Genomic DNA, 61,999 nt, shown 5'->3' on the forward strand with positions numbered 1-61,999 from the left:
TAAACAGGGTCCTCCAGAGGGACCTCCTCAACATCACCTATAGGAAAAGGCTCTAAAAAGGGCTTCAATCGCTGACCGTTAACCTTTGAAGAACTACTACCATCTGGTGTCTCAATCTCAACAGCGCCATGAGAAAAAACAGTACGGACCACAAAAGGACCGGCCCATCAAGAGCGCAACTTCCCGGGGAATAGATGCAACCGAGTGTCATATAGAAGAACTTTTTGACCTGGAGAAAATGACTTTCGTAAAATATTCCTATCATGCACAAGTTTCATTTTGTTCTTATACTCCGTAGCACTGTCGTATGCATCTCTACGAATCTCGTCCAACTCATTAATCTCGTTTTCATTTTCTTTCCCTAAAAAGATTGGGAGCATCTGTAAGGTCCCAGGTTTCAGTTCATAGGGTGCCTCCGTTTCATCTAACTTAATACACGAAGGACGAGTAGTCCTAGTCGGATTCAACAAAGCTTTTAAAGTTGCCATTTCTGGCACTATCGGAATATTAGGGATTGTCTCCTCAAGCGGACGTTCAAAAACAGACTCTTCAAAAGTCGGACTCTCAAGATTAAGGTAATCGAGACGCTTCGAACTACTAGGTTTGTCTTTAACAAATCTACCTAGTGCGTCTCTTTTACGTTCAGGGATACAATAGAATTTTCTAAATTGGAAGGGTAAGCAAACACAGATCAAGGCCGACTCAACCAAATCAAACCTATTGATTTCTAGCAAACAAAAAGCATGATGGCTCCACTTACATTGTTTCTAGACCTGCTTGGAATCCTTCGAAAAGGAATTCGTTACAATTTAAGAAAACCCCTCTGGAATCAATCCAAGTTAAACTAAGTTGAATAGAGGCGAGGGAAGCTCGGTGGAGCTTTGATACCCAAGGCCTCACCGGTATTACAAGGCGGCGCAGTCACGCATTCAACTTACATAAACCGTCAAGAACTTCGAAGTATGCTTAAAAGAGTAACCAATATTTTTCGAATGACTTTCCTGTTAAGCTCGTTACCCTGTCGGTCTCGTTCTAGTCAAAATTTTAGGCTTAGGTTCGCGTAGGCTACGTGTTCCTAAAGCGGGCAAGAAGAGAAAGATGATGGAATCTGAACCCTTATCTTGTATGGCCAGGCCTTTCTCTTTACTAGAAAAATAAATGTTTGTATTCAGTCCTCAACATATATGCATACGAAGGAGACAATATCGTAATTGTCCTCCTTCTCTGCAAACAGTTTATATTTAAAGTACCCTTCCGTAGGGTAATAAAAAAAATGTCCCAAAGTCCAAAAAGAAAAGAAAAATTACAAAAATAATAAACCCTAATACAGTTTTTTTTTTAAAAAGAAAATAGACAAACCCTAAACTAAAATTGTCTAAAATAAAATTGTCTTCTTTTCTGTTCTTTCTTCTTTAATCTTTAGCTCCAAGTCTTTATGAAATCACCAAACTCTTTGGCTCAATTTTGTTTATGATCCAGAATATGTAGACACAAGATAAATACCCAAAAACATAAAAAAGAACAAAAATAAAAAAATCTAAAACCCAAAAAACAAGTCCGCGTCGGCGGCGCCAAAAATTGATGTGTTTTGTAGATAGTGGTAAAAGTGGTTCGATTCTCAGACTTGGGAAGGATAAAATATAAACTTAAATTCTAAAACTAAAATAGAAAACACACTAAAAGTTGTAGCAAACTCAATCAAAGACGATATCAATATTAAAAGAACACTGAGGCTAAGATTCCACTATTTTCCAAGTTTAAGGTGATTTAATCCAATCTTTGTATACATGCAATTTTCTCGTTCAATTTGATTCTTACCATTGCAACAAGTAGATTTTCAAAAGCAATAATTGTAAATACCAAGTATGAAGCATCAAAAGTCTTAAACTAAGCATACTCCATCAAAATAGATCACAATTACTCAAATAAAAATCATATTCGATATTAGTTCAAGGCAAATAATCATAATAAAATTTCAATAAATAGATAAAGGAGAATATACCACTTCTTGTTGGAAAAAATAGCTTCCTCTAGCGCCTCAGCAATGGGGTTTAGCTCCTCATATCAAAAACATGCACAAAATAATAATCCATTGCTCAAAAAGGTGTTTTACTGCAGAAATTGTGTAACATAGAGATTTGCAACGCTGTAAGGGTGTTACAGACATCACGGTTACAATCTTCTAAGACTGTAGAAGAACGATAGTTTTCTAGTGTAGCAAAACTGCGACTGTCTCTGTAGGTCCAATGTTCTTCGTTTTATCCTTCTTCAGCAGCAGAGAACACCTCTGCAAGTCTTCTTTCTTCGATTATATGGCTTCTGACCGGACCGCTAACTCTCATCCCCATTCGTAGACCTCACAAATGCCTATATATACACAACAGGTCGATAAATCTCCAAAGAAATCTTCGATTATTTTCTTCTTCTTCACGGCCAAGTTACGGATATTTTCTTTCCTTCTAAACTCTCTTTGCGGCTTATGTTACCTTGTTTATCTTAACCTTCCTGTTAGAATGGAATTGTCCAAGTTATACTGTCCACAACCCCTACGTAACTTCCAAGAATAGGCTTAAACAAAGAGACGAGAAAGGATCACCTCTGTTTTCCTTGTACATGATCACACAGCCCAATTTGATTGATCCAAACACACGTAAAGTTACTATTATCACCTAACAGGTCCAGCCCAAGCCGAAACAACGATTGAATCTCCATAGAAACATCTCAAAAATCCAAACAAACCTGACAAAAGCTATTTTCCCCTGTTTCGTTTAAACTCCGCGTAAATCCCTAATTCTTCGAATATAAAACACTTATCATTCCTATTTTATCTCCACCAGCTAGTACCAAGTAAATCCCATGAAAATCTCCAATTAAAATTCGATGAAAATCCTGCCAGAGAATTACGCGGGAAAGGAAGAAAATTTCCCGCCAAAACCGTGTGTTCAAACTATGAAAATGGTGTCCCCCTAACCAGAGTATGGGTGCGATTAGCAGCTGCCTGGAAATGGGATGCCCCTTAGTAATTAGGTTACACCTTATCCAAAGTGAGGGTCTGAATAGCAAATGTCCTCCCATGAACGCAAAAAACACTTTTCGATCCAATTTCCCCGCAAAATCTTATTTTTCCAAAAAAAACCTACAAAGACATAAAAAGCCAAAATAAATACAAAATCGAGCACTAACAATATACATAATTGAGCACAAAATAGACATATAAATGTGTCTATCAAATGGTCCTTGACACCCCCATTTCAGACGATGTCTTCGAAGAAATTCGAAAGGCTCAAAGGTTCCGCAATTGTTGAAAAGGGATGGAAATAGATTATGAGATCATCTCTAACCAAAGTTACTCCATTCCATGTTTTTTAGTATGTTTTAATTTAAAATTTCAAATCCAATGTAATAGATTACTTAGGAATGAAATAAAAGAGCATTCGGAACGGATTTATAATCAATACCCGCATTGTAGTTTTATCCAAATCAATACAGGTTTTCTAGGAAAACTATCAGCGTATAAGAAAATCGGAATTCCGGCATAGAGTCTCAAGATTACAGTGCCGGTTTTCTGAAAAAACTATCAAAGTTTAAGAAAAACATAATTTCAGCATAGATTTTATAAAATACTACAATGCCGGTACCTGCCAATATCTATACAAGAACTTGGATCCTTTCAAGTTCTTATTCCGGTATTGTTTTATAAAACAATTCCAATGCCGGTACAGGAAACCGGCATGTAATTATAATTACTCTTCCACGCCGGAATATGTACCGGCGCTGTATAACCTAAACATTTCGATGTTGGTACCTGTTGTAAAGAAAACTTGCAAAGAAAACATTTCACTAGAAATCTAAACATGTTCAACATAAACCAAACAGCTGGATTGTGCTTAAATATTCTTAATTTGGGTATCATAAAACAAAATCAAACCAAACAACTAAAGAGTTAACCATAAGGTACAAACAAAAAAAAATTCGGAATGTTCAAGATGTAACAACCACCATCCAAATAAATAAACACAACTAAATATTTAATCACTTGGTCTTTTGCTTCTTTTGGGTCGGTTTCTTCCTCGTTTCCCCGAACAAATTTTTTGCACTAGAGTCGGTTCTTCAATTCTATCAAGCTTTTCCTCGACTTCCTTCATTTCTTCAAGGGATAGCACCTCTCCTTCCTGGTACTTGCAACCTAACATCTTCTTCAACTTGCCAAGCCGATGCCGCTAGTTTCATACATCAAACACATAATTAGTATATATATGCTAATATAAGATTATGTGTATATTAAAAGACTAAGAAATTAACAATACTTACTAGCAATCCAACGGTCTTATTAAGTTGGGCCATCGTAGGTGGTGCCTCTGCAGGAGTTGGAACAGGAGGTTTTTCTTGGGGTGGAACTTGGACGTCATCCGGGCGCACGACATAAGGATGTGACCATTCCAGGTAATCTTCCATGTAGTCTGCATCAACTTCATCACCGTTTTCCACAATCTCCCGCTTACTAATATCTACCAAACGACGTGTTTCCCTTTCCGTCCAATGTGTTGGTTCAGGATTTGGATCATACTCCACCTGCAACCTATTGAGAGTTGAAAAGCACCGAGAATAGTCAAGAACATAACCTTGAGGAGAGGTCGTCTCAAAAGGTGGTAATTGCTTATATCCAAGTTGCTGCATCACACGTCGAGGATCATCCATAATGTATCTCTTTGGTTGGAACAACGGACCATGGTAAAATGCAACGTTACCAAACCTCAAAAGTTGGTAGTTTCCTCTAGCCTCCCTGTAAGGGTTGAACATAACATCTTTGGTACTCATCGCGTCCAGATCCAATCTCATTTCGATCAGTCGACGATTGTTACCGGGCTTCGGAATATTGTTGAACTCGTATCTCTTGGCTCTAGGCTCCTCGGGATCGTCAATGTATGTAATCTTCAAGAAGGGGCATTCCTTGAACAATGTTGGGAAGTGTTCATAAGCCCACACCTATACCAATGTGGAATGATACATATAAGAATCAGTAAATTTTGTTTCTAAGTTCATGATAAGGGTACATGTGAACAATATACATAAGAACATCAGACCAAAAACAAAATTACCTGCAGTAGAGTGAAATTCCCGAAAAATTGGTTTGTTTTAGCCTTAGAGGCCCTTCTCATCTCCGTCATCAAATGTGCCATTACCACGGTGACCCAAGAATAGTTATAGACATCTTCGAACGGATCCAAGTACTAAAGGTAGTTTGCACTAATCCTGTTTCCACTAGTGTCAGGGAATACCTTGGTCCCAAGATGTATAACAGGTGCGCAGCGGCTATATAACGAATTTGCGCAGGGTCCCATCCATCCTCCAAACTTCTTTCCTTTGTTTTTTCAAACTTTTTCTTAAGCAGCGTCAGCTTGAATGTCTTTGTCCTACTAGCCTTAGATACATAGAAGGTCTCGACAGAAGTTTTGTAATCCCAACCAAACAGATTGTTAGTCAGAGCGTGCAACTTCGACAATTCTAGGTCCGGAGACTTATCTCCTTCTGTAATTGATTTGCCGATAACATTCAAGCCTAGAATGCTCTGAGCATCTTCAGGGATGAAGGTCATCTCCCCAAAAGGGAAGTGCATGGTATCAGTTTCACCATGATACCTTTCGAAGAAGAAATTGACAGTCACAGAATTAGGATTCATATAATTTACAACCAAAGCATATAGACCAGAATCCCTTACTATTGTTTGGACCTCTTCACATTCCTCAGCAAATACCAACCGTCCGCGGCTTGGTTTCGGCAAACACGCGCAGCCTTCTTATGATCATACAATTAGGAGACAATACAATTAAGAGATTTTACATAAAAACACAACAATACATATGCAAAAAATAAAAAATGCTTACATAAGTTTGATAGATAGTACGAGCCCACGAGTCCTTGTATCCAAATAGCATTTTCGGTTCCGGAGCTTCACCCCAAATTCTACCACGAGCAAGGTCAGGTATCATGTCATCCTTATGAGGAAGGTGCGAACCTTTAACTTTTACTTTGACTATGCCTTTGGCCTTGCCTTACGTCGGTTGTTGACTTGGCCCACCAACTTCGTTTTGGCTTGCTAATTGACTTGGATGAACCTCATCATCTTCCTCCTCACTTTCCTCTTCATCATGCTCATCGTCCTCAACTGTTCCAATAGGTTCACGGATTGCAAGTCAACTGGGGTCACCACCATTCTACCAAATTATCCCTCTTGTATCATCCCCCAAACGCTTTTTGCGACCTTTGTCTTTCCCTCGAGGAGGCAGAGACTGAGGAGTATCAATACCGTCCTTCCTTCTACTCTTAATGACAGCATCTTTAGTTTTTCCTTTGTTAGCTTCCTTGGATTTTTTCCTATATCAAAAGACACACGAAATGAATACAAGACAACAAAATTTCATTCTTAATACCGGCATAGAATCACTAAAACAAAACAGTGCTAGGACCAGAAACGACATGGTCATCAAGCAAATACCGCATACCGGAACACATTTTCGGCAATTACAATAAATATCGACAATGCCGGTAGTATTTTAGATTGTTCCTGGATACAAAATGAATACTATCGGCACACACTTAATAGTTCACTCCATGCCATAACCATGTACCGATAAAGAATGCTAACTCAAACCAATGCCGGTAATTCCTAGAATGTTCCTGGATACCAAAACTGCACTACCGGCATACGCGAACAATTTTAAAGTAATGTCGTAACCCAATACGGCATAGTATTCAACTTAATTTAAATGTCGATATAGAACATTAAGCTTCAGCAGACTCTGAGTTTGAAAACGACATTGTATTCATACTATAATCAATGTCGTAACCTATATCGGCACTGCTTTCATTCTAGATTGAATGCCGTAATTGAGTACCGGCGTGGTATTCATACAAATTTCAATGCCGGTACTCACTGAAACTCAATTGTTTGAGTTAGGGTTTGAGATTCTAACCTAAACCCATTTCTATAAATCGATTTAAACACTCATAAATTAGTTCAAAATCACTTACCTTCTTACAGAAGCCATGTTTACGAGAGGTTGATGCATCCTCTTCTTCTTGCTCTTGAGCAATCAAAGCAAGCCTTTCCTGTAATTTCTGTTGAGCAATCAAGTTTGATTTCGATTGGGCATTTGGTTTCTTTCGTGGAGGCATTATTATGATTCGGGTAGGTTAATCAACGAAGAAAGTTTTGAATCGACGATTAATCGTTGATGAAGAATGGATGAAGAAGAAGATGGAAGAAAAAAAAAATTCAAAAACCTAAACCTAGAAGAGTGCCGATACTGTTTTTAGAGAATGGGGGATATATGAATTTGGTTTTTGATTTTAAGTTTTAGTATAAAGGGTATTATGGTCTTTTCATAATATTTTTTGATTAACCAAAAAGTATTTCAGTATTTTCATACCCAAAAATCACCCCACAGACACTACTGGTTGGAGGAAGTAATCTATATCCCCCAATTATTTTTTATATCCCCAATCGCGCGTTCTAGATAAATGGTATTAGGCGAAAAATAAATAACACAAGACACCATAAATTTTGTAAACGAGGAAGCTACAATCTTGTTGAAAAATGTCGGACCTCGTCCAGCTTGAACACTGCACTGTATTAAATTGCGATGATCAAAGTAATATTTTGGATAACAAAGATCTATCAGGTAAAAAATAGTCTGATCCGGTTTCACGAATTCCAAGTGAAGACTTAAAGGTCATAGTTTATTATGGTTCTCAAATAAATATAGGATTATGAAGGCCAACTCTTGTAGAAACAAAAACGCACAACGTCCAATGATTGAGAATTCTTGTTGCAAAGAGTCTCTTATTTATAATGATGAATGAAGCTAGGTTGCTTAAGGTTCAAACAATAGATAAATTCATGAACTTGTATCCATATTTATGATTTTTTTTATCCCAAATAATCTCAGTACTGCTTCAAATTACTTTCTACTTTGATCTATTTCCACGGTTATAGCATTCTAGAAATAGAGTTTTTTCCTTTGATAATGGTCGTAAGAATGGTTAACCAGGTTCTATCAAAAAATATACTTCTATAGTTTAGCTTTTACTTACTTAAGAAAATATTTTTCTTAGTCACGATAACACGCTCGAAGAATGGAAACCAATAAGCATGCGAGAAGTTTTCTTTGTACTACAAACAAGAATAGTGCATACACGTTTTTCTTAATAAAGACCGTGCACCATAAGTTTAAAAGCTAATCAATATAGTATGTGAATCAACTAAGCGAGGTAAGGTTCAAAAACGACAAATTTTCATGTAGTTCACGAATTGAAAAAAGCGGTTCGCGGACTGAAGGAGTTTTGGTGTTAACAAAGCTAGCAAATAATTGCATAGTTCGCAAACCCTCTAAAACAGATCACGAACTCAGGTACAACTTGGAGTTCAATAGAAACTCCTAGAGAAGTGGAAAAAGTAGTTTACGAACTCCAGTGCTTATTAGTGTTCAAAAATGTCTAAGATTCCACAGTTTGTGAACTGACACTTAGGGTTTTAGGTACTTATTCCAGAACCACATATATTAAATAATTAGAGTTGTTCCCAATCTCAAATGCCACAAGTCCTTCAAACATCCGTTACTTGAGTTATACTCTCTCAAATGCGATAAGTTCTTTGATGAGTCCTCGTTGTTATCTTTGTGTGATCTCTAGTCCTCAATCTTCAAAGGTATTTGGTGAATTATAAGACTAAACTACCTAAATCTCATCCTAGTTCGAAATTTATATTAATACCTAAAAATCAATAAATAATTGACAACAATATTGACATAGAAACACTTGTGGGTTCAACCGAGCATTGTTCTAATAGGCACCACCCCCATATTAGGCCAAGTTAGGCCTAACTAATTCAGTTTGGAGTAATAACTATTCCTCGTAGGATTTTCTCTTAGAAAGGTTATAGGTGTCTATATTTTTAAGTTAGTCTAACACCTCTAACTTAATGACCGAGAAATTGTTGTTTGATCCGTGCAGTTTGGCCCATATAATATACTAGGGTATTGGTGTGTTTTTAAAAGAACCTACAACTTAGACCTACAAGTATACAGGGTCAGTTGTAGTGAGTGAGGTAAGAAGGGGTTTGTCCTCAGGGACTTGGTGTGTGTTAAGTTGAAACTATAGTCTTACTAACTGATTCTATGCAAGAGTAACGCAATTGTTGTTTGGTTGGGTGTCGAAATGACGAAGATGATTGATAGTAACAGAAACAGTAAAGTAATATGCAAAGAAAGTAAATAGAGCAAATGATGAGAATGGTACTAGGGCCTTTGAGTCCACCACTAACTTACACTAGTTATTCTGCTCATAACACTAACCTTGTCCTTATATTTGATAACAAAAGGGGTGTCAATCCTCTGTATATCTAAGGTCACCTTGATATGAATGATTCAATCACAACTAAGGTATTTCTTCTAAGCATTAACTGTCTTTCCAGGGAACAGCAAATCAAAAGATCAATATATGGGATTAAGTATGAGTTGTAGTTCTTCAGCACAATATTATTCTAACTACAATGGATACATGGCATACACTGTGAAAGTAAAGTACTGAAGTCCTAAGATTGAATTTTATTCTAAAACAATTAAGCACAACAAGGTTACTGCCATTAACAGGAATAACTAGTAGCAAACTAGGGCTTCATCTAAACCCTAGCAGGTGAATTTAGAACAAGATGAAGATAATGAAATCAAACATGAACTACTGCTTGGTGCACCGGCTAATCCGGGCATACCCCAATTACAACACCCACACATCAATTTATAGTTTACATGAGTTTTCCCCAAATACCTAATTTCACAGAATTTAGGGTTTCAAAAAAAGTTGAAATTAAACTTTACCTAAACACTGATAGCAATCAAATTCGTCGACCCATGCTTCTGATTCGTCTTCTCCTGCTCTTCCCATGCCCTAATTGCAACTCTATTCCGACCTAATTTATCAATTTCACCTATAGGGTTCCTGACATGGGTGAGGCGTGAAATTGAGAAATTAGAAGGACATAGAGTTGGTGAAAGTGGTAATAATGATGGGGGTAGTGATAGGTTAGTGATTTGAGAGATCGTGAAGGGTTGGTGGTGGTGGCAGCGACGGGGCAGTGGAGTTGGTGGCGCTGGACATGGAGTTGCAGAAGAGAAGAAGGGGGAAGAAGAAAGAGAAGGTCGATGGGTTGGAGTTAGGGCTTGTTTGTTTTGGGGATATAAACCTAGGTGCTAGGGTGTTAGACGGGACATCAAATTTTGATGTTTTGATTGTGAAAAACGAAGGATGAAAAGGTGATAGAATGATCCAACGGCGCGATGGAGATGGATGTGGAGCGACCGTTGGATGATGGAATACATCAAAACTGACGGTCCAAGATGGAGTTAGGTACTATGATGTTTGACAGAAGCTTCAAGATTTGATGCTTGATGATGAGGCAAACGTTGGATGATGTGATGGATCCAATCTGACGGCTCTCATGAAAATAGGTATGGATATTGGAAATGGATTTGGGTAAGGGTTTTGGGCCTTGGGTATGCCAAGACCATATCTTCTTTAAGGACAATCTTTCTCTTCAAGCCCACTTTTAATTGATCCGGCTCTTGCAAACATCAATCTTCGCTGCCTTTCTGCGGGAGTCTTTGCCGTTTTTTTGCTCTTTTCACTCTGTGAGTTAACCAGGATTTATTTAGTACCTAAAAATGCAAAATTAATTAAGAAAAGTATTTATTCTTGAAAACAACGAAAACACAGAATATGGGATAAAATGGAGCGTTAGTGCACAAATGATGAGTTAAATGCCAATAAAAAGGTGCAAATATATACAATATTTGGCACTCATCAGGTATGACCCGTGACGTAACGGCACAGGATTTGGTTCAGAATGTTTGCTTCACTTGTTCGATTAGTTATATAATTGTAGATCATACTCCTTTGTAGTTCAAAATGGAATAAGACATTGTTATTGTGACGATTTCGCAATACTATGACTTTGTATCATGTATATTATTTTATATATATCATTAGTTGTTAGTATGATGGACCTGATGATCGATCTATCATAAATGGAATTGGCAATGAAACCTTTTTCCGCCATTGTTTTTATGTTTCTGAAGTTGTAGAATGTGATAGTCCTATTGTTATACCGCCAAATTATCACTTACGGTTTTTCTACCCATTGCAATCATTTGATGATGTACGTGAATGCAGTTCAATTATTTTGATTTACTGTAATTTTTTTAGTATTCTTACTTATAATTAAAGTGAATCTCCAACAATATTATTAATTCGGTTAGAGAGCCAATTCGTATACGTTAGCCCAGAAAACTCAACTAATTCGTGTCTCCCAGTAAAAAAATCTCGTGGTTGCTCATCTTTTCCCGTCATTCGATTTTAGGCTCCCTTTGTCATTCCTTGAAAAATTCTATCAGTTTTCAACCAAAGATTATGAAGTAACACATGAGAGGGTGCTCTGTAATCATTCTATTTTAAAATCCTACATGAAGTATGTGCCAATCAAATCATCATACGGGTCTCAATAGGCATAAGCTGGTCAATCAATGGTTCTTCATGCTTTAATGCAGTTTGTTTCATCGAATATAATTCAAAACCAATCACATCCTCTTGGAGTCTTAGGATCTAGGGTGGGAAAGTATGGATCTTAAAAACGGATTCCCTTCGGATTTCGTGTCATTAAAACTTTCTCTTATTGTCAAATTCCTAGACAATAATGCTCTATAAATCTAATGCGGAGGCCTCTAACGATCCACGCCATAAACACTATACCAAAAACCAAAATGGTTGTTTCTCGGAAATGTATTTTTGTCTGACATTTCCCCAAAAAAGGAAACAAAAACATAAAATCTTTAAGATATGCCTGCACCGTATGAAAAGATGTAATTTCAAGGTTCACATAATATTAAAAAAAATTAATCAGGAGTCCCAATCCATTTGATACCAACATGTGCATGACGTAGTCCAAATAAGAGGCTGAAACTCTCCAGCGGAAGTAGCAATACAGTTAAAAAAATATTTAATAATTCTAAGGGCAATAACAATGGACCCAGAGCTCTCTTCGTTAATTATTTTCACTCCATGAAAATCTTCTTGATTTTGGTGGCCAAAGAAGTCAAAGTTAAATTGGACAACATAAAAAAATAAAAGATTAAATGATATGGGTATTAAGAAACCTAATATAAGAGTAAAAATGAATAGAGAACAATCATATTTGAATATCTTTTAACTGCAAACGAAGAAACAAAATCCAAATCACAAAATACAACATTAATGAATAGAAACAAAAAGATATCAAATTGCATATATGACCAAAAAAATTTAGGCATGAGGCACCACCATTCTTTATATGCTAAAAATGTACAGTTTGATTATGAAAGAGATTAAGTTAAAAGGGAATTTAATGTAGAATAAGAGAAATGGAATAAGGAAATTTAATTTAGAATAAAATAAGGGAATTGAATTTAATTTAGAACCTTGAAGAGATGTAATTTCAAGGTTCACACAATATAGAAAAAAAATATATTAATCAGGAATCCCAATCCATTTGATACCAACATGTGCATGACATAATCCAAATAAGAGGCTGAAACTCTCCAGCAGAAGTAGCAATACAGTTAAAAAAATATTTAATAATTCTAAGGGAAATAACAATGTAAACAGAGCTTTCTTCGTTATTCATTTTCACTCCATGAAAATCTTCTTGATTTTGGTGGCCAAAGAAGTCAAAGTTAAATTGGACAACATAAAAAAAATAAAAGATTAAATGATATGGATATTAAGAAACCTAATATAAGAGTAAAAATGAATAGAGAACAATCATATTTGAATATCTTTTAACTGCAAACGAAAAAACAAAATCCAGATCACAGAATACAACATTAATGTATAGAAACAAAAAGATATCAAATTACATATATGACCAAAAACTTTAGGCATGAGGCACCACCATTCTTTATATGCTAAAATTGATTATCAAAGGGATTAAGTTAAAAGGGAACTTAATTTAGAATAAGAGAAATGGAATAAGGGAATTTAATTTAGAACAGAATAAGGGAATTGAATTTAATTTAGAACCTTGAAGAGATGTAATTTCAAGGTTCACATAATATTAAAAAAAAATTTAATCAGGAATCCCAATCCATTTGATACCCACATGTGCATGACATAGTCCAAATAAGAGGCTGAAACTCTCCAGCAGAAGTAGCAATACAGTTAAAAAAATATTTAATAATTCTAAGGAAAATAACAATGGAAACAGAGCTTTCTTCGTTAATTATTTCCACTCCATGAAAATCTTCTTGATTTTGATGGCCAAAGAAGTCAAAGTTAAATTGGATAACATAAAAAAAATAAAAGATTAAATGATATGGGTATTAAGAAACCTAATATAATAGTAAATATGAATAGAGAACAATCATATTTGAATCTATATTATAAGGGACAATGGTGTTTTTCCATATGGACGGTTATCTACATTTGGGACACATAAAAGACGGTCAAGAATTAAGTTTTTCAATCTACATTTTTATCATATAAAGAAGGGTTGAGATTGAGCCCCAGATTTAAGATTTTCAATCTATATTTTTAACATACAAATAGTGATCTAGATTGTGCCACATATTTAATAAGTTTTTGAATTTCCACTCCACCCTCTTAATGTCATTTATTTGGGAGTTACTTTTTCCATTTAATGCAAAACTATTTCTTTGATTATAAATTAAATTCCCTTTTAACTTAATCAATTTCATAATCAAAATATACTACATTTTTATCATATAAAGAATGGTGGTGCCTCATGCTTAAATTTTTTTCCTCTCCACCCTCTTAATATCATTTATTTGGGAGTTACTTTTCCCATTTAATGCAAAACTATTTCTTTGATTATAAATTAAATTCCCTTTTAACTTAATCCCTTTCATAATCAAAATCTACATTTTTAGTATATAAAGAATGGTGGTGCCTCATACCTAAATTTTTTAGTCATATATGCAATTTGATTTCTTTTTTTCTATTCATTAATATTGTATTTTGTGATCTGGATTTTGTTTCTTCGTTTGCAGTGAAAAGATATTCAAATATGATTGTTCTCTATTCATTTTTACTCTTATATTAGGTTTCCTATTACCCATATCGTTTAATATTTTATTTTTTTACGTTGTCCAATTTAACTTTGACTTCTTCGGCTAAAATCAAGACGATTTTCAAGGAGTGAAAATAATTAACGAAGAAAACTCCGGCTCCATTTTTATTTCCCTTAGAATTTTTAAATGTTTTTTTAACTGTATTGCCACTTCAGATGGAGAGTTTCAGCCTCTTATTTGGACTATGTCATGTATATGTTGGTATCAAATCGATTGAGGATTCCTGATTAATATTATTTTTCTTTATATTATATGAACCTTGAAATTACATCTCTTCACACGGTGCATGCATATCTTAAGGATTTTATGTTTTTTTTTTCTGGGAAATGTCAGACAAAAATACATTTCCGAGAAACAACCATTTTGGTTTTTTGTATACTGTTTATGGCGTGGATCGTTAAAAGTCTTCGCATTAGATTTGTAGATAATTATTGTCTAGGAATCTGACAATAAGCAAAAGTTTTACTAACACGAAATCTGAAAGGAAGCCGTTTTTAAGATCCATACTTTCCCACCCTAGCTCGTAAGACTCCAAGAGGATGTGATTGGTTTCGAATTATATTGGATGAAATAAACTGCATTAGAACATGAAGAACCATTGATTGACCAGATTATGCCTACTGATACCCGTATGAGGATTTGATTGGCACATCCTTCATGTAGGATTTTAAAATAGAATGATTACAGAGCACCCTCTCATGTGTTACTTCATAATCTTTGGTTGAAATCTGATGGTGTCAATCATATTTTCACGTATCGCTTGTAAAATTTATGATTAATAAAAGTTTATTGAAAATTTCCATACACCAAGAACATAAAAGAGGACCAATAAATAACTTGGAAATACATTACCTTCCTCCTAGGTTGATCGCCGACGAGATAGGAATTTAAAAAGGCTACTATAATTGGAACATGTTTTAGGTTTAACAGCCGTTCAGTACCAATATAATATAACATACTGCACTAATTTTTTTCGTAGGTTACACTGATAAACCCAAATGGAAAAACTAATATAACTATTCAAGCAGTGACAAAGGGAGCCTAAAATCGAATGACGGGAAAAGATGAGTAACCACGGGTTTTTTTTGCTGGGAGACACAGATGTAGTTGGCTTTTCTGGGTTAACGTATACGAATTGGCACTCTAACCGAATTAATAATAAAATTTTTGGAGATTCACTTTAATTATAAGGAGGAATACTAAAAAAATTACTAGAAGTAATTGAACTCAATTCACAGACATCATCGAATGATTGCAATGGGTCAAAAAACGATAAATGATAATTTGGCGGTATATCAATATGACCATCACATTCTACAACTTCAGAAATATAACAACAATGGCGGAAAAAGATTTCATTGTTGATAGATCGACCATCAGCTCCGTCACACTAACAATTAATGATATAAAGTAATTTACATGATACGAATTCATAGTATTGCGAAACCATCACAATAACGATATCCTATTCCACATTGAACTCCTAAGGAGTATGATCTACAATAATATAAGTAATCTAACAAGTAAAGAAAGCATTCCGAACCAAATCCTGTGCCGTTACGGCACGGGTCATATCCTAGTATCTTTTAACTGCAAACGAAGAAACAAAATCCATATCACAGAATACAACATTAATGAATAGAAACAAAAAGAGGTTCACATAATATAAAAAAAATATTAATCAGTAATTCCAATTCATTTGATACCAACATGTGCATGACATAGTCCAAATAAGACGCTGAAACTCTCCAGCAGAAGTAGCTATACAATTAAAAAAATATTTAATAATTCTAAGGGAAATAACAATGGAAACAAAGCTTTCTTCGTTAATTATTTCCACTCCATGAAAATCTTCTTGATTTTGGTGGCCAAAGAAGTCAAAGTTAAATTGGACAACATAAAAAAAATAAAAGATTAAATGATACGGGTATTAAGAAACCTAATATAAGAGTAAAAATGAATGGAGAACAATCATATTTGAATATCTTTTAACTGCAAAAGAAGAAACAAAATCCAGATCACAGAATAGAACATTAATGAATAAAAACAAAAAGATATCAAATTGCATATATGACCAAAAATTTTAGGCATGAGGCACCGTCATTCTTTATATGCTAAAAATGTACATTTTGATTATCAAAGGGATTAAGTTAAAAGCGAATTTAATTTAGAATAAAAGAAATGGAATAAGGGAATTTAATTTAGAATAGAATAAGAGAATTGAATTTGATTTAGAACCTTTAAGAGATGTAATTTCAAGGTTCACATAATATAAAAAAAAATTAATCAGGAATCCCAATCTGTTTGATACCAATATGTGCATGACATAGTCCAAATAAGAGGCCGAAACTCTCTAGCAGAGTAGTAATACAGTTAAAAAATATTTAATAATTCTAAGGGAAATAACAATGGAAACAGAGCTTTCTTCGTTAATTATTTTCACTCAATGAAAATCTTCTTGATTTTGGTGGCCAAAGAAGTCAAAGTTAAATTGGACAATATAAAAAAAAATAAAAAATTAGATGATATGGGTATTAAGAAACCTAATATAAGAGTAAAAATGAATAGAGAACAATCATATTTGAATATCTTTTAACTGCAAACGAAGAAACAAAATCCAGATCACAAAATACAACATTAATGAATAGAAACAAAAAGATATCAAATTGCATATATGACCAAAAACTTTAAGCATGAGGCACCACCATTTTTTATATGCTAAAAATGTGTACATTTTGATTATCAAAGGGATTAAGTTAAAAGGGAATTTAGTTTAGAATAAGAGAAATGGTTTCACATTAAATGGGAAAAGTAACTCCCAAATAAATGATATTGAGAGGGTGGAGAGGAAACTAAAAAACTTATTAAATATGTGGCACAATCTAGATCATTCTTTGTATGCTAAAAATGTAGATTGAAAATCTTAAATCTGGGGATCAATCTCAACCCTTCTTTATATGCCAAAAATGTAGATTGAAAAACTTAAATCTAGACCGTCCTCCATGTGTCCCAAATATAGATAACCGTCCATATGGAAAAATACCATTATCCCTTATAATATAGATTGCAACGACAAATTATAATTCAAATATATATGCTACATGTAATTATTTTCCCATAGCTCGAATCCAATGCCAATGTGACAGAGTACCAAGTAGTAGTGCATGCTCTCTACTAAATACTGAAGATGGGAATTTTCGAAATGCAGCTCACAAGTGGTTCCTGAATGGTCGTCACTCGTCAGGCATACAAAGGAATTATACTAAACATTGGATCTCAGCCACAGGATTTTCTAAAAGTTGTTTGGATACCACGTAAAAAGAACTTGAACCAACTTTTTCAACTTAATTAAATCAAAAAGTCAAAAATTAATTTGGGAACTAAACTACAAGAAGAGAAGGCTTCTTGTAATTCAGCTCTTACTCTTTCCTGTCTACATTCTCCATATGCACATTCCTCAGGGCAACCAAGAAGAGAAGGCTTCTACCAAAAAAAGATGCAAGTCAGGTCCATTAATTTGTCCTTGAATCAGTGGGAAGAAGTTAATGGCTGTATGAGGCTGATTCATAATATTCTGAATGAGCACCAGAATATTTAGAAGCTACGGGATAAGAGGAAGAGGACCCAACCAAACAATCAAGAGGCCACTAACGTACGGATGTGTAGAGGAAAACTGAGAAATGGTTTTTATGCTGCATCTATTCGCACTCTCACGTCTAGTGGAGTCACTCCTAACAATGAAGGCACCTTGAAAGATCTTCTGAATAAGCATCTGTTTGCGGATCCACTACAGATTTCGATTACCCCGCGTAAGAGGCTGTGACGGTGTCGGCTGACCTCATTTTGGGTCGACTTAGAAGCTTCCCTAAGGGAACTTCATGTGGTAGAGACGGTGATAAGTGCCTAAAATATATCGTTTGAGTATCAATTTCTTATGCTTTTCTTAGCTATTTTCTCTTATATTTTTGTATATTACATTTCCATTTTGTAGGTATTTTGGAGTCATGCAACAAGAAATAAGGCGAAAAGAGGCTCAATTTGCTATTTGGGACCTTACATGTTGGCACAGTCGAAGCATAGAAAGAACACAAATCTCTATTGTGTCTAAAGTAGATAGTTACTGAAGACAGTGCCTGAATTCGTTATGGGGAAGCCATCTGATTAAAAAGTTACTAAAGACAGGCATCTCTCGCTAAGGGCCATCACCTTCTCAACCATGTATAAGAAGATGTTTTATCCTTCCATTTTGGAGTAGTTTTGGTTCTTCATGTCACAGCCAAGTTCTGGCAACAGGCGAGTTCATAATTCGCATACTAAGATCGAGAAATCTTCGACCCGTAATTGTCTAGATGTTCCGAGTACAAGTAGTAATATGTGGATATTGACGATGGGATTTTGTTAAGTATCCATATGTATTGAATAGCGGTAGTAGATGGGTCAAGCTTTTGTATTTGTCACTAGGATCAACCTTATCTCTCAAAACTTAATGCACTTGTTTAAGTCACACCTAGAGAGCGTACTTCTAGGAAACTTGATGAGTAGAGTCCGGTAGTCGAGCGCTTCCGTATCCGGTGAACTTAGGAGATAATAACGGAATAGTTGAGCGTACTAATTATTCTAGGGTTGTTAGTAACAAGGTACTTTGCAGAAACTAGCTATATCAATAATATTCATGTTGCGTGACTGAGAAAGAGTCCTTGATCATTCTCATACTCATATTATATTAATATTCAGAAATTGAATTGACAACTTTAGACTCAACTCTCCCTTAGGAAAGAACCTCTTGTCATTGTACTACTAGTTATTGTAAGAGAAGTAAGGAATTTATTTTTGCGAGTTCGACGCCTCGTCAGAAGGGTTTAGGGCGTGCACAACATCATTCAGATGCCATGAGTGGCTCCGCAGCTGCCATTTCGGAGGAGGTACTCGCAGCCATCACGGAGGTAGTTAATATATGGCTTGCAGGCTTGTGTCCAACTGTTTTGGGGGAGTTCGTAGCGAGTGCACCTCTTACTCCCTTGATTAAGCTGGGTGGTGGCTTGCGTCCCATTGCTGTGGGGACAATATGGAGAAGGCTTGTCTCTAAATACGATGCAGCACATGTTGGAAAAGAAGTCAATACTTATTTATGAGATTATCAGTTTGGAGTGCGTGCCAGATGTGGTGGAGAGGCGATCATACATGATGTTAACCATATGATTGAGGAGAAAGGGGACTCGAACAATCTTTCCATGTTACTGGTAGATTTATCGAATTCTTTTAACCTCATTCACAGATCATCCATGCTTTCTGAGGTACACAATTTGTGCCCATCGATCTCTCGGTGGGTTGAATTCTGTTACACTTCTCCTGCTTGTTTATATTACATGGATCATGTTCTCGCCTCTTCAAAGGGTGTTCAACAAGGTGATCCTCTGGGACCTTTGTTGTTTTATCCTACTCTTCATCCCTTGGTTAAAAAAATTACCACGCAATGTGAGCTTGAACTGCAAGCCTGGTACTTGGATGATGTTACCTTGATTGGAGATATTCTTATGGTTGCAAAGGCTTTGAAGATCATTCAAGAGTACGGGGTTGAAATGGAATTGCATTTTAATATAGCCAAAACGTAACTGCTTTGGCCCTCTTCATACCCTAGAGCTTTGGTTTCAGGCATTTTCCCTCCAGATATTACTATGCAAACTAAGGGTGTGAATCTTTTGGGTGAGCCGGTCAGCCTTGATGCTCAATTCAATAAAGATTTAGTTGTTAGTAAAGTGCGCAAGAACATGACTGTCATTGATGTTGTAGAGAAGTTAAAAGACCCGCAAGGTAAATTGCTTTTGTTTCGGAATTGCACCGGTGTTTCGAGACTTTATTTCTCCTTGAGAACAACTAGACCTGATTTTTTACAAGAAGCTAAAGACTTATTTGACGCTCACCTATTTCAATTCCTTAGACAGATCATTATTGGAGACGGCCCTGGCTACGGACTCCTTCAGCAAAGGATTTCTACTTTTTCTTTCAAACATGGCGGTATGGGTGTGTACATTATACATGATACCAAATATTCTTGTTTTCTTGCATCTTGTTTACATACCTTTGAGTTGTAGTCCACGATTTTGAGAGGTGCAGTGAGCTTTGGACTCCTTCAACTCACTGTGTGTCGATGTTTCTTCTATCTGATCTAGTAATTTTGCCACCCATTTCATGAACTCCTTGGCAAATATTTACTTTGATGCTGTGAAGAAAAACATACACACCAGTTATGCTATGTCGGAGCGTGATTCTGTTTTATGGCATTGCAACCAGACTATACATGCTTGGGATTTTCTGATGGCGATTCCAATTGTGGGGCTTAATCAACATATTGAAGCTAGGCAGTTTAGTACAATTCTCTGGTACACATTAGGGATCCCTTTTTTCGAGGTGGATAGTGCTTGTCCCTTTTGCAAGAGAAATATGGATATTTTTAGTGATCATGCCTTGCATTGTGCGAATGAAGTTGTGATTAAATTTAGACGTGATTTGGTGCGTGACACTTTTGCGGACACGTGTTACCGTGCGGGTGTACCGGTTAGGAAGGAGGTTGACTTGGGACTTCTTGCAAATAACGACACTGCTCTGAGATCGGCTGACATACTTGTGCATAATTGGGATAATGGGAGGGATGTGTGTTTGGATGTGATTGTTGTTTCGCCTTTTACCGGAGGTGGAGTTCGGACCTTTACCTCAGGTCTTTCCACTAAGAATGCTGTTACTGGCAAGAATGCTAAATATTTAGAGAAGTGCATGTATCATGGTTTTGGTTTTGAGATACTGGCTTTTACCACCTTAGGGGAGTTGGGTGATGGTACCATAGACTTTTTGAAGCGTTTGCACAATTCTATGGCTATCCATGATGCTAATGTTCGGGTCGGAGAATTTTTTTTCATAGGTTAGGGGTAGTTATTCAAATAGGTGTTGGAGCTCAGCTTGTTGCTAGGCTTCCGTCCAATTTCTTTCCAGTGGATAGTCTTTCTGAGTTGTAATTTCAGTTTAAAATAAATAAAATTACAAATAACTTTTAAAATAACAAAAACTACGCTTTCAACTGGGAGAACAATATCTATTTTTGGTTAATAAACATGCTCTCAAAGTTTTTCTGGACCAAATTCCACCCCACAGTAGTAAGTTTGGGAATTATACTCGTATAATTCGCGAATCCGTCCGTATCGATCAAATGTGTACGTATGTTCCGTATAATTGGAACCCCGACTTGGATTCACGAATTTTCAGCCTAAAACGAATTATACACGTATTTACGAATTAACGAATCACACGTCTCGTTTAATACTTTGCCACATCATCACTAAATTATATCGTTCATATCAATTATTAAATTATATTATTTAAGGAAAGATTATATTAAAAATATTCCTTTAACAGTTTAATTATATGCCGAATTCATATATCTAAAATGATTATACACCTACGTATGCCATTTCGTATCACTACCGAATCACGAATCGTTGACCGGATTTTTGACGGAATTTAACTTTTAAGAATCCATATAATACTCGTACGTATCCTAGCCAAAGTATTTTCCATACCCAAATTACTAACTAGGCCCCACACGCAGAGTAGAATCATCACCTCACGTGTGGGAACCGACCCTTGTTTCCCAAGGAGGCGGTTTAGAGAATAAAAAGGGAAGGAGATCTCATTAAAAAGACATAAAAATCAGGGTAAGATACGCGAAATCTCCACACTTCCAAGGGTTTCTAATCAAATCATAAAAGGACATTTTAGGTATTTCAGATCACTCAACCCCTTTAAGCATTAGATACGACGAGACCGCTACTCCTTTTTCGTTATTCTATCATCTCTTTGCGTTTCTCTGAAACGCAATTTGTGAAACCCTAACCCTAAAACGCGCACACACAGCTCCCTCTTTTCGATCTCTCTACTCACTCACTCACTCTTCAAGGTATTATTCTCCTTCCAGATTACTACTCTCTCTACTCATTGATTGTCTGTGTTCTTGATTTTTTCCGATTTTTTCTGATTTTTTTTTTGGGTTTTTTTTTATTGATTTTTTGATCTATTTTTGATGAGCATCTGAATCTTGTTTATATGCTGGGTTTAGTTGATTGAGTTGTAGATTTAATCTGGGGGTGTTTGTTTATAGATCGATTCATTTAATAATTTGGTTGTTTTTTGTGTGTTTTGATTGGGTATATGTATAGATGTAATTTAGTGTTTTTATTTGGTTTATGTTAATCTGGGTGTGTGTATTTTTGTTTTTAAAGATTAGGGTTTGTGACAATATGGCAGCTTTTTAATGTTTTTGAAGATTAACCCATTAGATCTTGTAGCTTGTCCTCAATCCTTGAAGTTTAGAGTGTTTTTTCACTTGTTGGGTTATTATGTATTGTTTTGTAGATTGAAATTAGAAAAAAAAACCTCTTTTTTGTTGTGTCTTAATGCTTTTGTGAATTGATAACGGGTGTAATGTGGTTATTTCAGACTCTAGATCTAGGTATTGTTGGATATGCAGTGTGGAGAGGGGGATTGTTTGAACTTAGAGATGATCTCTTAATTTTTTTTTTTTAGATTCTGAGCCAGTTCTTCTGATGTTGGATTCTTTGACATCTCAGTTTACTACATGTTTATTGTTTTCTTAAAGCAGTTGTGTGTTGACAAATTTGTGTGTACTGAGACCTTTGTCTCTTTCAATTCGATATCTTTAGGTTGTCTACCGATGTTGAGCGCTAAGTTATGACCTTTTCTGTTGCACTGAGTTGACAAATTTATGAGGCTTATTGCAATGTGGGTTTCATTTCTTTGCTTGAATCTATGATGGTTGTATAGTTTGCATATTATTACGAGAAGGACCATGTCTCACACGTTTTACTTTTCAGTCATGGCAGGACTCGCTCCAGAAGGCTCACAATTCGATGCTCGTCATTATGATTCCAAAATGTCTGAAATGTAAGTTCCCCATTCCATGTGTCTGCTTTGCAGTTCTGTTCCAAGAGTGCCTCTTGCCTCATCTTGTGATCTTTTTTTTTTAGCCTATTTGTCATACGGACTATCATATTTTTTTTATTTTTTTTGGATTGGGTGTGCACAGACTTCAAGCTGAAGGAGGACAAGATTTCTTTACTTCATACGATGAGGTTTTTGAGAGCTTTGACTCAATGGGCCTCCAAGAGAATCTTTTGAGGGGGATATATGCATATGGTAGGTACCATTAGTTCTTTTTTCCTCTTTTGATATGTTTATTTATTTTTTTTGGCAACAAGGATCTCATAATGCGCACTGAATATAAGAAATCCCATGTCAATCTACATAACCATATGCATAGAATGGCTTAATAATTATCCTTCATATTTGAGCTGGGAAGTTTTGTTAGTTGTTCACTTAGGCTAGAGTTAGGTGGATTCTTTATGGCTGAATGACCTTGATGTGGATGTAATCTGTCTTGTGATGTAGAATATGTTACTTTTTATTTAATGTCAAGGATTTTGGGGGGTTTGGATGCTGATCTCTTTTAATAATTTTGTAGGTTTTGAGAAGCCCTCAGCTATTCAACAAAGGGGTATTGTCCCATTTACCAAGGGTCTTGATGTCATCCAGCAGGCACAATCTGGAACTGGAAAGACTGCTACTTTCTGCTCTGGAATTCTACAGCAGCTTGATTATACCATGGTTGAATGCCAGGCTTTGGTTTTGGCACCAACTAGGGAGCTTGCACAACAGATCGAAAAGGTCATGCGTGCTCTAGGTGATTATCTTGGTGTGAAAGTTCATGCTTGTGTTGGTGGAACCAGTGTCCGTGAGGATCAGCGTATTCTTTCCAGTGGAGTTCATGTTGTCGTCGGAACTCCTGGACGTGTGTTTGACATGTTGCGAAGACAAGCACTTCGTGCTGATTGCATTAAGATGTTTGTTCTGGATGAAGCTGATGAGATGCTTTCACGTGGTTTCAAGGACCAGGTTATTTTTTCCTTACAATGTTTATACTGTTTTCCCTTTTTGTCTTTAGTATTGTGTCTTTACTGTTTTCAGTTTCAATTTATGTCTAGTAATCCTATGATATTTATCTTTGATTTATGATCAATCCAATCATAATTAAAGTCTTGTATAATCATGTAAATTTTTTTCTCGTATTTGTCTGATGTTTTCTGTTTTTTTTTCTTCTGCAGATCTATGACATTTTCCAGCTCCTTCCTTCTAAAGTCCAGGTTGGAGTGTTCTCTGCCACCATGCCACCTGAGGCCCTTGAGATAACCAGAAAGTTCATGGACAAACCTGTTAGGATTCTGGTTAAGCGTGATGAACTCACCCTTGAGGGTATTAAGCAGTTTTATGTTAATGTTGAGAAAGAAGAATGGAAGCTTGAGACACTCTGTGATCTCTATGAAACTCTGGCCATCACCCAGAGTGTTATCTTCGTTAACACCCGACGTAAGGTTGACTGGCTTACTGACAAGATGAGGAGCCGTGACCATACCGTCTCTGCAACCCATGGAGACATGGACCAAAATACCAGAGATATTATCATGCGTGAATTCCGATCTGGGTCCTCACGTGTCCTCATCACTACTGATCTTCTTGCTCGTGGTATTGATGTTCAGCAAGTTTCATTGGTCATCAACTATGATCTTCCTACTCAACCAGAAAATTACCTTCATCGTATTGGACGTAGTGGTCGATTTGGAAGGAAGGGTGTTGCTATTAACTTTGTGACTAAAGATGATGAGAGGATGCTTTTTGATATCCAGAAGTTCTATAACGTGGTCATTGAGGAACTTCCATCGAACGTCGCAGATCTCCTGTAATTGAATTGATGATGATGAAGACGTGTTTAGTTCCTTGGCTTTTATTGACAATGATGGTGGTGAAGGGAACTTTTATCTATTTGGTAAGAAGTGGTATTTAATGTTTTTTTCTTTATAGGTTATCTACTTTTTTTGTCCGTAATCTAGGATATATGGTCGAACTTGCCTGACTATCTCGTGATTTGGGTACTGCACATTTGCTCAATGGAAACCGGGCATGGCCCCGATATTTTGGTGTGGGTGTGTTGGGCATCCATTTTTGCAAATTTTGTTGCAGGTAGGGTTTTGTAATCTTAAGTGTCTGGTAAAAACTACCCAAATGAAGGTAGTTTTGGATTTGGGTTTCACTCTGTTTGTTTGGGGTTATTTGTGTCTTTTTTTTTGTCTCTTTTTATGATTAAGAGAGAATACTATGTAGAATGAAAACCATGATTTGTTAATTTATGTCAGATCCCTCTGACTATTACCTACTGCTGCCTCCTCTCCTTTACTTGAATTGTTTTTAGACGCATGTTTTGTTAGTACCTTCATTTATGCTTCCCTATCTTTTCTTAGTTGTGTGCTTGGTGTTGGTCTTTCTTTCATTAAATCTGGTCTTGGTATTACACTCTTACAGGTAGGTTTTATTTGACCATTTTGCATGTGTAACAAGTAGCATTTTTGATATCCATGTACCAGTTAAATCTGTACGCTAGGCCAAATCTCCGCTCGGTCTCGCATAAACTTGATGGTTATTGCACTGTCCATAGTTGCTTAATGGTGTGCTCTCTGAACACTTGGGTGTTCTTGTTCATTCGTCCTGCTACAATATAGAAAACTAGGTGTATTGTTATTCATCTGATTGTAAATGTCGATCTCCAACTTCTGGTTAGCTGCATTTGTTTCAGCTTGTGATCTGGCTATAAGTCCATCTGAACAGTAAAACTTAAGTGTTCATTTGCTTCAGTCATCTGATCTTTGTTCTCCTATACTCTGTTGTTCCACTGTAAATATCTTTTGTAGGGTCGTATACAACCAGCTAGTTTGGTCCCCATCTTTCATTGTTGATTTATATTCTGTTTGGTCTTTTGATCTTTCGTATGTCTCGAGGGTATGTGTTGGTTCATTTCCTTCCTCTAGATCTTACCGGGTCTGTTCGAGTATGTAGTTATACTTACAGTCTTGTAGGTTGAAAACACACTTTCTGAACTATTCCTTAGAAGGGTTTAATGTTTCTGTCCTGTCTGAATACTTCTTCCTTGAAAGGAAATGCCCTTGAATATGCCAACTACAATCTTCACTAAAACACTGCTTGTCACTTTTCTTCCAATCAATTCAACACTTGTGCTTTGTTAGCAGATTTGATGCTACCCATCCATCCCTATCTTGCACCAGCAGCCACCACTATCAAGAATCATGATGACAACCACTTGACGTTGGCATAATGCTGCCAATATGGACTGACCTCTGGAGTCAATTCATCCGGCCTTTTCTAAACCCCCCAAAATCCCTATTCTATAATAAATGTAGGGTGCATCATCACTAAATAACAAGAATATTTGTCATTTGTTAATCAATATATCAATAGATGGTGATATGCTAAACAATTGAGGTTTGGTAAAGCAAGTGATTGTTGATAGCGTCGGTTTTATATATTACTTCTTGTTATCCATTTTAACCACTACAGACACTGATTGCACTCTAGCCTTGGAAGAATGGTTTGTCGCATATTTTGAGTAGTTTATGCAAACTTAACAAAGACATAGTCCAGGCAGGTCAGATTCATACGCAACATGAAAACTACTCTACTGCACTTTCTTGAACAATTTTACTACCGACTTCCTTATTTTTATACCAAAAGCAAAAGTCAATTCAATAACCCAGAGAGTTCAGAACTCTTTCGATGCACCAAAATGAACCCTGGTCGACTGGGTGCTATGGATCACAACTTAAAAATTTTGGGTGCAACAAAGCTTCCTCCACCAAATTTGTCTATGCACTTGCACGAGGCATAGTAACACATTATAGGCTTACAGCAGCTAGGCAGTGTCAGAAAGATGCCACCCCTAAGGCATAGTAGCCTGGCTGAGTGCTTACAAAGTTATGGGAAACGGGATACATATCTGAATTATCATCTCCATCTCCAATTTCCCATAAAAATAAAAATAAAAATCACATCTTTCCAGTAGATTCATATTCCCCAGATCCTTTCAATATCAGAAAACCCACCACATTGGTAACGTGATAAGGGGTCACGAAATAGGTTATGTCGGTTACCCGGTACTACAGGATCTTAACCAAGACTCTGTTTTTTTTTCTTCTTTAATAGAACGTCAAACTTCAAAACAAAGACGCTGTTTTTGTTTCTTGCGTCTCTCTTCTCCCTTGCCCTTCTCTGTTACTTGTACCAAAAAAGAAAATCTCAATTCAATCAAAATATCAGCTTCAATTTCTTAATTCCACTCTAAAAATGGCGATTTCTGAATCGCCAGAAATCTTCAATCATCAACCACAACAAGGGGAACACTCCGTTAGAAGAAGAAGAATAGATTCAACTGCTGCTACTACTAGTCATACTAATAATGGGAGTGATGAGAATTCTTATTCAGCATCTTCGTCGTCAATCACTAATGAATTGGAAAAAAAGAAATCATCTGAGTTTTACACCAATGGGAAAGTAGAAGCGAATCAGATCGAGAATCATGAGAATGAGAAGAAGAATGATGGCGGTGATGTGCCAATTAGTTATACGTATAGACCATCAGCTCCTGCTCATCGGAGAATTAAAGAAAGTCCTCTTAGCTCTGATGCCATCTTTAGACAGGTTAGTCATTATCCAAAATTTCATCTTTTTTCTGGGTTTTTTCTTGGTTTAGGTAATTCTTTGTTGATTTTATGAATTTGGGTCTGGTTTATTGAGTTATAATTCAATTGGGTTGAACCAATTTTTATATCTAAGCAAGCTGTTGATTTAGTTCCAAAATTAGGGATGCAGAATTCACTGCAATTTGTCCAAAAACCATGAAAATTGATTCTTGATTATCAGAGGTTGATAGCCTACATAATTACTTCAATTGGAAGTAATTCATGATTTCAGTTTAGTTATTTTTCAAGTGTGGTCCCCTTATGGATAGACCCTGCAACCCCAGCATATGGATATGCTGTGTGCTATTTATGTCTTTTGTTGTCTTTGGAGTTAATGCTAGTTATCTTAATTAGAGTTAAGGTTTTGTTTAGGGAGCTGGGTTTCGACTGATTGTATTGGTTAGTAATGTACCGTATAGGAAGTGTTGTTCGTTCCTCGTGAAGTTAGAGGAGTTGTATAATACACTAATCAATCCATCACCAGCATAGGGTTTTGGTAGAAAAGTGGAGAATAAAAAATTAGCTATGGGGTTTCGACTTAGAAGAACTGATGCTAAGTATTTGTATTCAAATGTAGCTATGAGACAAATACATGTCATTGCAAAATGTAGTAGTACCAACCTTCGCTAAGGTTCAGTCATGGTTCTGTGTAGACTCTAAGCACATTTGGGTGCAACTGCCAAGTAACTTTAATATGACATGAGCTGTAGGAATAAGTGATTTCGGAGGCTATGTAGAGAGCTAAGGGTTTCTCTATTTTTTTCGGTACTCCTTGGTTCTTGGACCATGTTTATACTGATTAGCTAATTCTCAGGTGATATCTTATGGCAGAGTCATGCAGGTCTTTTCAACCTGTGTATTGTTGTGCTTGTTGCAGTGAACAGCAGACTTATCATTGAGAATCTAATGAAGGTGAACAACGACCCCTTTCTCTTTTTTGTTGTGTTTTCTTGCGGAACTTCGATTCTGGTTATGGTCCTTTGGCTTGTTGATGAATCATTTTCTTTCAAGTTCCTTCTATAGGGAATGCTGTTCTCTGATTGGAGATAATTTTTTTTTGTTGTTTTCATTTTGCAGTATGGCTTATTAATCAGATACGGGTTTTGGTTTAGTTCAAGATCACTGCGAGACTGGCCACTCTTTATGTGTTGGTAAATGGTTTTGTAGGGTTTTCCTACTTCTTTTTTTCTATTAAACAAGAAACCAACTTGGATTGAAGCATATTCTTGGGGAACTCATTTATCTTTTCTTAATGCATCTCCTTGACATGGCATGCTCCTTGTGTTGTGTAAACTGCAGTCTCAGTCTAAATATCTTCCCACTTGCTGCTTTTATGGTCGAGAAGTTGGCTCTACATAAAGTTATTTCCGAATATGTAAGTAGTTTATAATTTTGCAACTCCCTTAATGCTAATTCACTTTCCTTGAAGGTATTTTTATCTAAATTGGCAATGAAGCATATATTCCCATTGCGGCCATCTCGGCTCACCCAAAAATGCCTTCAGTGATTTATTAATTTTAAGTGTCGTATCTTTCAGTTTCTTTCCTCATGTCTGTCCCCTTGACACAGTATATGTCAGTCTGCATTGAGCGTATCGTCCATAACTATTCTATCGATGCATTAAGTTATACGCTCTAAGACTAATTCTCGGACATATTTTCAGGTCATTGTTTCACTTCATGTATTGATTACGTCGGCTTCAATCTTGTATCCAGTTACTATGATACTCAGGTTACTATTCTCATCCTTCTATTTACATATTAAAAGGCCCTCCTAATCCTGTATGGTTGTCTGTTCCCACATTAAATTGCTGAGCTCATTAATTATGAATGATTAGATTAGTGGTGGTACTTAAATTTTCGAAGAAAAATAAAGTGGTGTTAGGAGTACAGACTACAAAAGAGGAGAAAGAACAACCACAACTTCACTTCCTGTTATTTTCTCTTCAGAAAGGTTGCTGGGATGATCTTATGTTGATGCAACTAGGGGGACATTTTTCTTTCCACGTTTTTATACATTATTCTCTCTTACTTGGACTCCTGCTCGTCATGATATATCCTTGTACCATAGTCAACATAAAAAAGTCAGTTGTTTACCGGTGAGATGCCTTGTAAATAGGATTTGGTAAAGCTTGGAAATTCATACTGCACGTTCATTGAATATGTTGATCCTATGTTGATTAGGAACACAAATCTGGACATATAATATCTCTAGCTGTATTGCATATCATACTGTGCTTGGCAAATTCAAGAATAGTACCATGGATTGACACATTTAGATCTTCTCATTCGACTTCCCATTTTCTGAGATATAAACAGTGTTCCATATTTTGTGTTCCGAAAACAAAGGGTCCGTTTCATGTGATCTAAGTTATTGACATCAAGTGTTGCAGGCATATGTAGGTCCTTCCATGAAAGCATTTTTGGTAAATAGCCAGGATGGTTGTAATGTTCACGTGTTTCAGCGTACACAATTGCACACTGATTCCTGTGTTCAACAGTTTGTTTATTTCTTTATGAGTTATTTTTGAATTGTGCAGCTACGATTCTGCGGTTGTATCTGGGATTATCTTAATGTTGTTTACCTGCATCGTATGGTTAAAGTTGGTATCATATGCACATGCCAATTATGACATGAGGGCACTTGCGAACTCAGATGACAAGGTAACTATGCATCTCCCTTGCATTTGAAGTGTTTTTTTAAGAGTGTACCACTTCACTTGTTTGCAAGCACTATAAAGCATTTCCTGAATTTCATGTGATGCAACTTCGAGTGAATTCAGTATTCCCTATATGAAATTAGTTCTCGTGTGATGTTAGGTACCTGGTTCACCGTCTGATTCCCCAGATACGGTTGAGAATTATGAGGTTAGCTTCAACAGTTTGGTCTACTTCATGGTTGCTCCAACATTGTGTTACCAGGTAATCTTGATTTTACTTCTATTGTCTAGCAAATCATCTTATAGCTAGCCATGTAACCATGGGTTAATTTGAATTGCATTTCCTTTCTTATTGATGTGTAACTTTAGTTTTGACAATTGATGAGAATTTCGCCAATTTGTTTCCTCTGATGTCCATATCGCTAGACAAGCTACCCTCGTACAGAAAGCATTCGAAAGCGCTGGGTGACTCGTCAACTGATTAAATTGGTGATATTCACAGGACTTATGGGCTTTATCATCGAACAAGTAAGCGACCATTTCTTATATGGGAGCCATTTCTAATCCGATTTTGAAATGATATAAAGTATATTACTAAGAACCAAATATATATGTTGATTTATTCTGCAGTACATCAATCCAATTGTTCAGAATTCTCAACATCCTTTGAAAGGGAACCTATTAAATGCAATAGAGAGGGTGTTGAAGCTATCTGTTCCAACACTATATGTGTGGCTTTGCATGTTCTACTGCTTTTTTCACCTTTGGTATGTCCGCTTTCTTGACTTTGATGAAGCATTTATTTCATGCTCTTTTATCTCCTGGTTCTTGGTTATTTACTTATTCGTGAATACAGGTTAAATATTCTAGCTGAGATCCTCCGGTTTGGGGATCGTGAGTTCTACAAAGACTGGTGGAATGCAAAAACTGCTGAAGAGGTTAGTTTCCTGAGGATTTGTCTTTACAAGACATGCTTCTCACAGTGTTTAGTCAGATATACCTTTCTTTGCTGACATCTGTCTTTTTGCACTGTCTCACAGTATTGGAGAATGTGGAATATGGTAAGGCAACTTACCTCCCTTTGTTACTGGTGTTTCAAGTTTAATGTTTCATTTTTATGTTAGAAGTCTTGCTCTAATGCTGTTTTAGTGAATGTTGTCTGGTTGATCCCAACAAGTTCATTTAAAGCGCAGTTTCACAAGACAAAGCTTAAGAGTTCCCATGAATATAACTGGTGTTACTAACCCGACAAAAACCTACAAGCACTACGGATGCCCAAGGATTTCGATAAGTATAGTTGACTGGTGAGAAGAAGATCTCCCTAGGTTCACCAGATGCAGTTTGTCTCTCTTACACATGTAAACCACCATTGTACTACTTAAAAACCATAGGGAAGGATCTTTCTATGTGTATGAAGATAGATTTCAGTTTTTAGTACATCCGCCAAACAAGTGGAAACACTCACGATACGAGAAATCTAAAAATGAAAAAAAATGAGAAATGGTAAACTGTTTCCACTGTGTAAACATAATTTTTGAGAGTATTTTCACTGATGGTTCCTTACTGAATGTCAACAGCCTGTTCATAAATGGATGGTTCGCCATATCTACTTTCCGTGCTTAAGGCATAAAATACCAAAGGTATTTGATCTCTCTCTATCACATATTCTTGTTGGTGGATGCTCTATCACGATCTTTATTTTTCAGAAAGTGCTATTACGACTTTACGGCTTATTAGATGATGGATAGTCTTGTCCACAAATTTCATCAACTTTTTTTTGGTTTGATTTCAGGGGGTTGCGATTGTGATAGCCTTCTTCTTTTCTGCGGTCTTCCACGAGGTATATTCTCATTTCCCCTTTATTGTTTTTCTTTCTGGAAATGGTGGTTCATTTTGATGCTGAAACGTTAAAATATACATTATCTTATGTAGTTTGATCATTGTTCCCAGATTTATAGTTTCATCTTTATGTCCTACACATTTGCTCTTAATTATAAGGGATGGGTTTCTGTGTTAGTCATTTCTTTCACTCTCTGATGTTTCCTGTCTTTTATTGTCGACAGCTATGTATTGGTGTCCCCTGTCACATGATCAAGTTTTGGGCATTTATGGGAATAATGCTTCAGGTATCTTTCTTTTCCTTTATTTAAGTTTTACTGCCTCCGTTTTAGGAAAAGTGGTACTTCCACCTTTTCAATTTGGCCTATTTTGGGAAAAAATGAAAAAGTGAAAGTATCACTTTTCCTGAAACGGATAGGTTCCTTTGTGCTTATTCTCTTGTTTGGTTCTTTAGTTACTTACTCGTGCTTCTATTTTTTTTTTTGGATAGGTTCCTTTGTGCATTCTGACAAATTTCCTGCAAAATAAGTTCCAAAACACTATGGTACGTCGTTTCCCACAACTCTACTCAAGATCTGTCCTTTTGGTACTATGAACGAAACAGCGAAAACTCACTTGATGATTCTGCAGGTGGGAAATATGATTTTTTGGTTCTTTTTCTCGATTTTTGGTCAACCGATGTGTGTCCTGTTATACTATCACGACTCTATGAATCAGAAACTGGGAACTGATTGAACTGCTAATACTTGCCCGTTATCAAATAAACAGAAGCTCATTAACTGAAGTTAGGTGTCTGTATATAAAAACACATCTTGCGATTTCCTTGTTATTCGTGCAGCCATGATCTGTACCGAGCTTACTAACAATGTCTTTCCCATGAAGAACCTGCATCATCCATATAGAGTATTTTGGATGATTTACCACCTCTCTAACAGAAGATGGGAATTTTGATGAATGCATTTTAAGCTAACTCTGTAACACTACAATTTCACTTTTGTATGATTTTCAATTGTTTGGTTGTGCATTTCTAGATTGCATTACGTGTAAAATAATCTGTTATAATCTTCGTTCTTGTTAGATGTTCAGTTGATCTGTTATGTCCATTGTTCCTCAAGATTACTTTTGCAGTTTTTAAACTCTTCCGGATTCTGCGAGGGATGCATGCACGGACCAATCCCTTATCGCATTTGTTACTTTGAAAACCAGCATATTGCGTCTTTAGAATTACACTCCAGTGCAGTTTCCTGCGCCACTTTTTAATGAGACCAACAACTCAGATATAGGATCCCCAATTTAACATGGTTGCTAATAAAGGGATCCCACCCAATTCAAAGCTGTTTGTACATTGCATCTTATACTTTTCTTTGCACATTAATGCTTACACTTTGGTAGGGCGCTGGGGTGGGGGTATTGTATGGTTAAGTGTTGCTAAACTAGGAAACCAATAATGGTGCATATTGCGAGTCATGGCGCTGATTTTCGTTCAGAGTGGTAACTTGATTATTACCAAATTGCAGATTCTGTGGTCATGTAGCTTTTTTTTTTTTTTTTTTTTTTCTTCGTTGAATAACAACAAATTTGAAACTAGTTTGCGAACATAATTTCAGAATAATTTTAAAAGCAGTTATAAACGAACCTATTTTGCTAGCAGAAATATAGAAATACTTTTGTTTCTGGTATCGAAGCATCCAAAGTATGCAGAAAATAATTGTGATCATTGCAAGCAACCTAGTGATGGTCGTCTTAGTTGTCCCGCGTGGAGGAGTGTACTATGATTATCAACCACTAATATTGTTTTATTTATAGTCAAACTTACCGCATGTGCTCTCAATCACTACAAAATTATTATATTATTACTGTAATTTAAAGAAATTCTTAATGAAATCTTATACTAAACACTACAAGATCAGATTTCTCATTTGACTAAGTTTGACTATGAATTATTTTATAAAAAATAAAAAAAAGGGGCAAAATCAAAATCAAAAATCCAAGAAATTCCACCCAATAAAAACAGAAATTTCCTACAATGTCAAGGTCTTTTGTGCTGTTTAACTTTTTCTTCTTTTGTTACCAAAAATTGATAAAATCTAGTGGATTTGTTTTGAATGAATGAATGATTGATTTTCAATTTTTGAGTTATCCCATGAAGAAAATTTAACTACTCCACATCCACAGTAAAAAAAAAATAGTACAGAAGTAAATTAAAATATACAAGAAGAATCTCAGATCCCCAACAAAGCAGAAATAAAAGAAGAAAGCCATTAAAGAAAAAGAGAGTAGACTGGGACTTTGAGCAGCTGTCTGTTACCAATTCAGCAAAATCAAAACTCTGGGTTCGCTCTGTTTTGAAGAAATCAGGAGTAAAGTTCGGGTTTTTATGGAGGATTTTAGATCTAAGTCTTGTGGGGATGGGAGGAATAATATGCAGATGGAACCATATTATGGTGGTGGTGGTAATAATGTAAGTGGGATGAATGATTTGAGATGTCAAAGTGCTACATATAGTAGTAATAATTCATCAGTGGTGCCACAGAATGGTGGAATGAAGGATATTAAATTGAAGAAAGGTAAAAATGGTGGTTCATCATCATCAAAGAGTTGGAGTTTTAATGATCCTGAATTGCAGAGGAAGAAGAGAGTTGCAAGTTATAAAGTCTATGCTGTTGAAGGAAATATCAAAGGGTCTTTCAGAAAGAGTTTCAGATGGCTTAAAGACAGGTATTCGCACTATAATTTCAATTCTTTGATTCATTCAATTTCAATCTCAATTTTGTAGGTTTAGATAGATCTATGAAGCTACTAAAAACCTAGTAATTATGAGAATTTTGATTTATGGATTTAGTGTCAATTTGTTAATTTGATGATTTTGATAGTGTGTGTTTATAGTATGAAGTTCACTTGATTTATGTTTCGGTTTGCGAAATTGAATAGCATCTCTTACAATTTGATGTCCCAGCATCTATGGCCTGTATTGGCATTCAATTGACATATTACAATGGTGATTCTGGAAACTAACTTAGATCGTGCTTAATGGGATGCAAGATCTATTTATATACACTGATTTCTGTTTTGTGTTCATTGGGTCTGCAGTTGCAATGTTATTAGCTTTGATCCAAAGAGTTGCCTTACTTGATCTAATTGTCGTAATCTTCATTGTCGGTATTTCATTTGTAAGAAAATGACATCTTTTTGATTACGTTCTCAAGTACTTAAAGAACTGTTGTATGGTTGCTTAGAATTTGGACAGCTTCAGTATGGTATCCTAGCTTCTCAAGCAATGGTGTCGTCAGTCGTCCGACCTCAAAAACTTGGATGTGTTGCCTTCTGTTCGCGTCATCTTTGTGTTTTGAATATTCAGTTCACATATTACCTCGTTGTGGATTGAAGCATTTAGATATAGAATTAGATATGCGAAGAAAGGAAATGCTGGTTCCGGTTACAAATCAGGGGCTGGGAGTATTAGTCTAGATCCTGCAGCAAGAACTATACTGTGAATAGTTTGCGATAGAGTACTAGTTTGCCGAACTGTTTCCCTTGATAGATTACAGAACTTCTCCATTGGTGATAGAATAGTTTCAGCTAGTTCAAAAAATTTATTTGTTATTTTTATCAATCAGTTGAATTAAGCTAGCGTGCTTCTGAATTTTGCAGGTTTTCTGCCATCACGAGGTTATAATCCATAAACTTATTTCTTGGATCAAATTATATTAAGTTATGCCAGATTCTGCAGAGGTGAAAAAAACAACTAGTTGCTGTTTGGATGGTTTTCAACAGAGATTGCTCATATATGCCCCTGAGCACGGAATCGCAGGGTAATGTAAAACAAGGATAGAGACACTTTTAACATTCCTAATGGATTGTGTATCTTTTTCTTCTTCCATTCAAATATTATGCAATATTGTATCTTTCATAAGTTCTATAAGTGTTAGGTAATCGATTAAGGAATGATAACAACGTCGAGAAAGTTTAAGAGTTTGGTTTCGTCTGGACACCAGAATGTGACATTTATTTGTACTTACAAAGTTTTAATAGGTAAAATATCTCCTTTGAAGGTATCTGTGACTGTAAGTGATCTCTTTGTCTAAATAGTAACTGGTTGATAAGAAAACACAGTAGAATGAAAACTGAACTTATCGATTTAACATTGTTCTGGTAATATTTGTCGAGATCATTGGCCCCGTCTGACTTAGGCGGATAAAATGTGGTTGTTGCTTCGGATTTTGAGATGAAGAGTTAGCTTCTGTGAAACAATTGCTCAGAGCAAGTCCATTTCTCTTTTCATGTTACTAGATCCTATTGAAATATATCGATTCCGGTTCCTGCATGGCCAACAGCAGAAACTCCAAAGTTCATTCTAAAACTGCCGGGACTTAACTTCCGAGCAGAAAGTGAAACTGGTAATTTTTGTAAAATTTTGGGCATGTTTCCTATAATTCAAGCAAAGTGTTCTATAATTCAAAAAAAGAACTACCCACATAGAGGGTGGCGCCTGCAGAGCGTCTCCTATAAATATATGAACATACATGGATCGGGTCTGCTCAGGGGACAGAATCAGTAGCTTCAAATCTGTCGGGGCAGGTTTCGCCCATGCATGCCATATATAAAACACGAGAAAAAAAGAAAAAGATCGAAAACCTAAACCACGAGATTTATTTGCAGTTAGAAAAGATATTTGGTAGAAGAATACTTCCACACTTAACTTCGTGGAGTAGAGATGTTATTTATATTTAATCAGATATAACTGAATTTGTTATAGATTTGAACTTATTCAAAGATAACAGATAATATCTAAAGAATAGCCTTAAGACTCTAGGTTTACACTTGGTCTTTTAGTGAATATATCTGCCAGCTGATCACGCGAGCTAATGAACCGAACTTGTAATTGTTTGCTTGCAACCCTTTTTCTGACAAAGTGATAGTCGATTTATACGTGCTTTGTTCTTGCATGAAACACCGAATTGGCAGTAAGATATGTTGCCCCTAGAATATCACACCATAAGATGGGTGGAGAATGTTTAAATCCTAGTTCCTTTAGTAGAGACCGAATCCATATCAACTCAGACGTCGCAATGGCCACCCCCTGTATTCAGCCTATGTGCTTGATTTCGAGACAGTCTTCTGCTTCTTTGCACTCAAAGATATTAAATTTCCTCCAAAATAGATGCAATAGCCACTAGTTGATCGTCGATCATCCAAACTCCCAGCCCAATCTGCATCTAAGTATGCTTGGAGAGAATAATCTTTGGTACCTTTGAGATGTAACCATAATCTATAGTGCTCTTAAGATACCGTAGAATTATTTTAACCAACTCCCAGTGTTCAACATAAGGTTCATGCATGTATTGACAGACCTTGTTCACAACAACTGAGATATCCGGTCTAGTTAGATGAAGATATTGCAACGCACCAACCACACTGCGATATAACGTAGCATCTTCAAACTTCTGACTTACATTCCTCTGAATTTTCACAGCCGGAGCTAATGGAGTGCTCACAGGTTTAATACCATCAAGTTTAGTGCGCTTTAGGAGATCAGCGACATACTACCTCTGAGTTAGAACCAACTCATTATCATGCCTTAGAACTTCAACACCCAAAAAATAACTTAAATCTCTCATATCCTTTAGTGCAAAAGCAGATCCTAAATCTGCAATAAGCTTTTGAATTTGCGAAGGCTGTGACCCTATAACAATTATGTCATCAACATAAACAAGAACATATGTGATGGAGTCTGCCGTCTGCAAAACAAACAAGGAACTATCTGCAATAGAACCTTTGAACCCTAGCTGCAGCAGGTGTGTACTTAGCTTAGAGTACCAGGTCCGCGGTGCCTATTTAAGCCCATAGAGAGATTTATGCAATTTACAGACATGATTAGGGTAATCAGGGTTGACATAACCTGCTGGCTGCTGCATACACATCTTCTTCCAGGTTTCCATTCAGAAACGCATTCTCCACATCGAGCTGCTTTATTTGCCACTGATTCATAACATCAATTGATAACAAAAGTCGTATAGTACAGAACTTTATCACTGGACTAAAGGTCTCGCCATATTCGATACCCTCTTGCTGATTGTATCCCTTAGCCACCAAGCGATCCTTACATTTGTCCAAGCTGCCATCAAGATTTTGTTTAACCCTATAAACCCATTTTGAACCAACAACATTCATCCCCTTCTCATATTTAACCAAAGAGTAAGTACCATTGCGTATTAGAGCATTTATTTCCACATCCATTACTGCTTTCCATATTGGATTCTTGGATGCTATGCTGTAACATGTTGGTTCTATGAAATCTGCGGCAGGCATTGGGTGCTTAGTTTCAGTCAGGCACATCTTCTTGACAGGCTTAGTGGTGCCAGATTTAGCCCGAGTCCGCATTGGATGAGTGACAACAGGGAGTTGTGGTGCTGAATCAGTAGTCTGAACCAGATGCTGTGTAGTTGTAGTTGCTGAAGTTGCAGGGGTGGATGGACTGTTGTCTGGTGAGTGAAGCAGCTGTTGGGGAGAGACTGGTTCTGATTGTGCGTTCCCTGGTGAATGCATAGCAATATCTTCTACACCATCTGTTAAACTACATCTTCTAAACGGTGGTGAAAGTAAAATACTTGTGCTAGAAGGAACAGTACCTGGACTTTGCAAGGGATCTCGCTGCTTGAGAGACTGAAATGGGAATGAACCTTCCTCAAAACGTACGTGGAGAGATATGTATAACCTATTGGTTTCTCGATGCAAACACAAATAGCCTTTGTGTGCATTACTATACCCTATGAAGACATAAGAAAGATATATTGGTTCCAAATTGGTGGTGTTGTACTGCCTAAGGCATGGATATTCCAAACAACCAAAAACACGCAAGAATTTGTAATCAGGTTTTTTGTTGAATATAAGCTCTATAGGAGTTTTTGTTTCTTTGTCAGATTTGGGTAATCTGTTAATCAGAAAATAAGCTGTAGTAAAAGCATCTACCCAGAATGATTTTGGCATATGCGCATGAAAAAGTAATGCTAATCCAGACTCCGTAACATGCTTTATTTGGCGTTCAGCTAAGCCGTTTTCAGGAGAAGTGTGAGGACATGAAAATCTGTGTTGAATACCATGTTCATTGAGGTAGGCAGTAAATTTTTTGTATTCTAAGGCATTGTCAGATTGAAAGACCTTAATTTTGTAATCTGTGAGTCTTTCTACTTGTTTATGAAACGAAAAAAAAGTGCTTCAGGCATCAGAACGCTGAATAAGAGGAAAAACCCATGTGTAATGAGAAAAGACATCCATTATTAAAAGATATTATCGAAAACCAGTTCTAGAACATTATGGTGATACCCAAATATCTGACACAACCAAACTCAAAGGTGTGTCATAAACTGTGCTACTTAAGGAAAAAGACAATTTCTTGCTCTTACTAAGATGGAAAGAATGACAATAATCAAAAGATTTATTGGAAACTGAAAGATAGTTTTTAAGAAAGATTTGGGAAACGGTACGCAACATAGGATGCCCTAGCCTTTGGTGACATAATGGGAAGGAAGTAGATACGTTTTCCTGCGGCTGGATTGGGGTATCTAGCATGTCTACTCCTTCAAATAAGTAAAGCCCATTCCTATTCAGTCCTTTTAACAGAGTCGTCCCTGAGTGCTTTTCCTTCACAAGAAAATAAGATGTGTGAAACTCAAAATACACATTATTGCCTTTACAAAATTGAGTGACTGACAACAGATTAATTTTTATTTTTGGAACATGATAGATATTTCTTAAACAAAAAGACCTAGAATTGTATGTAAAGGAAGCATTACCAATGTTGGCAATTTTAAGAGCATTACCATTACCAACATGTACCATCTCAGTACCATCATAGTCATGGGGTATTGTCAGATTTCTGATATCTGTAGTAAGATGATGGGTTTCTCATGTGTCAGTGACCCATTGAGTTCCATTCACACCATCTGGTAGAGCAATATATGCTGCAGGTTTCTTTGTTTGATTGTTGTTTGGTTTGTAACGAAACCAACAACGATCTTCCTGGTGATTGTCCTTCTTGCAAATTTGACACGGTTGTTCAAATCGTGCAGTTTTTTTTTTTTGCTGTGGTTGATAACGACGAGCATTCCAGAAGATTTGCACCTTGATATTCTTTCGAGAGTATGAAGGTTTTAGACACGAGACGAGACAAGAAGATGAGAAATTTGTTTAATCTTTCTGCCTTGTTTCATTACCAAAGGACTCCTATATAGGGGAGTTTGATTACAAAATATATTATGTGATATCCTAACAGAGGTAAATATCTCTCAAACTAGGTAAGAAAGTAATTACAAAATATACGAGAATATACATCTAATACCCCCCCCCCCTCAAGTTGGAGCATGAAGAGTTGAAATGCCCAACTTGAGAAGAAGAGTTTGAAACTGCCGGCGTCCCAAAGCTTTAGTCAAAATATCAGCTAGCTGAGAAGTAGTATGAATATAAGATGGAACGATAGTACCTCGAAGTATTTCATCACGCACAAAGTGACAATCAATCTCGATATGTTTCGTACACTCATGAAAGACCGGATTATTAAGAATATGCAACGCAGCTTGACTATCACAGTGAAGCGAAACTGGTTTCGGATCTCCTATACCAAAGCCGCGGAGCAATCTTTTTAACCATATAATCTCACAAGTTGTTGAAGCCAAAGCATGATATTCTGCTTCAGCTGAGGAGCGAGAAACTGTAGTTTGTTTCTTCGTTTTCCAAGATATAGAAGAACCGCCGAGAAAGATAAAGTGTGTCGTAAGCGAACGACGACTAAGTGGACAACTAGCCCAATCTGCATCACAATAAGCGTCAAGAACTAAGTTGGAATCAGCCCGAAGTAAAATACCTTGTCCAGGACTAGATTTCAAATAACGCACAACTCGAAGTGCAACATCCCACTGAGATTGAGTTGGATGTTGCATAAACTGAGACAAAATATGAACAGAGTAACACAGATCCGTCCATGTAAGATTTAGATAAATCAGTCGCCCCACCAACCGTCTATAACGAGCAGGATCAGTCATGGGTATGTCTGATGCAAGAGCTAGCTGATGGTTCTCCTCCATTGGAATACTAGCTGGTTTAGATCCAAGAAGACCAGTTTCTGTCAAAATGTCTAGAGCATATTTACGTTGGCAAATAAAAATTCCTTTGGAACTTCTAGCTACCTAAATACCAAGGAAATATTTTAATTTTCCCAAATCTTTCATATGAAAACATCTGCTGAGATATGCTTGAAATTCACAAATGGCAGCTTTGTTATTGCCAGCAATAACAAGATCATCCAAATATACGAGAATATACATAATAATATTTCCCTTGCGATAGATAAATAACGAGTGGTCTGAGGCACTGGTAGAGAAACCATATGTACGCAAAACAGTTGCTAGATTTGCATAACACCGGGGAGCCTGTCGTAAACCATACAGAGACTTACGAAGTCTACAAACTTTTCCAGATAAACCATTACTGAAACCAGGGGGAAGTCGCATAAATACCTCTTCATTTAAATCACCATGAAGAAACGCATTGTGGACATCCATTTGAACTAACTCCCAGTTATTGATGGCAGCAACCGCAAGAAGAGTTCGTACAGTAACCATTTTTACTGTAGGAGCGAAAGTTTCCGTGAAATCAATTCCTTCTTTTTGATGATATCCAAAGACAACTAATCTAGCTTTATAGCGCTCAACAGTGCCATCCGATTTCCGCTTAATCCGGTAAACCCACATACAACCAATTGCATATTTGTTAGAAGGTAGATTTTCAATTGTCCATGTGACATTGGAAACTAGTGCATCAATTTCTTCCTGCATTGATTTACGCCATTTCGGATCAGCCATATCTTCCTTGAATGGCTTGGGTTCAACATCATTCGAAATAGCTGCAACAAAAGTACGATGTGCAACAGAGAAAGCATCACAGTTCACATAATGTGTTATAGGATAGGGAGTACCTGAGGACTTGACTGGTATAGGTGAAGCTTCAAGGGGAACCAAGGTCGTGTTAGTCTTCTTAGGAACACCTTTATATTGAATAAAATCCTTGTGACGAATGTTATCAAATTTGGTACGTTTACCCCGTCCCAATTCCTCATCTGCGACCATATGGTGATGTTCTACGCTATCTTCAGTCACGGTGGTTGGAGAAACAATAGAGTCAGTACCAGGCACAGGTACAGTGTGTGGAGAAGCGTTAGAAACTTCTAAGTCAGAACCATCTTCAACAAGACGTACATCAATCACAACAGGCTCAGACTGAGGAATCTCATGTACATCCTCATTATCTGTGTTATGTACCGTTGTAGGTGCAGTGCCCTGAAGAGCTGATAACTGCCTGAACCAGTCTGTTGAGGTGCGCTGTCGATTATGTTACTGCAGTCATCCTCAAAGTGAACAACAGACATATCCTTATACGTTGTTCCAGCAGCCTCATTAAGATACAACGAGTGCAATCGCATAAGTTCGTTGCTATCGGCCAACGAAAAAGTTTCTTCAAGAAACTGCACGTCTCGTGACTGAAAATATTGACCTGTATCTATATCAAACAAGTGCCATGCTTTCTTCCCAAACGGATAACCAAGAAAAATACAACGACGACTTCGACTATCAAATTTATCGCAAGGACTAATATTTTTCGCATAACAAAGACATCCAAATACTCTAATAGAGTTAAGAGTTGGATTTGAACCATACAGAAGTTCATAAGGTGACTTGAAATTAAGCACACGAGAATGAGTTTTATTAATCAGATATGCAGCGGTTAGAACACATTCACCCCAAAAATCAATTGGTAAACAAGCTTGAAAACGTAATGCACGAGCAAAATTGAGAATATGACGATGCTTCCTTTCCACTCTAGCATTTTTCTGTGGTGTCTTAACGACAGAAGTTTGATGAACAATACCATTATTTCGAAAATAAGAAAGTAGACCTTTAAACTCAGTCCCATTATCACTGCGCAGAATCTTAACCTGTCGCTTAAACTGGCGTTCAATTAACACAAAAAATTTTGTTAGCAAGGTAGACACTTCATCTTTGGTTTTCATCAGATATACCCAAACACATCTAGAAAAGTCATCCACAATAGTTAAAAAATATCTCGAGTTACAGGCACGATTTGCACGATAAGGTCCCCAAACATCACAATGGATTAAATCAAATACATCAGCTGCTTTATTATCACTCAACGGAAATGAATTACGATTTTGCTTGGCTCTATGACAGACTTCACAAGCATGAAAATCTAACTGACTATTAATGCTACTGACTTGAGGTAGAAACTTCAATGCTTGGATAGAAGGATGGCCAAGCCGTTTGTGCCATAATTCTGTAGTAGCCTTCTCTAACACGACGTTAACACGAGATGGTCCCCCCGCTATCAAGCAATAAAGCCCATCAGTGAGCTTACCCATACCAATCTTCGTCCTCAAAGTGTGGTCCTGTATAACACATTCAGAATTAGTGAATTGAATACTTATGATATGCTTCTGTGCACGTTTATCATGCGGTGAAGACAAAAATTGAGACACGGATATGAGATTGCAGGTGAACTTTAGAACAAACAACACATTATGCAAAGGAAGAGAGTCATTCAACTTCACAGTCCCAATTTTGGTTGCCTCTATACTTACACCATTAGGCAGACCAACTTGAATAGGACAAATATCACAACAAGATTCAAACAAAGTGTCATCGCAACAGACATGATTGGAGGCTCCTGTGTCAACAATCCAGGTATGGCCACTCTTACCATTTAGACGAACGTGATTTATAGTGGCTGACACCTCACCAAAGATAGCATTTGCCTTAGTTGATGGTTGAGTACTGAAAGATGGTGATCCAATGTTGGTATGAGCCGCAGGCCGACGTCTTGGTTGGCGACGATCTGGATAACCATGCTTCTCCCAACAACGATCCTCAAGATGTCCATTGTGCCCACAATAAGTACATTTCAATGGAGGTTCCCCCCCGCTTTTCGAACCTTGTGTCTTATGTCCGTGAGCAACAAAGGCCATTGGAGTAGCTATATCCTCCCTTTTCTGAGTATATATCTTGACTTCTTCCTCTTGTATGAGACGAGAATACACAACATGTAGAGAAGGAAGTGGTTCGGTGCCCAAAATACTAGAACGTACATTAGCATAATAGGGTACGAGACCCATTAGGAGTGCACGCACCTGATCATTATTACGCCGAGTACGTAAAGTCACATTCAAACCACAGGTACAACTGGAGCAAGAATATGAAGGTAGAACATCAAAATCATTGATGTCATCCCAAAGTTTCTTCATCTTCCCGTAATAATCTTGAATGGACTCTCCATCCTTTTGTTTGCAATCAACGACATCGGATTTGAGTTGATAGATTTTTATTCCATTCCCTAGAGAAAAACGAAGACTGATATCTTCCCATAAATCGAATGCAGTATCATGATAAGAAATTGAAGACCGAAGAACGGGATCAATCGTGTTAAAAATACAAGCAACAATCATATAATTGACAGTCCACCAATCATCCAAATCAGGAGAATCAGCAGAAGGTTTTGAAACTTTACCATTAATAAAACCGAGTTTCCGTTTCGTACCCAGTGAAATACGAAACCCTTTATCCCATTCTTCATAGTTCGATCCTTTGAGAACTACATGTGTGATGATAGTTCCCGGTCCATCATTTGAAGCTAGAACATATATTGATGTCTGATTGTTAGGTCGAGAAGAAGATGAGTTATGCAAATTGTCACCCATATCTACACCTGACTCACGATACCATGAAGGTTTTAGACACGAGACGAGACAAGAAGATGAGAAATTTGTTTAATCTTTCTACCTTGTTTCATTACGAAAGGACTCCTATATAGGGGAGTTTGATTACAAAATATATTATGTGATATCCTAACAGAGGTAAATATCTCTCAAACTAGGTAAGAAAGTAATTACAAAATATACGAGAATATACATCTAATAGAGTACCAGTGAGAACAACATTTGTATTTAAGTGTGTCTGCAAGAATTGGTTTTCGATATTTTCTAATCCTGATTTCGTTAATTTACACCTAAATCAAAATATCAATAATAATACTCTAATATTCAAAGGGTCAACCTTTGATGTGATCCCTTCTTCAATTTACTCCATGAGTTATGATACATTATTATCACCGTTGAGTGATAGAGACGAAGATGCTTTTAGGATGGATTATCCATGCAATTCATTTACCTGTATTCAATTGTTAGGTTCATGTAATGGCCTGCTTTGTATACGTTATGGTGATCCTGACAGATCCATTTTCTTTTGGAACCCAGCCACTAAGGAGTTCAAAATATTACCTAAATCCAATCATTGTCAATATAATAATATCACGCACGCTTCTGGTTTTGGTTACGACGGGAAGACTGATGATTACAAGTTAATAACTGTGGAAGACTTTGGGGACAGTTATTTAGTTGACGTCTATACATTAAGAACAGATTCATGGAGAAGCAGTGAATTACATACGCCTCATAAGTTTTCTTCTATAATGATAGAAACTGAAGCACTTGCCAACGGAAATCTGCACTGGATATGTAAAACGCGTGATGAATACAACTATAATAATCTGGATTGGTTAGGTGAAACGGGTGATGAATACTGCTATGATCTAATAATCTCTTTAGACATTAGCGACGAGAAATTCAATGAGTTGCAACTGCCGGCAGATGCTTTGGGTGCAATGATGAGAAATGTGGGAGTGTTGGAAGGATGCCTTTGTGCACTTTCTAGTACTCACAGTACTGTTGTTAGCATTGATCAGTTGGAAGTTTGGGTGATGCAGTCTTGGACTAGACGTTATACCATTACGAATGAGAGATTTATTGGCAATTCATATTTGAATTTTATATGGTCTTTCAAGAATGGTGAGATTCTAGTAGAGACTCTAATTGATTCAAAATTGGTTATATACGACCCGAACGAGGGAAGTGCTAGAGAACCAAAGATTTTTAGTAGTACTTTTGAAGTTTACTCTGCAGAGAATTACGTTGAAAGCCTTGTTTCACTGAGCTCATATGTGTTGGAAATAATTGGGTTTCACAAAGGATGAATGAATCAGAGAAGAAAGTGTTGCACTCCAAAACTTTCAAGGCTTGTATAAATTTCTTTTAGACAAATATTTCTACCCTCCCAATAACAATTGGCGATTACAACAGGTATGCGAAATATTGCCTTCAGGATACAATGAAAGCCCTGCAACGAAAACTGAATTCAAGGTTTGTACCCCTTGATTCAATCAAGAACACACAAAGAGATTTCTGATTTCTGATGATGCTTTTTGAAACAGAGAAAACAGATTGATTTTTCTTATATCTTAAACGAAACTGGGAGAAGCTATTTATAAAGGGTTTTGCACCTGTTGGGAATAGGTGTTTCTATTCACGAACCGTCAGGTTCCTTCATCAACAGACATCAATGGTGTCTTTTGGATTCGAAATTTTCGAACAGGCTTTTATCGGCCAAATAAAACCTTCAGTTCAAAAATTTTCGACCACAGCCTGGGGGGCGATGCCCCCCAGGACCCCCCTTTGGTAAGCGGTGTTGAAAATATTCCAACAATATGCGGGTAAAAATAATTGATAGCATCATGGAGAATAGGTCAAAGAAGAACACTAGGAGTGTATACGGCATTACTTCTTGTTTTGTGTATTTTTTTCATTGTTGATTCGAGTCTACAACTGTTTTAGTGAACCATGAGAAGTAAGCACTCCTTTCTTGTTTTGCAAAGTTGATGGATAACTTGAACAACACTTTACTTTTATGTGATGCTCTTGTCACTATCTTGTGTGATTCAGAACTTTTATTGATATTGCATGGTTTGAAGTAGTTTAATGTTGGAGCTAGACTATTTCGCGCTACTTGAACTAGTATGTATATATTAATACAGACACTGGCCGGGTCAAATGCTCAGCCAAGATGGCCATGCACGATGAACTGCAAGATTGCTGGGTCGAATGCTCAGCCAAGATGGTCGTGCATTGTTAGCTGCGAGCTTGCCGTGTCGAACGCTCAGCCAAGGTGGCCGTGATCTGCAATCTGCAAGCTTGCCGCGTCGAATGCTCAGCCAAGATGGCCGTGCATTTCTAGCCGCGAGCTTGCCGGGTCGAATGTGCGCCTATCATGGCAGTTCTTTGCAAGCTGCGAGCTTACCTCTGCTCAGTGACGGACATTCATAATTTATATCCTGCTAGGCGGCCTTCGGCCGCAAACTTCTTTTTCCACCTTTTAATAATTATATTTTGGGTTGTAAACAGGTTGTTTCGCATTTAGAACTCTAAATATATAAATTTGCAGAAACTCCATGACTCGACAGTATAACAAACATGCTATTAGTATTGTTTTGGTTTATTTTTTGAATTAGGTTACTGATTCTTTTTAGCATATTGCTTATCTGATGCTTGAAGTTGGTATAGTAATACATGGAGCCTCATCAAGTATCAATTACCCTAAGAAAAAGCTACCGGCAATTAGGGCATCTCCAATAAAGGGTGAAAATATTTGTTTTGAATGACATGTAGGATTTTAGACCCCCATTTAGCATAAGACTGGGTCTTATGGAGGTTCCCAAGCTCTTATCAACATGAAACACCGTGGCCTAAACCCTTTATTCCCGCTCACATTCTCTATCCGGTGGGAATCGCTGCGGAAAGAGATAGTCAACGGACAATGGTTGTCTGTTTTGAAAAAGTGAAAAACGGATAATGATTGCACAAAATTGGTTAAATAACCCTTAGTGTAGAGCAAGGATAGAGACACTTTTAACATTCCGTTCAATCACCAAATCTTCTACAGATCAACTTTAATAATCATGATAGCTTGATGTTGGTTCCATATTTTGGTAAAGTTTTAGGATCTTTTCCCGTTTTTGTTCATTGGAATACAATAACGCCAGTTCCTTGCTTTCAAAGGAAGAATTACTCTAATCGAAATAGTGTTGTGTAGTGTTCCTCGAAAATGCGGGGGTCTAACAACCACACCCAACAATTCGTTTGGAAATCTGAGAGGACTTACTCCAATACACTTTCTAGAGAATCAACTAGACAGTCAGACTCAATCTAGAATAAAGTATATTAAAGAGTATAATATCTCTAACTCTTAATTTAATCCGCAATCAGCAAATAGAAATCTGTGAGTCCGATTGAATGCAAAACTCACAAGAATGTAAGAATGATGACAAATAAGCTATAACTAAGCTACAAACATCACTCCCACTGAATTTCAGATTCAAACACATGGAATAAACTTGATGAAAATCTCAATCAAAATTCCACTGAAATTCAGATTCAAGCACATCACATACATGCTTATTATCACTTTATATTGCTATACTATAAAAAACCATTTAGACAACATATCAATAAGCAAGAACAATAACATCTTAAACTCAAAAACAAGACTATGTATCATCTCAAATTTCCTTTGTTCCCTTAATGATATCCCCATTGTCTTGCTCGAATTAAGCACTATGCTCATAAAGTAGTCTCTGGTTTGAGACATATCATCCGATATCATTAAATGTCCTAAAGTTCTTGGTCTCATTATGATAAGAGGAATAAACTTGAACGGTACCAAAGACAAATGTTCAAGTGTCAATCAATGTAAATCAACAACCAAAGGTTGGATATTCTAATTGATTGATCTTAACGCACAACCTGTGATATTTCAATTATATAATAAAATATAACGTGGAAAAGAAATAACACAGACACCATAATTTTGTTAACGAGGAAACCAAAAATGCAGAAAAACATCGGGACCTAGTCCAGTTTGAACACCACACTGTATTAAGCCGCTACAGACACTAACCTACTACCAATTAACTTCGGACTGGACTGTAGTTGAACCCTAATCAATCTCACACTGATTCAAGGTACAATTGCGCTCCTTACGTCTCTGATCCCAGCAGGATACTACGTACTTGATTCCCTTAGATATCTCACCCACAACCAAGAGTTGCTACGACCCAAAGTCGAAGACTTGATAAAAAAATATGTCTCACACAGAAAAGTCTATAGGATTGAATAAATCTGTCTCCCACAGAAATACCCAAGAGTTTTTGTACCGTCTTTTGATAATTGATAAACCAGACTTATATTCCCGAAGAACAGCGTAGTATTATCAATCACCTCACAATAATCTTAATCGACTAGGAAAACAAGATATTGTAGAATCACAAACAATGAGACGAAGATGTTTGCAACTATTTTTCTATTTTTCCTTTCGGAAAAATAAATCTCAAACCAATTTTACAATTGTCTCGTACGATAGAAACAACAAGATCAGATCATACAACTACAAGAGAAGTAGTATCGGTCTGGCTTCACAATCCCAATAAAATCTTCAAGTCGTTTACCTACAGGGTCTTGAGAAGAGACCTAAGGTTAAAGGATAATCGACCCTAGATATACAACTAGTATCACACAGAAGGTGTGGGAATTAGGTTTCCCAGTTGTTAGAGTTCTCCTTTATATAGTTTTCAAATCAGGTCTTGCAATCCAAGTTACCTTGGTAACAAAGCATTCAATATTCACCGTTAGATGAAAAACCTGATTCAACCAAGCTAATATCTTTCAACCGTTAGATCGAACTTGGCTCAACAATTAGTTAACCGAGGTTAGCCATATGTTTACTCTCATATTAACCTTATTCATCTTCTCCATAACTAGTTCAAATGACTCAAATGAAACTAGTTAAAAAGTTGTTCAATTGCATAGAAGAACACAATTGAAACCAAATCGGTTTGATTCACTTGAATAAATCATGAACATGATAGCCACGGCTTGCAAAGATTGCATTCCTTAATATTTAAATGTTTAAGTTCATGAATAGACTGACTTGACAAAATAACCATCTTAAGTTTGCGTACGGGTATGCGTACTTAAGCAATCGGATTTGAGTTTGTTAAGTTTCCAAACTCAGCAGAAATTATCGGTTCCAAAACTTCCGCCAGTTTGCGTACGGGTACGCATACTTAAGGTGACTAGTTTAGGAGTTTGTGATTACTAAACACAGCAGATATTTTCGGTTCGAAAACCTCTACCAGTGTGCGTACGGGTGCGCATACTTATGCTGTCTCCTTCACCAATATTGTATACACGTATATGCATACACTTGGTTCCCGTTTTATGGATTTGTACACTAATGTGCAAACAAACTATATATTCTTATATCTAAAGATGGTTATCTCATCAACTATTAATTTCAATCATTGAAACTTTCTTAGAGGACGTTATATTGTTTTTGTTCACAAGCTATTTTTCGTCAAAGTGATTTTCAAGTTATTGAAATTATCACAATGAAACATTCCAAGGCAACACCAAATGATTGTATCAGACAAACCATGTTAGATGTTACTCGAAAATTTTTCAAAAAAACCCAATCGGTAAAATATGATCTTATTCGTACTTTCATCACGAATGTAAGATGAACATGGCTAAAGCGAAAGCTTGCTAACACATATTTCGAAAAATATATAAGCGAGATAAACTCAGCTCTAAATCTCAAATATGTATAATAGAAAACTATATCATAACACGACTTATGTCTCAATATAGGAAATAGAGAAGAAATAGACTTTCCAAGTGATAGATGAGTTTAAGTCTCCACATACCTTTTGTCGATGAAGTTCCACAAGATCCCCTTAGTAATTTTTGGTCTTAAAATGATGAACACTGAAAGATATAAGCTCAACTACACTATCTATGTCCTAGTCCGAGACATCTATAAATAAGATAGAAATCAAGACATATAGTTTTGCCACTAACATTGAAAAACATGCTTGAGATAGCAACGCATGCGAGTTCGACCGAGCAATGATCAACCAATCTCCCCCTTTGTCAATTTTACTGACAAAACTATCAATACATATGGATTACAAAATAAATAAAAATTGAAGCTTCATCCACATGGTTGATCTCCTTAGCATCTTCAACGCGACTCGAAATCTTGTCACTTCCAAGTACTCCATGATTGCAAAGGTTGTAAGTTTGGTCTCATAATTGTTGAAGATCCGTTGCTATAGCAATGAGAAAACAAATGCTCTCAATCATTGTTATAAAGTATCATAGTATTATTACACAACATCAAAGTTCAATTGTATCACAACTTTGACAACAATATTATGGTGATATGTATCGCTCCCCGTTAGTCAATACTTTATCTTAATATGAAAACCATCCCCCCTTACATAATGATCCGTAAACCAGATGTATTTGTAGTATGAACTACACATTAATTCTCCCTCTTTTTGTCAATGAAATTGGCAAAGGTACGAAAATTAGTGGGATCCTAATGAAATTTCCACGGAGATACTTCATGACCAAAGGTTTATTAACATACCAACAAATTTAGATGCAATCATAAAGCCGAAGCTAAATGCATTCATCCAGGAGTTTATAAAGATACAAGATAATCCCTAAAATATTCCACAGCCGCACTCCCCACAAAGATATGGCGATTAATCACAATTCAAAAGAACTCCCCCACATAAAATGTCATTCCGGGAGGAACAACAAAGGAGACATTGCTTTTACAAGAAAAGAAGGATTTTTTTGGACATAATCAAATCACATGAAAACGTGATTTGATATCAAAATTATTCAATTGAATTATCCACAAAAGAATTCACGATTAATCCAATCGAAAAAGCACAATTAAATTAACCACAAGAAAACCCATGATTAATTCAATCGTAATTACACAACCAAATTAACCACAAGAAAGTGATCAATTCAATTGGTCATGCTCGACATAAGAAAATTTACGGAGCAACAACTAAAATAACCAAAAGAGAATGATCAATTTAGTTGGTCATGCTCAAACATAAGGAACCTTACGAAGCAACAACTAAGTTAACCATAAGAGAATGATCAACTCAATCGTTTATGCTCAAACACAAGAAACCTTACGGATCAACACGGTATATGCACACAAATGTGGATCGGATATCGACCAATACTGTAGAATATACAAGGATTCATTCTATGTTCTATCACTATTCTCATAATGACATATGACGGACTTAATCCTTGTGAACAAAAGTTCTATCCTTTCTCTTATTAACTAGTGACATAAAAGGCTTTAACTTTTGTTTGTCAAAAGTTCATTCTATCTTTTATCAATATATTCATATCAACATAATAGAGATAACTTTTGAACAAGTATGGGATAATCATAGTTCACGGACGCAAACACCATATCCCATAACAATTTGCAATATACAAAACCATAAAGATTAAAATTGCAAACATCATCTTCCAAAATACTTAGAATTTAAATTAATAAATCTAAAAAACATGAAGATGAAAACGTTTGGAACTTGCTATGTGTAATCACAATAATGGCTATTCCAAACCCTAGTTATTCTTCTAAACAAAAACAAGAATAAAAATTCCCATAAGAAGATTTACTAGACAAAAAAAACAAGAACAATTTAAAAACCATCATCAAAAACAAGAGAAACTACTCATCGTCTTCATCATCGGAAACCATTAAAGTGGAACGAACCTTGTCCATATCCTCCTTGATTTCGGGAAACTTGGTAACAATCACAAGTAATTGTTCTTGAAGACAACTTACTTTGATATTCAACTTACAAACACCCTTTTTTTCAAAGAAGAATCAATCAAGCCATCAATAGTGTCACACCTTTGTCTCTTGCAAGCATTCTCCTTCATCCGATCGAAAGTACATGGTCGAGCAAGCTTGGGAGTTCCAATGGAGTTGCCAATAGGCTCAATGGAGAAGTTGCGACAAATTCGCTCAATCAATCAAGGATAACCTAACTTCTTGTTGGAAGATGTCATAGCTAACATTTGATAAATAATAAATCCACAAATGTCAATACATTTGGTTTCCATCACAAGGAAATAGACCAATTCCACGAACTCACGACTCCAACGATAATTCTCAATCGTGGAAGGACAAAGGTTAGATATACCAAGTTTTCCAAAAGACATCAAGGGAAAACTAAGATGGTTAGTAGGAAATTTCCCTTCATTCCAATCAATTATTCTACCACAAAGACCAAGAGAGATGGTTTCATATGATGGTCTTAGATCAATTGGTCTTGGAAGACGAACATTACCCAAAGGGATTTTGGTAATCTTTGAGATTAATTCTCTATCAACAAGAATCCTTTTTATATTAACCATGGTCTTGAATTCAATGTCTTCAAGTTCAACATCATAAATGTTGGCATAGAAGATTCTAGTAAGAGTGTCAAATCCTTCACCAAGACCATCAAAGATGTTTCTAAGCTTAAATTTTTCAAAACAAATCAATTCCTCCTTACAACCACTAGAAACATCCAATTTCTTTTCTAGGATAAATCCATTAGATGAAATCCTTTCAAAAACTCTACCACAAGAATCATTGACAAATCTAATCCTAAGAGAATCTTGATCTATAAAAGGATTCATGTAGAAGAAGAAGAACCCAAGTTCTTTGTAAATACTTTTGAAACTTTGAAATTCATCATAAGAACAAGAAATTGGAAAGGAAAATAAGATGAAATCACTTACTTGGAATAAACCTTGTCCAACCCTTTTGCTTATTTTTCTCCAAAGATGTTTTAGTGGAGAGAATATATGAACCCTAGATGTTCACGTACGCGGACTGAATGGGAGGAAGAAGAAGGTACGCGTACTCCTTCTTTATATGTCCACTAATGTTCTTGGACCTGTTTATGAACCGCGACCTACAAAAGGAATGTAGGATTTTTTTTTTATGTTCGCACATCAAGGATGAGCAACCCGTGAAAACACAATGCGTGTGAGGAGACGGATGCAGTAGAAAGATTATTCGAAAATCCAAGAAGGACAAAATATTATTTTATAACCCTACTATACACAAATCAAACCATTTCTTGCCCCATCTCAAGATATATACCAATAGGGTATTACCAGACTTGTTACCAAGTGGCATGATGTGCATAGGGATTCTCATGCACTATTTCTGGTTGATATTTGTGAGTAATACCAGTGATATAATCATAGTAATGATGATAATCAGGGTTACCGGAGCTTTCAACTTCCTTTTAATTTGACCAGAAAGAAGATTTTTCCGGTATCTTGAAACTGTGTCAACAACATGAGAATCCGTTTTATTGAATCTACTTGTGTTGACAGCGATTTTAGTTCGTACAACATGATTGCATGGTTTTACATGTACCGAACCTTTATAGGATTGATTCTTAGACTTAACGGAATGAAGTTTTTCTAAGAATCTAAAAACGCTTTCAAACGCTCTAAATAGATCTTTGACAATTGATCCATCACGATGGTATTCCTCAAAAAGATTAGGAGTTAATCTAGTGAGGTTCCATATCCTTGAGCATAAAGAACGTTTTCCTAACCTTCCTTTTTTTTAACTTTTCCTTTAGATTGTTTCCCACCATCTAGGTTTTCCAAGGTCTTAGATGAAAATAGATTATTATGAGAAACCGGATGTTCAGTCCATAATAACCTTTGAACAATCTTTAAAGGATTTCTGGCATGCGTTACAGATGCCAAGAGCAAGTTTTCCAAAGAAATTTCCCATAGGGTAAATTTTTGAGGATCAATCAAACACAAACTTATTAGGTTTATAGAGTTTTCCTGCTTTGATACCAATTGAAAATGTAGGGGTCTAACAACCACACCCAACAATTCGTTTGGAAATATGCGAGGACTTACTCCAATACACTTTCTAGAGAATCAACTACACAGTCATACTCAATCTAGAATAAAGTATATCAAAGAGTATAATATCTCTAACTCTTAATTCAATCCGTAATCAGCAAATAGAAATTTGCGAGCCTGATTGAATATAAGAGGAGTAAACTTGAACGTTACCAAAGACCAATGTTCAAGTGTCAATCAATGTAAATCAACAACCAAAGGTTGGATATTTTAATTGATTGATCTTAACGCACAACCTGTGATATTTCAATTATACAACAAAATATAATGCGGAAAAGAAATAACACAGACACCAGAATTTTGTTAACGAGGAAACCGCAAATGCAGAAAAACCCCGGGACCTAGTCCAGTTTGATCACCACACTGTATTAAGCCGCTACAGACACTAGCCTACTACCAATTAACTTCGGACTGGACTGTAATTGAACCATAATCAATCTCAAACTAATTCAAGGTTCAGTTGTGCTCCTTACGTCTCTGATCCCAGCAGGATACTATGCACTTGATTCCCTTAGCTGATCTCAACCACAACAAGGAGTTGCTACGAGCCAAAGTCGAAGACTTGATAAACAAATTTGTCTCACACAGAAAAGTCTATAGGATTGAATAAATCTGTCTCACACAGAAATACCCAAGAATTTTTGTTCCGTCTTTTGATAAATCAAGGTGAACATGAACCAATTGATAAACCATACCTTATATTCCCGAAGAACAACCTAGTATTATCAATCACCTCACAATAATCTTAATCGACTAGCGAAACAAGATATTGTGGAATCACAAACGATGAGATGAAGATGTTTGTGACTACTTTTCTATCTTTCCTATCGGAGAAATAAATCTCAAGCCAATTTTACAATTGTACTCGTACGATAGAAACAACAAGATCAGATCACACAACTACAAGAGAAGTAGTATCGGTCTGGTTTCACAATCCCAATGAAATATTCAAGTCGTTAACCTACAGGGTCTCGAGAAGAAACCTAAGGTTAAAGGACAATCTACTCTAGCTATACAACTAGTATCACACAGAAGGTGTGGGGATTAGATTTCCCAGTTTTTAGAGTTCTCCTTTATATAGTTTTCAAATCAGGGTTCGCAATCCAAGTTACCTTGGTAACAAAGCATTCAATATTCGCCGTTAGATGAAAAACCTGATTCTACCAAGCTAATATATTTCAACCGTTAGATCGAACTTAGCTTGTTACACACAAATGAAATGTACCCTCATTTAAGTTTATGTAACCGTACCCAAACGTGTACACTCATGTTGTCTCAACAATTAGTTCACCGAGGTTAGCCATATGTTTACTCTCGTATTAACCTTATTCATCATATCCATAACTAGTTCAAATGACTCAAATGAAACTAGTTAAAGAGTTGTTCAATTGCATAGAAGAACACAATTGAAACCAAATCGGTTTGATTCACTTGAATCAATCATGAACATTATAGCCACGGTTTGGAAAGATTGCAATTCCTTAAGATTTAAATGTTTAAGTTCATGAACATACCAATTTGACAAAATAACCAGCTTAAGTATGCATACGGGTATGCGTACTTAAGCAACCGAATTTGAGTTTGTTAAGTTTCCAAACTCAACTCAGCATAAATTCTCGGTTCCAAAACTTCTGCCAGCATGCGTACAGGTACGCATACTTAAGGTGACTAGTTTAGGAATTTGTAATTCCCAAACCCAGTAGATATTTTCGGTTCGAAAACTTTCTCTAGTATGCGTATGGGTACGTATACTTAAGGTGACTAGTTTAGGAGTTTGTAATTCCTAAACACATAAGATATTTTCGGTTCGAAAACCTCTACCAGTATGCGTACGGGTGCGCATACTTATGCTGTCTCCTTCACCAATATTGTATACACACATATGCATACACTTGGTTCCCGGTTTATGGATTTGTACACTAATGTGTGAACACACTATATATGCTTATATCCAAAGATGGTTATCTCATCAACTCTTAATTTCAATCATTGAAACTTTCTTAGAGGACGTTATATAGTTGTTGTTCACATGTTATTTTTCGTCAAAGCGATTTTCAAGTTATTGAAATTATCATAATGAAACATTCCAAGGAAACACCAAATGATTGTATCACACAAACCATGTTAGATGTAACTCGGCGCAATTTTCATATGATATTATTCGGACTCTCATCACGAATGTAAGATGACCATGTCTAAAGCGAAAGCTTGCCAACACATATTTTGAGAATTATATAAGCGAGATAAACTAAGCTCGAAATCTCAAATGTGTATAATAGAAAACTATATCGTAACACGACTTATGTCTCAATATAGGAGATAGAGAAGAAATAGACTTTCCAAGTGATAAATGAGTTTAAGTCTCCACATACCTTTTGTTGATGAAGTTCCACAAGCTCCCCTTAGTAGTTCTTCTTCTTCAAATGATGAACGCTGAGAGATCTAAGCTCCACTACACTATCTATGTCCTAGTTCGAGACATTTATAAATAGGCTAGAAATCAAGACATATAGTTTTGATCACTAATATTGAAAAACATGCTTGAGATAGCAACGCATGTGAGTTCGATAGTTTTGGGTAGTTAAAACCTGTATTCGTTATCTCTGTCAGCAACAATTTGTGTTCAGTAAATCAGTTGAACTAAGCTTTTGAATTTTTCATCACAAGATTATAGTCCGAGTGATAGAACTGATAATGAAGATGCTTTTAGACTTGATGATCCATGCAATTTATCCACCTATGTTGATTTGTTAGGTTCATGTAATGGCCTGGTTTGTTTAAGTTATGGTGATCATCCTGACAGATTCATTTGTTTTTGGAACCCAGTCACTAAGGAGTTCAAGAAATTACCTAAATCATCCAATCATTGCGAAGATTACGATGCTTTTGGTTTTGGTTATGACGGGAAGACTGATGATTACAAGTTAATAACAGTAGTAGACTTTGAGGACAGTTATTTAGTTGACGTCTATACGCTAAGAACAGATTCATGGAGAAGCAGTGAATTACATATTCCTTGTAAGTTTTCTTCTCTAATGATAGAAACTGGAGCACTTGTCAACGGAAATCTGCACTGGTTATGTAAAAAGCGTGATGAATACAGCTATCATCTGGACTGGTTATGTGATGAATACAGGTATAGTCTGATAATCTCATTAGACATTAGTGACGAGAAATTCAAAGAATTGCAACTTCCAGCAGATGTTTTAGATGCAGTGGATGTTATGATAAGTGTGGGAGTGTTGGAAGGATGCCTTTGTGCACTTTCTACTGTTGTTGGCCGTCGGTTGGAAGTTTGGGTCATGCAGGATTATGGAGTTCAAGAATCTTGGACTAGACGTTATACCATTACCCATGAGAGATTTATTAGCAACCCATATTTGAAGTTTATATGGTCTTTCAAGAATGGTGAGATTCTAGTAAAGGCTTCAGGTGATTTAGGTTTGGTTATATACGACCCAAACGATGAAAGTGTTAGAGAACCAAAGACTTTATTAGTACTTTTGAAGTTTCCTCTACAGAGAATTACGTTGAAAGCCTGGTTTCACTGAGCTCATATGCGGATAAAAATAATTGATAGCATCATGGAGAATAATAGGCCAAAGAAGAATACTAGGAGTGTACACGGCAGTACTTCTTGTTTTTGTGTATTTTTTTCATTGTTGATTCGAGTCTGCAGCTGTTTTAGTGAACCATGAGAAGCAAGCACTCCTTTCTTGTTTTGCAAAGTTGATGGATAACTTGAACAACACTTTATTTTCATGTACTTGCTTGAAACCAAAACTAATGCAGGTAGGTCTCAGATGAGTATAGATCCATGCACCGTACTTTTATGTGATGCTCTTGACACTATCTTGTGTGATTCGGAACTTTCTTGATATTGCATGATTTGAAGTAGTTCAATGTTGGAGCTAGATTATTTTGCTCAACTTGAACTAATCTGTATGTATTACCTCTGCTGGCACTAAACTGCACTTTATCAAAAATTTGAACTGAGTTTTATTTTTAACTCAATTTTTGCAGCTATTTCCTTCCCTCATTAGATTAATTATAATCCGAAAACTAATGGGGGTAAAATCACATTCTGCAAAAAATGAATACTTGGGTGCTGTTCGGATGGTTAATAAAGAGCAAGGATAGAGACACTTTTAACATTCCTTTCAATCACCAAATCTTCTATAGGCAACTTCAATAATCACTTGATTTTGGTTCCATTTCGAAAATAAGTTGATTGTACCGTTTTTGTTCATTATAAAATCTCCGGAGATTTATCCCGAAACATGACCCAATGATAATCTGCCTAGTCTTTCTAGTATCGGGATAGGTGTTGAGAAAACTGTGTCATGTTTTGTTTCTGTTCGGAGAAATCTCAGAAGAACTTCGATATATGAAGTATTATTTGAATTTCACGTGAAGTCATTTTTATCATTTGAAAGAAGTTTGGTTGGCGTTCTGCCCTTGAGGAACGAATCCATTATATTTCGTTAAAAGTTTATACCCCTCTGTTTCAGGAAAAGTGTTATTTTCACTTTTTCAATTTAGCCTAAAAATAGGCCAAACCGAAAAAGTGAAAGTAATACTTTTCCTAAAACGGAAATAGTATATGTTTCGGGAAGAAAAATGGGATACTTGACAGAGCCTCAAATTTCCAACAGTAGCCACTTCGGAATCGGATTCATTACGTAGTTAACAAGGACCATAGTATGTTCGTCAACTTTATAGAATCTTGGCTAATTCTCGACTAATAGTTGTTGATAGGTGAATATAAGGTTGGACTTGCACGTTATACTCTCACCAGTGACAACATCTTCCTTGATTAGTATGAAAAGAAGCTTGCATTCCATTTTACCATGTTCTTTCTTTTATAGGTTTTCCCCAAAATTCTTCTTCCCATGATATCATGTCACATGTTATAGGAGTTTCCTTATTTACAACTATTCTTTCTACTTTATGGATACATTCTAGTGGGCTTGTACCCTAATCCCCGAGTCCCCTATAGTTCATGACGGGTTTATCCTCCCCTTAGGTGCTCCTTAGCTCTACTAAGGGGTAACCGTTTTCATGTATAAACGTTAGTTCCCTAACTATTAGGTTTATTTTCAAATAACCCGATAATCAACTGAGACAGGAGAAGAGGAGTCCCCTTTATCATGCCCACGTTCATTGCAACGGTTGGTTTCTCCGCGACGTGTCAGAAATCGTTTCAGTTTCTTTCTATTATTTCACCTTTTACAACCTCCACGTTCCTCTCTCAAGACCTCCTATATATACGGCTATATATGCGTCTGCCATATTTATTCTTCACTTTCCATTTACTATATTGTTTTCCTTTTTCCCCGTTTTGAATCTATCACATAGGCGCCCTGTCAAGTAATTCTTCCAGTAGTAGCTCGTCTGAAGAAGAAGAAGAATCTGACGAAGAGGTGTACTTCGAGATGGATGAGGTCGATCCCGGAGGTCATGAAGTGCATGCCGCAATTACCTCCGCTTGCGAATGGCGTGTCTTATACATTTGGGGAGATCTTACGGACCGCTGACTTAAAGTGCGCGTTAAAATTGAGGGTTCTACGCAACGGTTGGCGCGTTCCTCCTACAAATGATATTCTTATTACTTATCTTCTTAACCCTTCTGTACTACCTTACCCCCTGCACCCAGATGGCTCATGTATTCCAATCCGGAGGAGCCAACCACATTTTTATTCAAGAAAGTTCCGCGTATGGCTATCTACCGTGGAAATTATAGTTTTCCTACCATCGGGATCCGGTCTACTTCTGTAACGCCTACCATATGGCTGCACTAGGTATCTTATATCCTTTCCAATTCTGACTATGTAGCAGTTCTTCGTTCGGCGGGCATTGAGGAAGCCATAAACTTGTCTCGTCATCGGGAAATAGTCAGATGTAAACGTGACGTGATACAGATTTTCTGTTGTTGGACGCCCACCGTCCACACTCTGTTCTTTGCATGGGGAGAGGCTACTATCGCCCTAGAAGGCGTAGTCGTGCTTACCGAATTGCCTGTTCATGGAACCCATTTTTATGACGAGGTGGACATCTTTGAGGCTTTGAATGATGAGGACAAGGAGTTGTGGTCCTATCTACTAGATTGAAAGGATGACTTGCGCAACGAACAGGTGAGAAAAGATCAGTTTTCGACAAAACCGAAAAATGGGGTAAGCCTATAAAACCACTTGTCAGAAAAAGAAGTTGACTTTCGCGACCAAAGGGTAACTGGGAGTAAAAAAACCTCCTTCACCACGTCTAACAGGTGAGGGATTACTTGTCATCTCTATCCGTTCCCATGAGGCGCTTCACGGCGGCTGTTCCATCCGGGCGGACTATCACTCATGATTTTGTCATTAAATGTCACAGATGCGCCTCTTTCCCTCTTTGGATAAAATACTGGGCTCCAAGGTTGGTCGATAAGAAGGTCGAGCCTCCCTAGGAGAGAGAAGAACCCTTGCGCTGAGTTGGCAGCCTTCATCTTCTTTTGACTTTGTCATGATATTCTTGAATACAGTCCCCGTGATATTGTTAAGTGTTACTTATGCCTATGGCTATATTGATGTCACGCGGTGTTTCTTTTCCTATAACTCCGATTTTTTCGGGGGGCCTATACCTTCAGTTGGATTTGCTTTGCCATGATATCAACAGGGTTGACGCAATTCAACATCTTCCTGAGTTAGCGGTTCATCGTGAATAAAAGGTTCAACAGGCTGATGGTACTCTTGGTATAGGTATTGACACTTATAATTACCCGAGAATGGCTCTTTGGCGCGGCAGAGGGAAGGTGCCTAAAGGTAATACAGCGAAGTTCATGGATGTAGCTAAAGAATTCAAGCATTTTCCTTATCATGATGGTCGTTCTGGCCCAGCGCATTATGATTTTACATATCCATTGGGAGACTCGAATTTGAGTTCATCACAAGTTTTGTCAGCGTCAAGTTTCGATCCGATG

The 61,999-nt window shown here is 36.6% G+C and overlaps 4 protein-coding genes across 4 annotated transcripts; all 4 read left to right on the forward strand.

The window, feature by feature from the left end:
* The first annotated feature begins 21,965 nt into the window (after positions 1-21,965).
* Positions 21,966-25,449, forward strand: LOC113347769 (eukaryotic initiation factor 4A-1). The gene is made up of 5 exons (XM_026591444.1): positions 21,966-22,122; positions 23,057-23,126; positions 23,269-23,378; positions 23,704-24,134; positions 24,344-25,449. Exons 2-5 carry the CDS (start codon positions 23,059-23,061, stop codon positions 24,977-24,979), a joined length of 1,245 nt encoding a protein of 414 aa, XP_026447229.1. The 5' UTR covers positions 21,966-22,122; positions 23,057-23,058; the 3' UTR covers positions 24,980-25,449.
* A 1,847-nt stretch (positions 25,450-27,296) lies between these two features.
* On the forward strand, positions 27,297-33,435 carry LOC113347770 (diacylglycerol O-acyltransferase 1A-like). The gene is made up of 16 exons (XM_026591445.1): positions 27,297-27,782; positions 28,655-28,735; positions 28,901-28,974; positions 29,123-29,198; positions 29,487-29,554; positions 30,363-30,486; positions 30,643-30,744; positions 30,909-31,010; positions 31,113-31,249; positions 31,339-31,420; positions 31,523-31,543; positions 32,060-32,122; positions 32,275-32,322; positions 32,546-32,608; positions 32,812-32,865; positions 32,952-33,435. The coding sequence occupies exons 1-16, from the start codon at positions 27,429-27,431 to the stop codon at positions 33,054-33,056; spliced, it is 1,554 nt and encodes a 517-aa protein (XP_026447230.1). The 5' UTR covers positions 27,297-27,428; the 3' UTR covers positions 33,057-33,435.
* A 967-nt stretch (positions 33,436-34,402) lies between these two features.
* Positions 34,403-36,376, forward strand: LOC113347772. Its single transcript, XM_026591447.1, has 2 exons — positions 34,403-35,039; positions 35,973-36,376. The coding sequence occupies exons 1-2, from the start codon at positions 34,699-34,701 to the stop codon at positions 35,995-35,997; spliced, it is 366 nt and encodes a 121-aa protein (XP_026447232.1). The 5' UTR covers positions 34,403-34,698; the 3' UTR covers positions 35,998-36,376.
* A 9,091-nt stretch (positions 36,377-45,467) lies between these two features.
* On the forward strand, positions 45,468-46,412 carry LOC113351145 (F-box/kelch-repeat protein At3g06240-like). Its single transcript, XM_026595192.1, has one exon. The coding sequence runs from the start codon at positions 45,468-45,470 to the stop codon at positions 46,410-46,412; it is 945 nt and encodes a 314-aa protein (XP_026450977.1).
* Positions 46,413-61,999: the final 15,587 nt, after the last annotated feature.

This window comes from Papaver somniferum, chromosome 2, assembly GCF_003573695.1.
Source record: "Papaver somniferum cultivar HN1 chromosome 2, ASM357369v1, whole genome shotgun sequence".
Taxonomy (NCBI): domain Eukaryota; kingdom Viridiplantae; phylum Streptophyta; class Magnoliopsida; order Ranunculales; family Papaveraceae; genus Papaver; species Papaver somniferum.

Coding starts and splice junctions, on each gene's coding strand:
- LOC113347769 (XM_026591444.1), top strand. CDS start 23,059: ATGGCAGGACTCGCTCCAGAAGGCTCACAATTCGATGCTCGTCATTAT. Junction 23,127..23,268: donor GATTCCAAAATGTCTGAAAT/GTAAGTTCCCCA, acceptor GGGTGTGCACAG/ACTTCAAGCTGAAGGAGGAC. Junction 23,379..23,703: donor GAGGGGGATATATGCATATG/GTAGGTACCATT, acceptor ATAATTTTGTAG/GTTTTGAGAAGCCCTCAGCT.
- LOC113347770 (XM_026591445.1), top strand. CDS start 27,429: ATGGCGATTTCTGAATCGCCAGAAATCTTCAATCATCAACCACAACAA. Junction 27,783..28,654: donor CTGATGCCATCTTTAGACAG/GTTAGTCATTAT, acceptor ATCTTATGGCAG/AGTCATGCAGGTCTTTTCAA. Junction 31,421..31,522: donor ATGCAAAAACTGCTGAAGAG/GTTAGTTTCCTG, acceptor ACTGTCTCACAG/TATTGGAGAATGTGGAATAT.
- LOC113347772 (XM_026591447.1), top strand. CDS start 34,699: ATGGAGGATTTTAGATCTAAGTCTTGTGGGGATGGGAGGAATAATATG. Junction 35,040..35,972: donor TTCAGATGGCTTAAAGACAG/GTATTCGCACTA, acceptor TGAATTTTGCAG/GTTTTCTGCCATCACGAGGT.
- LOC113351145 (XM_026595192.1), top strand. CDS start 45,468: ATGAGTTATGATACATTATTATCACCGTTGAGTGATAGAGACGAAGAT.